Source organism: Saccostrea echinata, unplaced genomic scaffold (genome assembly GCF_033153115.1).
Source record: "Saccostrea echinata isolate AGI-Se365-2 ecotype Australia unplaced genomic scaffold, CSIRO_AGI_Sech_v1 ptg000054l, whole genome shotgun sequence".
Taxonomy (NCBI): Eukaryota; Metazoa; Mollusca; class Bivalvia; order Ostreida; family Ostreidae; genus Saccostrea; species Saccostrea echinata.
Genome location: NW_026889803.1, coordinates 62,474,940 through 62,547,028, shown reverse-complemented (window position 1 = coordinate 62,547,028; position 72,089 = coordinate 62,474,940). Strand labels below are relative to the sequence as shown.

The following is a 72,089-nucleotide window of genomic DNA, read 5'->3' as shown; positions in this document are numbered from 1 at the left end:
CCATCGCATCGTTGCTCTATCGCCTCATCGTGCCATCACCATTGCGTCATTAACATCGTCCAATTGCATCACCCATCGACGCAAACCTGCGATGCGATAGTGAACTATGTTGCCGTATCCGGATTAAATAAGAATCGGCATCACATATATAAATATCCTTTTGAATGACCAAGGATATAATGAAACAGCCTTATTGAATTTAGTAAAGAATTCGGAATTATTTTTATACCCCTCTTTCCGATTGAAAGGCCCGGGGAGTATAGTGATGGGGTCCATCCTTCCGTACGTCCGTAACACTTACCTGCAACTCCTCCTATACCACTGAATAAAATTTAATCAGACTTTTATAGGATATTTATTACAAAGTGCAATTGTGTACCTCATATTTTATTTTGCAATCGGGCAGATAAATAGGTTACTCATAGCAAAATATGGATACTGTCATTCTTTCTATAACATTGGGGGAACCCATCTCTTATCTGCAACTCCTTTTATACCAGTGAATAAAAAATACGACTTTCACAGAATCTTTCTAACGTAATGTCATTGTGCACCTTTTATTTTTCGATTGGGCAAATACATAGGGTTACCAATAGCATATCAGGGACTTTGTCATTATACTCTTTTGATAGCGGGTGGTTTCATTTTGTTAGTTCAGCACTCATTTTTAGCTCACCTAAGCTGAAAGCTCAAGCGAGTTTTTCTGCACATTTTGTCCGTCGTCCGCCTGTCTGTCAGTCCGTCCGTCTGTAAACTTTTCACATTTTCGGCATCTTCTCAAGAACCACTGGGCCAGTTTCAACCAAACTTGCCACAAAGCCTCCTTGGGTGAAAGGGATTTAAGTTTTTCAAATGAAGTGACACGCCCTCTTTCAAGGGAAGATGATTAAGAAATAGTGAAAATTTGGTGGTATCTTTTAAAAATATTCTTCCAAGGAACCACTGAGCCAAGTAAGTTGAAACTTATGTGAAACTTTCTGTACATATTGTAGATTCAAGTTTGTTCAATTTATGACCCCCGAGGGTTTGATGGGCACACAATGGGGGATCAAAATTTTACATAGGAATATATAGTGGAAAAAAACTTTAAAATCTTCTTCTCAAAAACAGCAAAGCCATCTAAGTCCTATTTATATGACAGCATCCTCAGGTAGTGTAGATTCAAGTTTGTTGAAATCATGACCCTTGCAGGTAGGATGGGTCCAAAACAGGAGATCAATGTTTTATAAGGAATATAGGGGATATATTAATAAAAAATTTTCTTCTCAAGAACAGCAAAGCCATGATTAGTCATATTGATTCAGAAACATCTTCAGGTAGTGTAGATTAAAGTTTGTTCAACTCATGACCCTCGGGGGCTGGGTGGGACCACACTGGGTGATCAAAGTTTTACATAGGAATATATAGGAAAAAAATCTTTAAAAATCTTCTTCTCAAGAACACCAAAGCCATCTTAAGTTTTATTAATATGGAAGCATCCTCAGAGTGTAGATTCAAGTTTGTTGAAATCATGACCACTGCGGGTAGGATGGGGACACAACAGGGGATAAAGTTTTACAAAGGAACATAAGGGACATACAATAATTTTTTTTCTCTCAAGAACAGCAAAGCCTTGATTAGTCATTAATTCAGATTTCAGAAGCATCCTCAGGTAGAGTAGATTCAAGTGTGTTCAAATCATGTTCGTTGGGGTAGGGCGAGGCCTCAATAGAAGATCAAATGTCAGGACCACTTTTATATTCAAATTTTTAGTACTGAAAATACTGTACTGTTTTCTGCTTTTTGCTAGCCAAACTGCTCTGGTTAGCGATGTGGCCCATTGGCCTCTTGTTTCAATTAGTATCCTGGTTGAACTAAGATCGGGGTTTTTGATGGACTGATTTGGTATTTTCTGTCATTTATTCGATGATAAGCTTTCAAGTTCCAAGTTTTGCACATCCTGTCAAAATTTTAGGAAAGCTAATTTCAACCAATCCAAATAATGGTTTGTCCGTTCGTTGTGTAGCATACAGTGATCTCTCCTATAGCTTCAAACGTTTTATTTATTGAATATTGGATACATACATACGTACATCTAGATATAATTGTGCGTATGAAATTTTATTAGGGCTGCGCAATAATATCGATATTATTGATATTCCAGTATATTGCGATTCGTTAACAAAATATATCGTATTGCGATACGTTTTTCCAGTACCGATATACCGGTAAACTACCTGGGCTTTAGATTTCTTTAGTAAAATATGAAATTTAATAGGTTAGAAACATTTTCAATCGTGCCAAGTAGTTCCAAACGGTAATGTTGCTGTTGTTTGGTTGCACTTTGTTCCAAAACTGTAGTGAAATCAACAAGAACATTTTTGTCACAATGTTTTTATGATAGTTTTAGACACGCTTCTTATAGATGAAGGTTGATAAAATAAGAAAAAGAGCATTTTAACTGTCATTGAAAATATTGCCATACATATCGCAATACAGTTAAAAATATTGCAATATATCGCAATACAAAATTCCCAGCCGATACCCAGCCCTAAATTTTATGTATACGTAATCTACTGTTTTCATACTTGTAAAATCTACAAACGTTTGAACATAAGATTTTAAAATCAGTTCTGTAGTTGTTTCCAAATGTTTAAGATTCATATATTATGAAAAACTCTAAGCGTTTGTTTTGAAAAGATACTATATTAACATGGTAAATCTGGTATTGATTTGACCAATTGCTGTACTTTACAAAAAGATTTCAAATTATTTTTCTCATATATATTTCTGTGTAAAATTTTGGACACGTACTGTTACCTTGCAACTCCTCCTGTACCACTGAATGAAATTTAATGAGACGTTCACAGAATCCTTATTACACTAGTGCCATTGTGCACTTCATATTTTTTTTTGTTTCGATCGGACATATATTACAGATAGTTGAGAGTTCCCATATATAGAAAACACAGACACTGCCATTCTTTCTATAAATTGGGGGTACCCATCCCTTATCCGCAACTCCTGAATAAAATTTCATGAGAATTTTACAGAATCTTTATTACATGGTGCACCTCCTCCTTATGTTCTGATCGAACAGACATTTGTTTTCAACTTTCCCATAGCAAAAAATGAACTTTCCAATTATACTCGTATGGGAGTGTAGTCGCCCGCGTAGCGCAGTTATTGGATATTTTGCTCTAGAGGAGTTGATCCTTACGTCGCAGGTTCAGGTTCGAATCCCACCGCTGGACGGGAGACTGGTCCTTCAGATGAGACCGTATAAATCGAGGTCCCGTGTCGCAGTAGATGCTGGCACGAAAAAATGCCTCAGTGCTCAAAGGCCGTAAGCGCACAGCACAGGTCTAAATTTGTAGCCCCTCAACTGACAAGTGGTAGCGTCTCAATATGAGTGAAAAATTCTCGAAGGGACGTTAAAAAACAAATATATGGGAGTGGGGGAGGGGGTATCATCTTTATGAGCTCAGTACTCATTACCTTTAGCCCTTTTATTCTATTAGACTAGTTTTGGTATAAGTGTGTGCTTGATAGTTAAGGCTAAACCAACATGACTCAAATATGAGTAGCATGCTTTTTGCAATTTCTGCTTTCTCTTCAATTATGGATGATGGGAAGTTTTAATATTACAGTGTTACATTATGACACTACACTTCATAAATACCTATCATTTATAAAAAGAAAATAAAAAGATAATGAGTATATGAATACAATAACAAAAAAAAGTTTTCGTTTTGCTGGTTGTTTTTCAACCATGAGATTCAAAACTTGAGTCGGAATTTTCATCCAAAAAGAGCACATTTGACAAAGATAACATGACACAAATATCAACATTTCAAAAAAAAAAATACAAAGTCGAAAGTTGATACAGTATTTGTTTTTAAAAAATGTAAAATATTGCTTTCCTTATGTTTTAATTTGATTGTCTGTGTTTGTCTTTGTTTCGAAAAAGTTTTGATGTTGTTTAGCTTAGTCTCCTTCTCTCTTTAAAAGTCCTATCCATTGACCAAATCTCCTAGATATATCCCGAACATGATCCACCATTAAGCTGAAACACATCGATATCAAAGTAAGACCAAATAGAAGATACAGCGAGCAAATGACCCGTTTGGCAGGACTGGCCCAATTCTCCAGACTGTGTCCGGGTACCACGTCCCCAAAGCCTATCGTACTAAGGGTGATGAAGCAGAAATACCCAGCTTTAAATGGGTTCCAGTTCTCCCACAGGCTAAACAACACAGTGCCCAACAAAATGTAAGCAATGACGAGAACGAAGCACACGTACACTGGGACCCGTGTATCTTTGACCCTCTCAGTGTCCGACATTACGAACTGAGCCTCGTTTTCATCATCCTCTGTTTTCACATTTTGGGGATTCGCAAATAGATATTTTGAAGAGGCATCAGATGTTGTGTTTGTTTCTCTCTTTTCCTTTTTGCATACAAGTCGTTTATAAAGAACCTTGAATGAAATACTAAGCACGTGACCTATATTAGCCAAGCATATCATTGTGAGAGGGATTCCGATGAATGCATACACAATCGTAACCATTCGTCCTAGTATAGTTTTCGGAGTAATATTTCCATATCCTGAAACAACATGATGATGTAATGAATTACATACGTTGAAGATACATTGCTTGATAATGACAGCAAAGAAGTGGAGTAAGATGTGCATGCAAAATGCGAGGACACAGTTGAACGTGGACAAATTTTACTAAAATGAGGCTTTCTATTATACGTTTCCATAATGCTTCCTTGGGACACACTTAAAAGACTTTTTTAAAATATTGTGTGCAAGAGTTTGAAAAAATACAATTTTACACCCTGAAATTACCATCAAATGACCTCAAATCAGGATTGTTGTATGAACAAATTCTGCTTCAAAAGTGTCTTTGACGTTTTTTAACTGCGAAATTGTGAACAAGACATTTACAAATAGAATGTCTGTAATATTGACCTTGTCCAAATGACCTTTAGTAAAAGTCTTTTTAGACACCTTGGTCAAATGCATTCACCTCTGTGTCAAATATTTTGCTTCATAACGATGAATAAGACATACACCCCAAAACCCGGTGACTGCGGTTCTCTTCAAATGACATTGATTAAAAATAACGATACACTCTTTGGTTAACAGCTGCACAAAATTATGCCACGTTTGGGTGTCTTATATATATATATATATATATATATATATATATATATATATATATATATATATATATATATATATATATATATATATATATATATATATATATGTTTTCATTAAGAAATTAAGAACTGGACTTAAATTTCCAGTGATCTTGACTTCGATCAAGTGACTTTGGTTTCAAGTACTAGTGTTGACACGAGGTCAAAAAATAAATGAACTGGCCACTTTTTTTTAAATTCAAAACTTAATTTGCAAACAGATACAGAGACAAATAGACCCCGAAAAACTAACAAAATAATATACAATAAAACTCTATTCATTCCCTTCTATATTTCGAGGACATAACAATTTTGCTTCATTTATATCGATGCTATTGTCCTCATTGTCCCGCGAGATGATTTTTTTGGTAATGAATGAAAGTTTTGATTTTTCCATAAATTTTTATGAAAATGGCAATGTACCGGTACGTCGACTCTGCAAAATCGACAAAAATATAATATGCAATCAACAGTCGATTCAACTAATCATTAAGAAATAAATGGTATGTCAGGAAATAATTTCTTGGAATAAACTGATGACTATCCGGTTCGAAACAAATAGAAGGAAGCTCTAAACCCAAATACAAGCATCAGGTGATGCATAATTAATACGTCAAACAGGCAATGAGTACAAAGTTTGAATTCTTCCTTCTCATCTATCAAACTTGCTATTGTGTGCACACGCAATAACTCCATCTCACTAAACATGTATAAACACTTTTTTTTTTTGCATTTTTCTGCACAAGTATCGAATTTTGTATATGACAAACCTGCAGTTAGACGACATCCAATCAGCACTGCTTACCTATCGTGGTAATCACGGTGACGGAATATAACAAAGCACCGGTAAATGACCACTCTGAAACCCCGGAATAATCCTCCTCCCTGCCATCCCATCCAGCACTAGTGACTGCCACAAATATCTCTGTCTATGAAAGAAAATTAATACACATATACACAAAATTAAAAAAAAAATTAATTTACATTTTTTATGGAGTATGTTCATTTCATGGTGGCTATTTATTAATTGCGGATATCCCTTGCCAAGAAATTAATTACCTCAACATAAAAAGGGGATATGAAGTCTTTTCTAACTCTTTTCTTACAATCATAGAAAAAAAAAGAAAATAGTAAAATTTTAGGACCGTCACCAGTTCTTTTGAAAGGGAGTGCGGGCGAGGGTCTGAAAGGGGTAGTCCCCTTAAGCCAAATATATACACATATAGAGAGAGAGAGAGATACCAAAATATTTTTTCGAAAAATAAGTGAACGAAATATAGCAACATTAAACATATGAATATAATCAATTCATTTCGTATCAAAAGTAATATTTAAGATTTTTTCTAAGAAGGAGGAGCGCTCGCACGCAAAACACCCTCCATTAACGACCTTGAATTTCAATAATCTACAAAAATTGCATGCATAACTTTGATTTGATTCCAAGAACTTCCATAAGCACTATAGATCATTGCGTTTGCAAATTTTCCACCGCTGACTGCTCTTCGTAATACTTTGATTTTCATGAAACCATGAGGCATTTGATTAGATGTCAACCTTCATAAAGAGTTTTAAAGTGAAAACTTTAAACTACTCCTAGTAATACATTGTAGCTGCGTTACAAACATACGTTAGGCACGGAATTTTTACAGCAATGCTACTAATGACTAGTTTCTCTTGAGTGAGCTACAGTTCAAAGGATGTGAAACAGCATACAAAAATGAAGTATAATGAACTTTTAGGTTTAGTCCTCACTATAAACATACTAAATAATAAACAAACCTGGAAGTCCACGAGTACCTTTTCAACAGCTCTGGACCAGTTCTGCCTTTCGAACACGAATAAATTTTCATTCAACCACCAGAGACGCTGAAGAGTTTTGTTCCTTATATCTTTGACCAATACACGATTTAATTCCTCTTTTGGTTCTTCTAGGGCTCCGAATATTGCAGCTCCCAGAAGTGCATACCCGACCACAAGACACACGATGCCAATCTGGGAGAAACAAAACACAACTAGTTTCTTGAAGAACCAGCAGCATTTTTTGCGACATTCGTAACAGGAATTGGTCCAGCGCCGCCTATGCCGTTCGCTTTCTGACATAACCACAAGTTAAACAAATAAAATTGAAAAACAGTTAGATACAAACAGCTTCCGTTAGATTAGAGGTTGATACATTTTTGCTCATTTAGTTGAAATGACAAATGATCGCTTAATATCAAAGGCCTCGTTTACAATGTGACACTCTGATCTGTCTCGCGACTTCAAACGTTATCATTATCAATATTGGAGGATGAGATATCATCTAGCTTTTTTGACGCCACTATTCCCTATGCGAAGTTAAAAGGTCTGTTGAACCTAGTGAGAAATTTGGTACTTTTATAAGCGCAAAGTGAATCGCTTGGTACATGGAATGATGGAAGTCGTTGATATGATGCGACAAGTTCGGATATTGCTCTAATTCATATTTCATGCATAAATAGATCATCCATTTAAAATCATCTAATTTTGTCAAAATATTGTCTTCTAACCTTTGTCCTAATTTAAAAACTTACGCCTTTTCGTCAACTCGCCAAGAAAATATTAATACGTGTCGGGGTACATTTAACTACAGAATTCATCTATTATTTGCTTAGAACTATCAGTTTTGATTGGAACCAACAAAATACAAAAGACTTGAAATGTACGATAATAACAAAGTTCAATAACAATCATAGATTCTTCCCCAAAGCAATCATTTTGTATTTATTATTAACAAGTCCAACATGTCTCTGCAATTTCTTTTGCCTGCCATTACACAAAATATCAATAATGCAGCCACCTAGTATCAAAAGATCCCCTCCACGGTGCTTAGTTCAGTACACTCTAGAGGTCTGAGATAAATTAGACTGATTGATAGATCTGGTCTGTGCAACAATGTGCATTAGTTGACAACACAAAGGGAATAAAGCAAATGGTTTTCCGCAAAACAGTTTTAAAGTAATTGCGCGATGTTAACAATGGAAGAGGAAGTCTTTTAGTACAAAAAAAAAATGTAAATATTTTTAAAAATGGAGAAAAATATATGTTTCCTGGATCTGACTAAAGGTTTTACTCAAGAAAAAGCAGAATGACGAGAAATCATTTCCAGTGCCTTAGTCACAACTAACATGTCAAATAAAGTCCGGCATCATATGAATTCGCTACAATTTTCTAGGCATAACAGGCGAAGTATCCATCACTCTAAGCTTTAACCCAACACTCCAGAAACGTTGAAGCATCCATCTCTCTGAGCATTACAAACCACAAACGGCGAAGTCTGGATTAACTCAACACTCCAAAAAGGAGAAGCATACAATTCTCCAAGTATTAACCAAAATAAACTAAAAGAAAACAACAAAACACAAGTTAAATTGATGCAAAGCATCAAATCGGCTGCAAAAATATATTTTATTTTGAAGAATTTCCACAAGAAAGAGTCCAAAGAAAAAATCCAAATAGAAAAAGTATATGATACATTTTTACACTTGCTTTACTTTTCTGTGCATTTTTTACACTAGTTTTCAATGATCAATTCTTAAATATTTATGCAAATAAAACTAAATTCATTAATATGAAAATCGGACTGCAATAGTGTAATATCATCAAAGTATTTGATTCAAGGAAAAATGTAACAAATATCTAAAATAATTGATTATTTATGTCTGAATGCTGAGAAAAAGGACACAAGCTTCACGTGCTGATACCCTTGATTTTTGTCACGTGGTAATGCCGATCAGTGTTGTGATAGATATGCAGAAGTGCAGAAAAAATTTCATTGTTTCACTTGCAACGGCAGTGTTAATTTAAAACCAAATTCAGTTCTTATTCCAATTTATTAATTATTTTAGGCACTATAATTCATATCCGGAAACTCAATACGTTTTCTTTTTATATCTTACGCACGCCCATGTAAGGGAGCAGTTCATGAAACAACTTTTTGTAAAATCATTATATTAATAAATATCTGACGAGAAATGAAAAACAAATTGAAACATAATAACAAGTATTTAGATTTAGTTGTAAACAAATTTTTAAGGCTTTTATTCGTAACTTTTATGTTTGTTATCAATAAGGAATTATTTCAACGAAGTAATTAAAAAAACAACGTCTCATTTCCCCATGTGCACATTCTAACACAACCACAAATAGATCGGCCGCTTCTGTGGCCGATAATAAAACTGTCTAATGATTAAACCCAAAAACTCAACAACAACAAAAATTCGGCACTCAGCTCTTTGAGGATAAACGCAACACTCCAAAAAAATGAAGCAAACAACTTCCGTATACATCGGGTTAATTTGGTGTCGGTAATATTTGGCGAATTTGATATCTAAAATTGACATTTTATATTTTGGTGGATTTCATTTGGAAGAAAAATTAATAAATGGAAGTATTTTCAAGTCCTTTTTTAAAATTATATACTTTACTCTTAATAAATCAAAGTCTACAGGTAATGATGACGTCAAGTTTTCATCCACGCGTGTTAGTCCTATTTGTGTTAATAATACCTACCTGGGTCATAGGCGCTTGGGTCAAGGGTAATGTATATTTTCTATATAATGTATTGTCGAGGAAATTCGAACAAAATTCGTAACATTTTTTAAAGCACACAATGGTTTTTTTGTAAATCTTTCTGCTTGATATAAGCTAGACTGCCACAGAAATTTGATATTATGCACGTTTTAAGAATAAAATATCCCAACGGTATACTAAAAAGAAACTTTATAGTATACAGTTGGGATATGTCATTTATAGTCACTTATAGACGCACCATTGTCGCCCGCGTGGCGCAGTGGTTAGAGCGTTCGCTCTAGAGTCGCGGAGTAAGGAATTGATCCTTACGTCGCGGGTTCGAATCCCACTGTGGGACGTGGAGACCGGTCCTTCGGATGAGACGTATAAACCGAGGTCCCGTGTCGCAGTAGGTGCTGGCATGAAAAAGATCCCTCACTGCTCCATGGCCCAAAGTGCCGAGTATAGGTCAAAATTTGTAGCTCTCCACCGGCAAGTGGTGGCGTCTCCATATGAGTGAAAAATTCTCGAGAGGGACGTTAAACAATAAACAAACAAACAAACAAAATAGACGCACCATTTGATTATTTAGAAAATTGATCATTTAGTGGACTCGAAGCGTTAGAAAAAAGATAATACATTATTTATAAAAATAATATAGAAAAGTTATTGACTAATGACCGTTTGCATTGTTTTATAATACAATAAGACACACCGTCAACAGGAAACAAATTATAAAACGTACCATATTTATTCAATAATACCTAAAATACTTTACAAACGTTATTTTGTTTATATATCTTTATTTAGGTACGTATACACTGAAGTTTTCTTCTTTAAATTTTATGACCATGACAATTTTATGTGCACTTTAAATAACTACTTTAGAGCAACTGTAAATTTCTTTAAAAAAAAAAAACTGAATGAAAATGATATTAGAACATCTATTGATGCATGTGAATATATTTATATGAACTCTTAATATCTTGAAAATGTTCCAGTGGTCTTTAAGTGATTTATTATATTGCTTTATATTAAACATGAAATATTTTAACTATTTATTTTCTAAAACACCTTTTATGGTTTTGTGAAACACTGATGCCCCCGAATGGCAACTCATATCAAAGGTTAAACTTTCTCGAATACAAATCAAATATGTTGGTACCCAAAGTAAGGTCTTGTCTCGAGGAATATACCTTTGAAATATGAAAATCGTAGCAGCAACCATTCAATAGATATGGAAAAGGTTAAAGTTTTTCAAAAGTAAGTCAAACATCAAGGTCAAGTTCAAATGGTCAAAATTAATAGTGCCCAAGGAAAGGCCTTCTAACAAGAAATACACATGTGAAATATGAAAGCCCTGGCACCAACCGTTCAAAAGTTATGGCCAAAGTCAAAGGCTTTCAAAAGTAGGTCAAACTACAAGGTGAAAGGGTCAAAGTTGTTGGTATCAGGTCTTGTCACAACGATTACATATGTGAAGTATGAAAGCCCTAGCACCAATCATTCAAAAGTTAGGACCAAGGTTAAAGTTTTGCAAAATTATGTCAAACTCCAAGGTCAAGGTCAAAGGGTCAGATTTTATGGTAACCAAAGTAAGGTTTTGTCACAAGGAATACACATGTGAAATATGAAAGCCATAGCTCCAACCAATCAAAAGTTATAGGCAATGTTAAAGTTTTTGCGGACAAACAGACAGATAGACAGACAGACGGACGGACGGACAGGGCAAAAACTATATGCCCCCGAATCTTCGATTACGTGGGCATAAAAAGAGTATTAATAGAAATTTATTACTTAGCCGGCAGAGTTCTGAATGAATGAATGAATTAGTATCTTTGAATACGGCAAGGTGGATTGTCACATATATATCAAACTTCCTAGTTCCAGCCATAACAATCGTTATGGACACGGTATCTGGATAAGCAGATTCAAGTTCCTAACTCTTAGTGGATGCCCTGGCGTGACGTCATATCGACTAGAATAATAAAATAGATCTTTGATTACATCATTTGCTTAATCGTCCAGTAGTCTAAAAGTGAAAAAAAGCGAAGATAACGAATATTGATCAAAAAATTTATGAACAATACAAATCTGTAAACAGGGCATAAAACACGAACCTCTGAAAATTCCAAAGGTATCAGGTGTCATCAGGTCACACCCACAGCCCTAGGTATTGATCAGGTAAATACTGCACTCAAAGAACTACGCACGGTAACTCCCGATTCCCGCCTACATTTTACAAGCATTTAATTCAATATTGATGACAATTTGGCCATAAAATCTTTGTTTAATACAAAGAACAGTTCAATGGTAATTGATTAATTATTTTAATTCCAGTGCTAAATAGTAAAATATCCCTAATTCCAGCTCTTGAAATATGGGGGGTAGACGATATTTTCCACTGAAATCGGGCTATAAAGCATCACCATATTCTGAAATAGTCTTGGATATGAATAAATGTTTCTTAAATCTTTTCTTATGTTTTATGCATATAAAATTACGCATATATATATTAATAAAATATAATGTTGCAGTTGTAAAGCACTTGGAAATTGCTGAAAAAATAAGCATTTTTGTCGTTTTTTGTATATAAACATATGTCCCCCCCCCCCCCCCGTGAAACACAAAAAGGTTTGGTATGAATTGAATTTTTGTTACACGGGGGGGGGGGGGGAGGGAGGGAGATGTTTTAAAAATATTTTCCGTTTTCCGTTGACTTCTATAGTGAAAAACACGAGTTTTACTAAAATTTTAGAGTTTTCTCTCGTTGTTTTCCCAAAGAAGTAATGTTTTATGAAAATCCATATAAATATCAATATAAATATCAAAAATCATTCGAATATCTTAACCTTCGAAAATTGACCTGGAGGTAGGCGGGAGAACAATACTATCGTTCGCAGTTCTTTAGTACAAATACAAAGGACTAACAATTGATATGAAACATGTCAGCCAAAATACGACCCAATGATAGGTTATAATTGCTAACAAGGTCATTATAACGACGAAAGAATTTAAGAAATGCTGACTTTTAACGAGGTTGTTGAAATCCCTGTTACATCAACTTATCTGTCAGGTGCTTGCCTCGGATTAAAAAATTGTTCGTACTCAGAGCATGCTCTTGAGTATCGGATAAGTTGGGGGACATAAATACCATACGCAGGTAATAGTGGAATATTACTACATAAATAAGGAAAATGACGATGGAAAAGCTGAAGTCATCTCGTTTATCTTACAATTTCGTTGTTAGTTGGCCATTATTGTCTATATCCAGTAAATTATCCAAATATGAAACAGATGTAGCAGGCTCTTTGGTGTTTTTTTTTATTTCGAGTTCACTGGGATATATCAAGTCGACATATGAATGGAAGTCACTACAGTACTGTTAAACGATAAAATGATATATCTGAATGTAGAGTTGAAGGGCACAGCAAGTAGTTTCTTCTTCTAATGCAAAAGTATTTTTAAATAAATTCTGCTTCATAGGAATATATTTACATTTCAAATTTCTTTGTCCGAGATAAAACTACAGATCATTAAAACCTTTACTTCTTCATAAGGCTCTTAGTTAATCGATAGGCGTTGTAAAAAAAATCACGGGCGGAGCGAGAAAGAGAATTGGGCGGGGTTAGGATCGAGCACGTGAACGGAATCATGTAAATATAAGGAATAACTGTCAGTTTTTTGTTCTATGATGATGATAAGCGATTGGCTTGCTTGGTTATTTTATGCATAAACACCTTCGGCGTTTATGCAAATTATCACGCAAGCCAATCACTTGATCACACCATAAAACCAAAAATAAAAATAGACAGTTATTCCTTAAATAAAAGCAGGTCGGCTAATAAAGGAGCATAATTATTGCCCATCGAAATTCCAACAATTTGTTGGAAGACCTGGTCTCCGAATACTTCATTAATGTAGTCAGTGAGAACTCCAGCATCCTTTTGATATCAACTTCAGAGTACTTGTGTGTAGAAGCAGAGTGATTTTTAACAAAGTAATTTTATAGATAACCAATCAGAAGATATGGAAATTTCTGAGTTCCGTTTTTATTGAGGAAGCAGTTGTCTTTGATGTTAAACAACGTATTCCTTCATTTATTGCAATAATTTTGATGGTTTTGGTCCCACCCTTCAGGAGCAAGGGCCATAAAATTTGTCTGCCTTTGTCCTTAGATGCTTTATATACAAAAATTAGTTGATATTGGTTCAGTAAATTCAGAGTGGAAACTGAAAATGTTCAAAAGTTTACAATCGACAATGAACAGTGACAGAAAAGAATAGCAGTGCGTAGCATAGCAATATGACATCAGATTGACCTCAGTGACATAAAAATGATTTTGTGGTATACCGGTACCACATCACCAGAAATGATGTCTCCAGCTGGACTGTTGAAATGTTGAAATAGGATTTACAGCAAAGTTTACCTCATTGAGGGTTGTTCTTGTAGGAATCAAGGAATTCCAGTTTTGATAGTTGAATCTTGTTTAATACTAAGTTACAACATACATTTCAGTAATATTTAAAAAATATTCAAACAGTAAAATTTTTCATTTATGTCATTTTAAAAAATCTCTCAAGCCCTGATATTGAAAGAGATTTAATATTTCAATAAATCAGTAATGTTATTTTTTATCTAGAGTAATAATAACACATGTTCCGAAGGAGACCACATCTGTTTTTCGTTATAAAATTATCTTTCAGTAGATAATCTTCCTTATCATGCGATAAAGTATTTCTAACGTATAAGTTTCTTCAATATTATTAATAGATGTTAAAACATCAAGCGGAGGATTCGTGATTTAACTGTTAAGAATGGGGCGCAAACTTTTACAAGTTTAAATGACAATAGAGCTCACAAAAATTTAATGTGAGTTTTATCAAGACTTTCTTAATGGGTTGTTGGGGTGTGCCCCCGCAAAAATCTGCCACTGACCTGCTTTGTTGGACATTAACTGGAGGTCTTGACTCTTGGGGGAGGGGAGACGTCTCCGAAAATTTTTCGTTTTATTCATATATTCAGAGATACGATATCAAAATTCCATTTTATGAACGTAGTTTCTCCGTAAACTAATATTTTAAAACCCTTAAGATTTTTAACATATTTCTTTTTTTCTGATTTAAAGAAGGAATAGTTGTCTTCACTCTGTGTAGTATCGGATATGAACTTGGAAAAAATATTTTAAATACAATTATTTGTTAGACTTTGAATGAGGGAGGGACAGGTGCCTAAATAGATTGACAATTCTTAATATTCGTGCTTAGACAATTTTGACTCTGGAGTGGGGGATGCTGAAATTACACTTACTTGCACAGACCTGATATTATACTGTTGAACATATGTGCTATTTTGTTTATCTTGAGAGGGAGATAATAGTTTTGATTAAAAAAGAATAACAAAAATATTCCTACATAAAATTTAGAACCTGTGGCCCAACGTGTAAAGGATATTGAAATCCCATCTTCACTATTTAAGATACCTACATTTGATAATTTGTAGGATGTAGATAATTTTCTGTAAGATTTTTTCCTGTTTGTTTATATATAAAACTTTGAACTCCTTTCTGCCCGACCAACCATTCTTTTTTTTTATCGTTATTTCCACTACATGAAAATGTTTGTATAGAAAACTTCAAATATTTTTTTTTCTGCATGGGGTCATGATTTGTTTATGTGATTTTAAAAATAAAACTATTTTCGCTATATGTCTTAATGTTCAGTTTACCTAATCAATACAAAGGTTCAAGGCTGGTGTGACCTGTCAACGAGGGATGCTTACTTCTCCTAGGCACCTGATCCCACCTCTGGAATTTCCAGGGGTCCGTGTTTATGCCCTGGTCTCAGATTTGTACTTTTTGTAGATTTTTTCTGAGACCGATTACTTTTGGTTATCTTCACCCTTTTTCATTACTTTCCCTTAACATAAGACATGCCCAATTGTTTGAAGAGAGTTTAATTATTGCTACCAAATTTTGTTTTTTGTCAGGTTTGGTTAAAACTGGCCTGAAGTTCTGAAGAAAGTTAGGATACAGAGGACACTCCGACGACGAGGAAAATTCTTTGAAGCCCAGGAGAGCCATTAATAAGTAAAGCACTATCACAGATAAGTTTATTGTGAACAGTTTCTAACAAGTTAACATCTAAATGTGTATCATAAAAGTGGTAAAAGCTATGTTGCTAAGTACACACTAACCCTATTTGTTTAAATAAAAGAGTCCACAATGGAGCGTTCTTTCTATAATACCAAAGATTAATTTGCCAACATCGTCTGTCTTTAACTACTTTCTTATAGAACTAAAATGATTTAAAATTACAGTTTTGACAACTAATTCTTTGATGATTTTTGTAAATATATCATCTGTATGACGAGTCTTAAAGCAGACGATATTGATCACGTGACAATCCATATACTGGTCACGACAGAGGCAGATGAATATAAAATATATCATAAATATATGGAATATATTATCTAAAATATCACATCTATTAAAATAACAATTTAAACTCTTTCCTTCAAAATAAACTTTGGATGAAAATTTGCATAGCTGTGTACAAATATACATTGGAAGATATTGAACTAATTTTCAAGGTTGTAACAAAACACACTGGATGGAGAACGGTTCTATTCATCCCCTTTGTTGTTTGTATGGACAGGAATCGGTGTATGGTTTGGCACAAGTTTTACACGGAGAGAACATTGGCCTGCAGTCAAATGGAAAAACTACTAGCATTGTGCTATGTCTAGGGTACATTTTGTCAGAGTACTAAATGAGTATTTGTCAATGCCGATCTACTATGCTTATATAAATATGACTGTACGTTCAGGCGCTACATACATTGTTACTCTATTAAACAACAACATAATTTACGAAAATCTGAAAGTATTCCCTTGGCTCCTCTTCTATCAACGATGCTTAGAACACTAAAACATAATAAAAACTACTCTAGGCGAAGCCTTTATCATGGAGACGTGATACTGCCCTCTGGACTAAAGTAATTCTCGTCGATGCTACTACTGTAGGTTAGAACTGGGCATGCTCCTCCTCCTCCGCCGCCTGAGTTCATTACCATCACCCCTTGTGTCGACGGTCGGTTAGTGGTCGGTCGGGAAGAGACTTCGATTTTTGGACGTTCGCGACGCCTTCTATGTCTTCTTGCAGTAGTAGGAGACATTGGTTCTCCATGGGAGTTCGTCTCGCCATTGGCGTTATTCTCGTCACGTGAGGACGATCTTGGAATTGGCTGTATCCCAGATACACTCTGTAAGCTGCGTGATCGTGTGTTGACCCCTTTGTCTTGAAAATCGACTTTGTCCGTCTCTACTGACTTGTCAGTAGTCTCGCCATTGGTTCCAGCTCCGAAAACATCCGTTTGTACATATATCTCTACGAAAGTAGGCTTCTCTGGATCCGAAACGTCTTCCGTTTGTGTCGAAAATGTACGGTAAAATTTTGGAGGATCGGCGGGGACATTTCTTTGTGATCCTATACTTGCAAACGTTCTCTGGTTGCGAATTTTCCCTTGCTGTGAGTTATCTGCGTCTTCTAAGCTTCCCATGTCTAACCCTCCTGGAATAAATATGATATTCTTCTCCACAGTTTTTGGCAATTCTCGCAATTCAATCTCTGATAATCCAGACAATTTTTCTTGAACTTGCTTTTTGAGAAGCAAAAGTTCTATGTCTTTGCCTCTTAAAACCAATTCAGTTAGACTACACGTGCTCTTTAAGCTATCCACATTTGTCTGCATATCGTTTCTTTTTGAGACATAATCCATGACGTCTGATCCATAGATCTCGTGTAAATCATCGATCAATTTCTTTTCCTTCGTTCGAATATCAGCAATGAATTGGATAGCGGTGTCTCTAACCTTTTGTTCCGTACTACGAATGACGGTTTCACATTTAGACAAAGCTTCTAGCTGAGTGTCGTATGTAGCAATTTTTTCCTTGCAGTCGTCGAGAAGATACTGAATATTCTCCTTGTACTTAACAACTGCCTCCGAAAACTGAGTGATTTCGTGATCCTTATGTTCATTGAACGTACAGAGAACACAGATGCAAGCCTCGCAAGGTTCGCAGTAAAAACGAACAACCTCCTCCGAATGTTCTTTGCATTCAATATCTTTTTCAATCTCTACATCAAAAATGCTGTGATTTTTCGTGACTTTCGTTTCTTTGTGCATTTCTACACATTGTTTACAGAGTAGCTTGTTGCAATCTAAACATTTTGAAGTCGCTTCTCTGTGCTTTCTGTTGACAAGCTTGCAGATGTCACAGAATGGAAATTTGGAAGGTCTTTGTCGCTGAACAAGCTCTGACAAACTCGAAACAAGGAAGTTGTCCGGAAGTTTCTTGACGCCACCTAGTGGTAGTTGTGTTCTTTTGCGACATAGTGGACATGTAAATTCTCGGTAGTCGCTATACTTCTTATAGGTGCATTCATTCATGATATGGTTATCGATGCACTGTTCGCAGAAAGTATGCAGACAGTCGAGGCATTTTGGGTTCTTGTAGCATTCCAAACAAATCTTGCATGTAAGAAATTCGTCGTTAATTTCCTGCGCAAGCTTGTTACCCCCGGGGGTGGAAGTTGAAGTGGTGGCGGTGGTGGTGGTCGAGGCGGACATTGCGGCGGCGTTTATTTGGTTAATGTCAATGGCGGTAGTGTGGTAGCGCTCTCTTTCTTGTCTTCGACGATACCTGCAGAAAAAAGGAAAGGACACTTTAATTTTTAGTAAAGAAATTTGCATATGTATATAGATCCTCCTGCATATCCAAAGATATTATGTATCAGACATATTGTATAAGAGCATTTTAGAATCCGTCAATCAATTTTCAATGCAACGTATATTTAAATTAAACTATTTACGTATTGGCATAGTTATATGTCAAAGAGATGTGATCTCTTTTCCTTTTACATATACCGATTCGAAACCATACCTTTTAGAAAATTAAAATTAAAAGAGCAATGCTTTGTTCAATATCACAGGCTAACTCTTTGGAGAAATACGAAACATTCTTTTCATTTTACGCAACCACTGACATGCAAGACATGGCACCTGTGAGACTATTCAAAAGTTTTCAGGTAGTGTCAATATAACATTGACACGAGCCACAGCATTTAGGCGGCCGATTACGGGGTTAATTATAATGTGTACGTTTATGAAACAATTAAGCCAACACAGGACTTCTTGATTGTACAAGTATCTGTAAGCATAATGAAGTATCTATAAGCATAATGAAATCAATGGATATAAGGTCTCTCTATCTTTCTCTCTCTCACACACAATAAAACGATAAATTTGCTCGGATGGCTATTTGAAAGAAAGTGTACTCCAGCTATATATTTGTTAATCCAGGCTAGTTGAAGCATGTTGAGCATCGTTAATCAAGAAGTCTTATAAAGGCATCTGCCTGCATGATAATTAATCGTCTGCTTGTAACTACAAATAGCAACCGGAAGCAATATGTTTCTGTTGGAATAAAATTCTTGTTAATAGTTTTGTACAAATGTATGATTAAATTTTAAATGTTGCGGTGTATTTGCGACACAAATTCCGTTTTCATATATTTTCCAAATAATACAGACGTAGTTGAAGATCATGCTTTTGCACATTTTAACTTCTGTTCTCTTTTATAACTTTCATTTTTCTATAGTAAATTACAAACAAAATACACTCATAGATGAACATCATGTTTTTGTATATCTAGACTTATACCCACTCATTCCCTACTACGAAATATTGATAATATTAAATAAGTTGGTTAAATAGTATTATGAATTGGTTATAAGGGGGTAAAGAGAGAAAAAGAGAAGTGGATATTGCATATAACATCAGATCTTATTTTCTTCAAGATAGGATGAGCTTTTTTATAAACGGTGCGTGTAATGTTATCTTCCAGTCGGTAGCCTTTTTGTTTCTAAACATATTATTACAAATAAAAAAATATCATAGAAAAAAAAGACCAATCAGGCAATATTCTATCATTAATTAACACAGGATTATCATTAATCTCCACAATGTGGTCATTACGAACACGTGAGTGTAAAACTAGCAGCTGAGAGCGTGGCAATTATCTAAATATCAGCAGGGGGTTATCTCCTGTGCTTACGTCACAGTCGTGTTCTATGTCATATATCACATAAGAGGAAAACGACTCGAATAAACTGAAATCTTACTGAAAGAAAAATTCATTCAGAAAGAGTTTTGTCTGCACGAACGAAAGACCTGCAGGTCTTACAGTTATTACCATAACACCTGGTAATAATAACTTATTGTTTCTATTTCGGTCATACTTATAACAGAGGAATTCCGACAAAAGTAAACCGTAAGACAGAATATGAGTTATTAAAGCATGGAGTCTGTGATAATTTACTGTGGAAATATTTTGTTCACGAAATGAGTTACTAAGTTCCCGTTTCAAGTCCTAATAGTTAGTAAAAAAGAAATAAAACATGAAAGACAATTATAAGCCCTTACCTAGAAATGCAATGATCAAAAGAATTCCAAAACCACAGATATTTCAATTGCTCGTGAACAATAAGAACAAGCTAAAACAGTTATACTGAACACGAAGCATTCAGTATTCTTATAATCAAGGCAATCCTACCCACAAAATTCCTTAATGACATAACACTGTTAATCATCCACCGCTGAAGCAGCGGCGGGAAAAAGATAATCTTTTCATCTACATTAGATACATATCTTGATTCAATTTAAGCAGTGTATATACACACGATAACAACTTTCTGGTCAGAAAATAAAATTATGTGCATGGTTGTACGGAGAGTGCCTAAAGTTTTAGCTTAAGTGGCTTAGAATATTGTATGAATGTGAAATCAACAGAAAAGATGAAGAAATGGAGTGTGCTTTCGACAAAGCGAGATGACTAATGATGCTCACGTCATAACCCAGAAATGCCAAGAAAATAAACTAAATCTAAAAAAGACGTAAAATAAACTGTGGGTGGAAGAAAAATATATCTAAAACTATCCTCGTATGTATCACTAGGCAATGCCTTGAATAATGCTGTCACTTAGTGAAGCTCTACATAAATACCTTAATATGCCAAGAAAAGACATTCTTGTAAAATTTCCCTTTGTGAAACTTCGCACCTTGTATCCAGAACAAAATGTTACAGAGAAATTTTATCAAAACGCCTTGGTAACCAACTGAGGTAAAACAACCCAGGCACAAATAGAGATATGATAACAGGGCAGAAAATGCATAAACTTATTGAAATAGAATACATGACTGCGATTTGGCAGCCACACTTCAATAGTTTTTAAATAGGTTTTTTTCCAGTCTTTATATTTTAAAATAAAATTTCCTTCGTGTCGTAACCAAACTAACTTTTATATTTCGGTGATCTCAAATAAAGAACCTTACATATCATTGTACTTAAAATGGATTAAATACTTTAATGAAGGTAATTTTGACGAATTCTGAAACCCAGTTGCAGAGAAAACAGGGTCATTAAACAAGGCGCCACATGGTCGAGTAAAAAATCACTAACCTTTTCTTTCCGAGCTTCTCAATAACAGCCGAATCGTCCATACCAGACTTAGAGAGGCAACAACGATAGATAACCGTTAATGTGAAAGGAAACTTCAAAGAGCTCGAAAATCCAACAAAGACCTGCTATCGTAATAACAAAGCGCCAAAGAAACCCATCAGTGCAAATGTGATTCAGCTACCCGCCGCCATTTTGGATGGTGAAAGATTTGAACAAAATGGCGGTTGAACAGTGAACAGACATAGAATTGCTAGCTGCAAAACAGCAGATGTTTCACGATAGGAACTCAGCTAGGAGGAATACACAAGTGAGCTATCTTCACTACTTATGCGTTCGGTCTCGGGAACTGGCTCTCAGTGGGTCATAAAATAAAAAAATCCTTATCTCTGGATTCCGTCTATCAAATCTTGTCCGTAATTATATTCATTCATTTGCATAATATAAACAGGTATACACATGTGCAAGATGCCACAATTCCGGGCTAGCTACAATTATTGTCACCTTTATTCATTGTCTACCAGTCATAACATATGGTTATGTTTAGAAGCTGAGGCATAGTAGATATTTTCCAATTCATATCAATGAGCACTGCATCTGCAACTTGTTTGTAAAACGCACAGACTTGCATATTCTGTTGTAAATTTTGTAATTGATCGTTTAATTATATATACTTATTGGTTAAAATAATACTGTTTGGATGTTCAGATACGCACAAGTTTATAATCTTTGAAAATAAACATTTAAATGTTGTGGAGCTTTAAAATATTACATAAAACAAAAAGTTTTCTTTTCTAAAGAGTTCAACCACGAAGTACTCACACTTCATACTGCGTGATTCAGTACTTGGGGAGATAAACAACCATATCCCAGTCACCTGCTGCCTCTACAATCATAAACTGCCAAAGGTAACAGGGTTAATATCAAATACAGTCCGCCTCCGAGAGAATGACCAAAGTCACCAGTCGAGAGATATACACGGTGCTACTAACCTTACAGAGGAGAATGTAAGACAAGATGGAACTAATTCAGATGTATGCATGAGGGGTACTCAGACCCATGGTAATACTGGTGCACTAGCACCTTACAGAGGAGGGGGGAAATATGGAACAAGATGGAACTAATTCAGATGTATGCATGAGAGGTACTCAGACCTCTTATATTACTGGTGAAGCACTACACCATTTTAGTCAGTACAATTTTTTTTTAACCTGTAAGCTTGAAAAAATTTTAAGCTTATAAGCTTACTAAAACTTATTATTTGGATAATTATATTCTTCATTATTTTTTTTAACTTTTGAAAATTATCTTACTTTCATTGTGAATCATTAGTACATGCTCTCCTACTTATTAAAATTCATTATAAATAATAAATACAAATTGAACTGAACAACAGTGTCTTGTGACAAATAGTACATATTCTGAACAACAGTGTCCTGTGACAAATAGTTCATGTTCTGAACAACAGTGTCTTGTGACAAATAGTACATGTTCTGAACAACAGTGTCTTGTGACAAATAGTACATGTTCTGAACAACAGTGTCTTGTGACAAATAGTACATATTCTGAACAACAGTGTCCTGTTACAAACAGTACATGTTCTGAACAACAGTGTCTTGTGACAAATAGTTAATGTTCTGAACAACAGTGTCTTGTGACAAATAGTACATGTTCTGAAAGACCGTCCTGTCTTGTGACAAATAGTACATGTTCTAAAAACGATGTCGAGTGACAAACAGTACATGTTCTGAACAACCGTGTATAGTGACAAAAAGTAAATGTTCTAAACAACAGTGCCGAGTGACAAATAGTACATGTTCTGAACAACAGTGTCGAGTGACATATAGTACATGTTCTAAAAACGATGTCGAGTGACAAACAGTACATGTTCTGAACAACAGTGTCTTGTGACAAATAGTACATGTTCTGAAAGACCGTCCTGTCTTGTAACAAATAGTACATGTTCTAAAAACGATGTCGAGTGACAAACAGTACATGTTCTGAACAACCGTGTATAGTGACAAAAAGTACATGTTCTAAACAACAGTGCCGAGTGACAAACAGTACATGTTCTGAACAACAGTGTCCTGTGACAAACAGTACATGTTCTGAACAACAGTGTCTTGTGACAAATAGTACATGTTCTGAACAACAGTGTCGAGTGACATATAGTACATGTTCTAAAAACAATGTCGAGTGACAAACAGTACATGTTCTGAACAACAGTGTCCTGTGACAAACAGTACATGTTCTGAACAACAGTGTCCTGTGACAAATAGTTCATGTTCTGAACAACAGTGTCCTGTGACAAACAGTACATGTTCTGAACAACAGTGTCTTGTGACAAATAGTTCATGTTCTGAACAACAGTGTCCGGTGACAAACAGTACATGTTCTGAACAACAGTGTCCTGTGACAAACAGTACATGTTCTGAACAACAGTGTCTTGTGACAAATAGTTCATGTTCTGAACAACAGTGTCCTGTGACAAACAGTACATGTTCTGAACAACAGTGTCTTGTGACAAACAGTACATGTTCTGAACAACTGTGTCGAGTGACAAATAGTACATGTTCTGAACAACAGTGCCGAGTGACAAATAGTACATGTTTTTGACAACAGTGTCGAGTGAAAAACAACACTGCCGAACAAAAGTACTAATTGATGAATAGTACATAATCTTGGAAGTTACAAATACCCTTACAACAATCAGTGGATAATTTTGTTCCTATAGGACAAACAGTTGGTATTATATAGTTCAAAATAGCGAACAAGACTTATCAAATTGAATACAAGTGTAGTACGTTATGGACACCGATTTTAAACAGGGATAATATAGTCCCAGAAGCATATATGTTACGTCTGTGTTACTTTTGTATGCTATCAAACAGTTAACAAATTTCATTATGTACTGGTGGAAGCATGTAATGGTTATATTACTGGACAGTAAACGAGGGTCTATTTTATAGTACCGGTAGCATGTATTACGGCTGTTTACTTTAGTACATTGTGTTACAGTAAGCAGGGGTCATTTTATAGTGCCGGTAGATTGTTGGACAGTAAGCGGGGGTCCTTTCTATGATGCCGACAGATTGTTGGACAGTAAGCAGGGGTCGTTTTACAGTGCCAACAGCTTGTTTGACAGCAAGCAGGGGTCGTTTTACAATGCCAACAGATTATTGGACAGTAAGCAGGGGGTCGTTTTTTAGTGTCGGCAGATTATTGGACAGTAAGCAGCGGTTGTTTTATAGTCCCAGTAGATTACTAGTATCCGACAATAAGCAGGGGTCGTTTCATAGTCCCGGCAGATTGTCAAACAGTAAGCAGGGGTTATTTTATAGTTCTGAGGGCACCTTCTGGTGGTCAGCCTTTCTATATTGTTCGACAGGAAGCGGATAAGTACCGGAAGCATGTAACACCTGTGTTACTTCGGTATATTAAATATATGTCGGACAGTAAACATGGGTCATTTTATAGTACCGGAAGCATAATGCAACGACTGAATAACTTTTGTATGACTGTCGAACAGTATATGGTATCGGAAGCATATTGTCGGACCACAAACTAAATATTTTCCAGTTATAAAATCCTGACACTGTCGTTATAAATAAGTATACTTATAATGACTGATTAAAAGTAATACAATTTCATATAAACTTGTAGAAATCTTGTTCATGTTGTTCGACTTACTAAATAGTTGTAATGAGTAAATGGGTTGAATGGCAGCATAGCAGCATATATAAATACCTTGTACGGAGTAAGTGATGGTAAGGAGAAAAAGGTGATGAAAAACGGCATGGGTATATAATACAGTATAAAGAGTATAAGTTGAGGGGGTAAAAAGGATAAGGGGAGAGGCGAACCGGTTTGAAGGAGGAGCCATATTTAAATAGCTGTCACTCACCAGGAGGACTGCACCGGGCTATCTGTATTGGATTTCTGCGATTCCTCAGACATTTTTTTATTGTGAGGTCTTTAAATTTAACTTTCTGTACTAAAAGGGAAACAATTATCACTTTATTCATTAATGACCTCTGTTTTGTGAATTAGTTAGTATATTTGATATCGAACTTAATAGCATTCTATGTGCGAAACGTAGAGGTCATGTACATGTAGATAGTCTTAAAGGGTGCTTAAAGAGTGCATCTTGTTAACAGCCATGAAATTCCAGGTTTAAGTGCAAATCTATTTTGAGAGGAGAAAGATTCAATTGTCATAGTAACAGGTTCATTTTTTCTGATTTGAAGAGAGGTGAATGAAGGGTGTTTAGTTATCTCGACAGGCAGATTTCTAGATAGTGAGTCATATTTCGTGAAGGTTGGATAAAACTGTAATACAAAAAACGGAAGAATGTTTCACTTTAATCTGATACAAGAAACACTTTAAAAAAATAATTATATGTAAGTAAAAAAAAAAATGCTTAGTCGGCACATGCATGGAACGTATTCAAGTTCGTGAGAGGTATCAAATAAAGTTAATTTCTCCTATCTCGACTGTGGTTCGACTTTACGCCCTTGTAAAGCTAGCATGGGGGAAGGCTGTCTTAATTCATATTTAAGCAAGAAGCACAGGGATTTATTTGAAGCTGGGCAGACATGCAGGTGCTTCGACAGGTCCTGTTAGAAAACTCGAAAATGAGGAAAACAGATGGGGCGGCAATGGTCCGTTCGATATTTAAGATATTTTGCAGATGACATTGATGTAGAGTTTTAACAAATGTCTGCTCCATCACAAATTACGTGGATTAAGGAAAAAACTCCCAATCCCAAAGAAATCATTGGACACAATCTACAGGCGCATAAATCTATCAAAAGAAGTATGGACGTAGTGTTGCTCCTATAGAAAACTCAAAATACAGAAGTTACAGAGGGAACCGTCTGGCGTATACTGCTAATTACAGGGAACTATGGAGTCTACTGGTTTGCAGTGATAAGATCTATTAGGGTTAAAGAAACTGACAGATATTAGTAAAGTTTGGTTAAACGTATTAATACTTACGGCTCTCAGATAAAATTATTATCAAATCCACCCCATTTTAAAGATGTTTTTGTGGGAGATCAAAGATATTTGCCAAAATCATCGCCACAGGTGTCCATTGCGCATGTGCAACGAAGAGGATGCAACAGAAGAGATTGATGAACGATAAACATGATACATGCGTACACATCTAAAAATGGATCACCTTTCCACGCCACGCGCTTGAACCAGAAGCATATCTGTAAGTAATTACTTTGTCTGTTACATACATACCTAAAGATCGACAAAGCCATGTGTTCGAATTCATTCCCAGAATCAAAACAGCATTGTTGACCACTCTCTGTAAATTTAATGTTCACGCACTCTGTCAACCACCCTATATCTATCTTGAAAACATGTAATTTCTCTCTTTAGATTATCATGCATAGTAGTATTAAATTTATCTATGTACAGCATCAATGTGTTCCTACATGTACCACGCATAATATTCAAGACGTCATTTAAATAATGTTTGAGAAAATTTAGGGGGGAGGGGACACCCCTGGAAAAATAATACATGTAACAGGCCCGTAGGAAGCAATTTCACTTTGAGGGGCACAACCATACATTTTCAGTTGGGGGCACTATCAACTACCAAAATTCCTTGACAAGCAAAAAAAAAGGTCATCAGACGTTATTATTGAGGGGGCACAAGCATATAGTAGTTATGTTTTCTATAGTATTCTATATATCGGCAAAATTATTGGGGGGGGGCACGCCCCCCCCCCCAGATTCCTACGGCCATGTTGTAATTTAAAAAAACACAGACATTTTCAAATTTTATTCAAATTTAATAAGCTTTAGGTATGAAGAAAGTTTCAATATTACATGTTGGCTTTTATCATAATTTGATTGCATTTTAGGTCACCTGAGTCACTCAATTGACCTATTGCTATCCGTTTTTGTCTGTCGTCGTGCGTTAACATTTGAACATTTTCAGCTTCTTTTCTAAAACCTCTCAACCAATTTTGGCATATAGCATCGACGGTTGAAGGAGAACAAGAATTGTGAACTTCATGGTACCTGCCCCCCTGGGGCCTGAGGGGTGGGGCTAAAACCAACAAAATTAATGCAATCTTTAAAAATCTTCTTTACTCCTAGACATCAAGCAGTCAAACTGTTGGCATGATTGTAATAAGCATTTATTTAAGCCCTCTACCAAAATTGTGAAATTTATGGCCCCAGGGTCAGAGGTTCTGATGCTAGGGTGGGGCTTTATAGATCATATAGTGAAAATCTTCTTCTCTGCTCCTGGGTATATTTAAACAAAGGAGGTGCATGGTTATGATAAGCAAGAATGCCTCTTCCGAAATTGTGAAAGGGTCAGGGGTTCTGGTGAAAGGGTGGGGGCTCTATTGATTATGTAGTGAAAATTCATAATATCTTTCAAAATATTTTTTCACTCCTGGTTATAAAGAAAAGAAACAAGTGTATAGTTATGATGAGCGAGGATGGTTTTACAAAATTTTTAAAACTTTTGATCCCAGGAGTTCTGTTGTTTCTCTGAAGGGGGGGGGGGGGGGCTCTATTGATAATATAGTGAAAATGTGTGAATTCTTCGAAAATCTTCAACTAATTGCATAGTTATGATGATGAGGGTACCTCTTCCAAATCTTAAATTTCAAGACCCTGGGTCATGGGTTCTGGTGTTAGGGTAGGGCTAGTGTTAAATCTATTGTGAAAATGCATTATTTCTTCGAAAATCTTCTCTGCTCCTTGGCATATTGGAGGCAAATAGAGTAAAAGTTTTAATAAGCAAGGCTATTTTTATCAGAATTTTGAACATCTGGACCATTTAGTCAAGTGATCTGGTCTGGCAAGGACTCTATTAATTTGTATTCTACTGAGTGAAGTTATTCCTCCTTGCCATTCACCTTTGATAATTAATCACTGTAGATAATGTATTTGAAAGGTTAATAGAATAAGAGATTTATTTAAGAACATTTATTGTATAATACAAAAAGTACTTTCATAGTTTTAATGATCAGGTAGACTTGGAAATAATAGATCAATAAAAGTGAAACAAAAATAACTTATCTTTTTAAATGTTCTTCAAAGGCCAATCGAGGCCAATGTGAGAGGTAATAATATGAGGTTAAAACATAGATATTTTGTTAAAAGTCTGCATGGTAATAAATGGGGGAAAGATAGATAGATACTAGTGATGCGAAATCGGAATTTTTTACATAATCGATTATTGGAATAATCGGATGCACTATAATCGATAAATAATCGATGGATTTCAAGTATTAAATTTGTTCATTTTTCAATTAAGAATAAATTGGTAAAAATTATGGAGTGATTTCTAAATACTTGATATTTGATATATTTTTGTATCATTGAATTCATTTATTATATTATTATTTAGGATTTAGTTAAATTCAGAGAAGAATGGATGAAAAATCATAGGAATAATTTGCTTTTTAATTAATATTTTGATTAATCGATTATCAAAATTATCATCGATTACCTATAATCGGAGGCCATTTCGATTAGATAATCGATTTAATCGATTAATCGGTATATCACTATTAGATACTACAGGGCTCGAAATAATTGATGGCCCGCTGGTCTGGGACCAGTAAATTTTGAATCTGGGCTAGTACATTGTAGAGTGCATGTGCCCTTTGGGTCAGTGTTTTTTTAATGCATAACAAAATTTATTCATGGTCGGGCTAGTTAACTTGACAGGGTTGTGTGTCCAATTTCTGTCATTAAGTTGTTACTGTGAAGTATCACAATATAAACAAAATATTACTATTATTATTATGGTTTTGGGCCAATCTTTTAAAAATCTACTGGCCCAATGGGACAGTGAAAATACTAAGTTGACCAGTAAAAAATTTAAGTGATAGCCCGAGTGGCCAGTGAAAAAAATGATTATTTCTAGCCCTGTACTAGATCATGCAATTATTTTGGTCTTAATCATACTATTTTTCTTGCTTGTGGGCAACAAAGCTTCATTTACCTCTAAATTGTTGTTCTCAGGTGACCGTTAAGGCCCTTGGGCCTCTTGTTAATATTTGTTTAACTTGTCACAGGAAGTCGTTTCAAAGCGAGATCTAATTATTTATAGCCACCGAACGTTGTCCACGGAAAAGCTAAAGCTTTCAAAATGCAAAATATAACCACATATTAGGACAGGCAAATGAATCAGGATGGAAGTTAGTCGAGTAAGAGTAAACGTTATACTGTGTTTCCTTTCTTTTTTTTCTTTTTACACAATTTAGGTTTGTTTTGGTTGCTATTTGTTGTTTTTATTCATAATTAGAGTTATCTTTCTTTGATTCCAAGTGAAATGGAAGACCCGTGGAAAGACCTGACGGATCCAATTTTATTGACATTTTTCTCCTTTCTAAATGTACAAGAATTAAATAATGCTGCCAGAACTTGCAAGGTAAGATCATTTTTACATTGTGTACACACCAAAGAAAACATGACGATAAATACTATCAGTTGGATCTGTAACTTTCTTGTTCTTATATCACTCTTGTTATGGTCGTGAAAATAGTTTATATGCCAGGCATTTGTTATTCATATAAATATAAAGCAAAGGTACGTCCCTTCTCAAATTTAATCGTTATAATTAGGAGTTGAATGATGTCAGGTCATAAATTTTATTAAAAACTTGATTATTTGTACTGAGGAGTACTTGTATATACATAGTGGTTGACAATTTGCATCTTTATTAATCTTGTTTAGTACTAAGAATGCCTATTTAATAACCAGTTTTGATATAAAAAAAAATCCTAGATCGTTACTGGATTGAAAACTAACTGGAATCATTATTGAACTGGGGGTATTCTTTCTCTCCGTTGGAAATTGAGACGAAAAGTCGTGATATTTATACACGGGGTCATTTTTTTCTTGGAACTTATGACCCCAACAAATTGACCCTGTTGTGTATTGATCCTAACTTCAGTTTTAACCTGTGTTCAGTCTGGAGGTTGATACAGAAGGGTCCCCGAGAGGCATGTAAAATAATGCATAGCAAAGAGATTTGTATATAAAGCAGAAGGATTCAATGTACGATGCTTCACATAAAAAAAATCTTTTCTGGTCTGGCGATGAATTTATGTTACATGCATTTAGTACTAATTATTTATTTCTCATACTTCGTTCTACTTCCTGTCTTCCTGTCATGATCAAGGCACGAAGTATGTAGTCTAGAGATGAACATGAAATTCAGGGAAATGTAGCTAATGATACTAGTATATAGTCCTACAATTTAAAAAAACTTGTCGGCTTGCACTGTCTTAGGACTGAGAAAAGTTTTGATTTCGAAATCACCATGATCGCACAAGATGTACGTCGAATATGTTTGGATCAATTTCTGAAGTAATAATAATCATTCCAGGAATGTCTTAATATGCTTATTTATTTATTTTATACATTTGACAAATATGGTTTCTCCAAATATCTGTTTTTCTCGTCTCCATAGTTATCTACAAGGGATCCATCCAGCATGTCTTTTTCAAATTATTTAAAGTATTGTCAGACAGAAAAATGTTCATATTAATCTCAGGGTTAGAAACTCCCTAAAATTACAACTCGCAAATAATTGCGAGTACCAAGAAAGTGAACTCGGAATTTTATAAGACTACTCGCAATTTTCATATAAAGTTAAATTTATATAAATTAAATACATGTAACTTAAGGAAAAAGTAACTACTGTACAATACACAAAATACAACTACAGTGTGACTTTTAGTTAAATTACTGATTTAAATCAAAAGCATTGTGTTCTGTCATATTATATAATTCTGCTACAGTATCAATGCAAAAAAATCAACTCGCAAGTTTTTGCGAGTTACCTAATTTTTAACTCGCAATTTGGGAATTCTAACTCGCGTTTTGCGAGTTCTATATAGTGAATTTCGAACCCTGAATCTAAAGAAAATAATTAAGCAAAATACATGTATAAATCCAAAAGTATATAATTTTTAAACAAATAAATGATAATTGTGAACATCAATTCATTATGATTTGTTTTAATGCTGTTGAATTTAGATCCCGTTTGATGATCGAAATTCCACGATACGTCTCAATTTTCAACGGGCTAGGGTCTAAATTCCACATCGTTGGTCTCGGTATTCAATTTTGAAAAAATGAATTATCGGGTCAAAATTTTTCGTTAATTTTTCGTTATGCGTTTTTGTTTTAGAATTGGTATCGAGTTGCTCATGATGAAAGTTTGTGGAAAAATCTGACTTTCAAAAGACTTGGACGTCAGTACCTGCGCAAGGAAGATAGTTGGAAGTTGGAGCTAAAACGTCTAACTTGTCACGTTCCAGTGCATCTGCACCAAACATGCACAGGTCACGTGGACGAGGTCTACAACGTCTGCTTTTCAAACAGTGGATGTCTTATTGCTACATGTGGTGCAGACGGTATTGTAAATGTAAGTGTAGGCGTTCTGCTGTCTTTATTTGTAATTTAAACTTAAATCTTTTATATTTTTCAGTTTCATTAATAAAAGTATTTAATTAGCGATTACTTGATCGAGATCGAGGCTTTGGTTTCAATATCTCAGCTTTTTTAATCGCGATATTTTGCAGATTTGGAAATATGGGATTGATACAGTATTGCTTCACTCTAAGAAAATTACAAATGAAGATGGTTATGTGAATTACGTTGAGTTTAACGATGCAGAAACACATCTTCTTGTCCACTCTACCGGCAGAAACATCGACTTTCAAAGTGCTGTAGCTGTGCTTTCCATCGAAAGGGGTAAAACAGTATGTCTTATAGTCTCAGTTATTATGTTTTTGAAAATTTTTATTACCAATTATGATGTAGTGTAGGGGGTTCAACATTTCACCTTGCTCATTGTATGTCAGGGGCATTATTTCACTACCGGAGACCAATAGTTTCATCATTGATATTGAGATAAACCAAGAAAAGAATATCGGTGCATGTAATACTCTGTACCATAACTAGGGCTGTGTCAATATATCGAATATTCAATACGTATCGATATTCAGGAATGTATCGTATCGAAAAAATAACTTCCAATACGTATCGCACAGGCAGTTTTCCTTATAATTCTATAAAAAAAAGTTGGGAATTTCAGTTACCTAATATTATTTTTAACTGTTTTGAATTAAAACCGGTCAATAATGAAATAAACATTAAGGAGATAGCACATCTGAAATAACTATTACAAAATACGCAGATAACTATATTTTAACATGTTAATTTAGACTCACCCAGTTTTTATCAAATTTATGCATTAAATGTCATTTACAAGACATTTTTGAAAGACTTAATAAATAATCCAATATATCGCCTATCGCTTTATAAAATATCATATCGTATCGAAATATTTTGCTCAATACACAGCCCTAACCATAACATCGTAAGAGTATCCGTCTTCGCTAGCCAAGTGCCCAATTCGTATATCCCCTGACATTGGCTAGCGAAGGCGAATAGTATCGTTACAGGCAATACTCTATACAATAACATCTTAAAAATATTGGTACATCCAATACTACCTACCGAAACTTAAGGTGTACTGTTCAACAATATATTAGAGAAGTGGTGGTTATCAGATGTGGATCCAAAGAACGTTTAGAAAATTTGAAATCACAAAATTTTACCAAAATTCATAGCACCAAAACGTACGACTTTTCAACACTTTATGCAACTATTCCCCACGATAAATTAAAAACCAGACTTTCGACATCATAGAAAACTGCTTCTTAAATAAAAATGGAACTCGTAAATTCACAAACCTTGTCATTGGTTTTCTGCAAACTTATTTTGTTTAAAAAACATTCTGATTCTACTCGAAAGTATTCACGAGGTATATATTAAAAAGATGCTCGAGTTTCTCATTGATTCGACACGCAAGAGCATGCTCTATGTAAGAACAATTTCTAAAAACGAGGCAGACTATTGACAAGCAAGTTGATGACACAAGGGTGTCAATAATGTTTAAAGTCAACATTTTGCAAATTTTATGGTCAATACAATGATCTTGTTTGCAAATATCATCTTTCATTAAGTCAAATGTTGACTGTCGTCTTTAATACAAATTGTTAGGCCATTATTTTTACACATTTTTCTGTTTATTCGATCATGACAAGACGCACACTGCGGGTGTGGCCGGTCGAGAGGAGATACTTACTGTTCCATGGCACCTGATCCTAACTCTATTTTCAGAGGGCCGTGTTTGCTATAATTTGTATTGTGTATATGGACTTTCGAGAATCCCTGTTCGTTATTTTCACATTTCATCAAAAGAGTATTGGTATATGCAATGCTCTGATTCATAATATCGTAAGAATGTCGGTACATTCAACACTCTTAACCATATCATCATAAGAACATCGGTACACCCAATAATTTAAACCATAGCATCATAAGAATATCAGAATATGTAATACTCCATACCATAACATCATAAGAATATCAGAATATGCAATACTCCATACCTTAACATCATAAGAATATCAGAATATGTAATACTCCATACCTTAACATCATAAGAATATCGGTACATCCAATGCTCCGAATTATATCTCGTAAATATATCGTGTAAATTTTGCATTTACTTTATCTAGTAAATTCAAAATTTATACCATGATTAATATAAAATTGCCGGTTCAGCTAATACTCAAAAGCAAAACTATCAAATGAATATCGGTTCGTCCCTTGCTTCATACCATAAATATCACTGGAATACCGATACATTCAGTACTCTAAAACATCATTATAACAATATCGGTACACATCAGTAGTATAATATTTATATGTTTGCCTCTTTTCCCTTTAGAAGCGATGTATATCGTGGCAGCCAGATATTCCGGAGTACGTCATTTCAGAGGAACTTGGCTGAACAATGAGACATTCTTGAATGTATATAAATCCGATCTTTTCCCTCCGTATGATGTGGAATTAATCGCTTGCAAGGTGAGACTTTTTTTGCACTGTAACTGTTGTTTAAGTGCATGGGATTCATTTTTGAATGAATTCATGTTCACGAAGGATGACATTTTCAAACTTTTTAATATGGCATTCCATTTAAGTTTTACGAAGGCATCTTGGATGAAGATGACTGTCTCTCATCGGATCTCCGTATCCCGGACTATTTCTCAAAACAAAATGTAGATACTAAAAAACTTTTGAAAATGGAGCAAGTGGGGATCGATCCTGATTTTGTTAAAGTCATAGATTGGTCAGAGTGGAATCAGGGTTTTTCAAATGAACCAAAAGCCAGCTCTACCACAGACGTGAAGGTTATAGCGCTCTACATACAGAGACTATATCAATCTGGTGGAAATGGAGCAGTCTTCTATAAAGTTAGCTTAGATTCGTTAGAAACCTTGCTGATGGAGCCAATCAAAACTGTTTTAACAAATAGTGCGTGTCTAGGAGTTCAGCTGTCAGCTAATCACAGGTAACTACATGTTATGACATACTGAGTAAGTGTGGTTTTTTTTAAATATAGGGCTCTATTTCGAACTTATTTTTTAAAATATAGGGCTCTATTTCGAACTTATTGATAAAATCAAATGTGCCTCTTATCCATCACTCACGTTCAAACATTTTGGATATAAAATTATTTGTAGGAGGAATTCTTCGAAATATTAATTAAATGAGATTTTTCTTAGAAGTATAAGTTATAATTAAGGTTTTGGAAATGCTATCGGGTAATCATCTTTGGTCAATCCTAATTTTGTCAAAGTTATACTAAGTTGTCTATAATGTAATTCAAAATTAAAACATTCAAAGTTATGTGGCTTCATCAATGTTGAAAGGTATGTGGTATACAATTTGAGACGACTTTCAACTGATGGAAGCTATGTCACACACGAGAAGGATGTCGTTACCATGGTTATCAGCCTGGAAAACACCGAAGAACAGCCGGACCTATTTTGTGACCCCAAACCTGCAGACGATTCATTAACAATATCTTACTTCTTTCCTAGTGTGTCTGATGACCTCGTTGCAAAGTATTAATTTTACAGTCATTGGTTAAAGCCTATAGTATACATTGATAAAATTCATATTGCAATCTTATGTTTACAATTGTTTGTATGATTTTATGTTTTCATGTTATTTTGTTTCCTTCTCAGTGAATCCGAGCCGGATGTTGTTTTCTTATGGGATCGTCACTCGCATGAAATCGTTTCCAGGTTATACCATCACACTGGTGTGAGTGCTGTTGCCTTCCACCCACGTGACCAGGAAGTCTTAGCTAGTGTTGCAGACGATAAAAAACTCAGAATATGGATGTCAACAAATAGAAAACGAAACAACAGAATTGATTAATTTCTGAAATATAATGAGTCATAACGTCATCGGATTCATTTTTATAGATGGTTTGAAGCCCCGGTGTAACGTTGAATTTTGACCCGTGTTGAAAACTGACCCGGGGGGTCTTTTTCCAACGTTGAATATTGAGACCATCAGCGTTGAATTCAGACCCAACGATCCGGCTGAAAATTCAGCCGGATCGTTGAAATTTGATCATAAAACCGGGTCAAAATTCAACAGCATAAAAACACATATAAATTAAATTGACGTTTACAGCTATGATTAATTGATTCAAAAATTACTCATATATATAACGTATGTATATATTTAAATTCCACCATGTCCGTAGGAACCAAGTGAAGGGGGGGGGGGGGCGCGGGGTGACTGTTTCCTTCAATACATACGAATAGGAAACAGAGCTAAAGAACGCCACTCTGTTGACCTATCTTTGGTCTTTTTGCTTGTCAACGAACTCTTGTTTAATTGCAGTCCCAACTCCCCACCCACCCCCAAAAACAAACTTAAACTGAATTTTCTTTCTACTAAGCTGTTCACTGAATATATTTTCATTCTTGAGATTAACATAAAAACTGATACATGTTCAGTTCGAAATGGTCAATTCATACTAAACAAGTAGCACTTAAGAAAGGAAGGTTTCGAATTTTCTAAAGATCTATGGCAAAATCATTTTATTTTATTTCATTTCTAATCCGCAAAAAAGAAAGCTTTAATTAATATGCAATCAATATTGTACCATTTTTCACTTATATATAGCGAACGTTTCACATACATGTATATTCACCATAGACAATACTAGTATTTTTATATACCAGTGAAAGGGCAATCTACAAAACTTAACAAAAAAGGGGAAATATAATCAGATTCGTACTTAGTGGATACTATACCCAGCCTGAGAATTGAGAGCTACTTTAATTTTACACCACAGCTTTAGCCCTTGTATGTTATTAAGACTCCCCATACCTAATGCACCCCACAGTTAAAAAACATGACACCTAATTTGGTATGGTTATTCAATAATTTCAACCCTTTTTCGTTTACTTTTCATTAATTCATTATACAAAAATTTTTGATGTCCTACGACTATCAAAATACATGAAATGAAATCAGAAATGACAAGGGCATACGGTCTAGTTAAAATACTACTAGTGTATATCTGATATTTGGTAATCTTTCTCTATGAATTGAAATAATTGAAAAAGAAGTAGCCCTTTTCACGATAGTTTATAGGTTGAGGCACAGGTTAGATCAACCGACTGAATTTTCTTTACAAAATATACCGGTATACGTAATTTTCAACCAAAATGAAAAAAAAAAGGTGGAAATAACAGTGAATGACCTCAAAATTATCAAAAAAATACAAATTTGTGAACAAGACATAAAACACAGACCCCTGGAAACTCAGAATCAGATGCCTATGAGTAGTAAGCATTCCCTGTCGATCAGTCACACCCGCCACGAGCTCTATGTATTGATCCGGTAGACGGAGTATTTTAGTACTAAACAATAGCCTAACAATGGGTATGAAAAAATGCAAGCAATAATATAACCTAATGATAGATTGTATTTGCAAACTATGACATTATAACGCCCATATAAAATTTGCGAATTCTGACTTTAATCGAGGTTGTTGAAATTCATGGAAGATCTACTTATTTGCCAGTACCCTTCCTCTCAGAGCATGCTGTTGCGTATCGAATACATTTGGATACATAAACACATTAAGAAGGTGATAGTGGAATGATAGTAAATAAATAAGAAATGTTGATTTTTCAACACTTTTAACAACCAGTCCCCATGATAGATAAAAAATCCAGACTATTTGACATCATAGACAACTGCTTCTTTAATAAGAGTGAAGCAAGCAAATGTTCTCATTTTCATCTACAAACTTGCTTTTATTGGGTTTGTGTCTGCCTGGTGATTCGATACACAAGAGCATGTTATATGTACGAACAAATAAGTTGATGATATAAGGGTATCAATGATCTCATGTGCAGTCAACATTTTGCAAATTCTATGGTCGATACAATGACTGTTTACAAAATCATTCTGTCGTTAGGTCGGTTGACTAACGTCTTTCATACAAATTGATGGGCCATTTTTTCATACTGAATTGGCTGCGTATTTCTCTATTTACATGATCATGACAAAGGACACATTGCGGGTGTGATATCTTGACAGGGAAAGCTTACTCCTTCATGGCATCTGATCCCACCTCTGATGTTGTAATAGTTTGCTGACAATGTGTATTGTTTTATTAAATCCTTCAACATGATTACTGTTCGTTGTCTTCAATTTTCATGGAAAAGTTGACGTCATCTGTTTGTCATACAGTTTAGTTGTTAGTTGGCCATTATCGTCTCGGTAAAGCACCCAAATATGAAACAGATGTTGTGGACTCTGTGTTGTCTTTTATTTCGAATTCACTGTGATATATCGAGTCAACATACGAATGAAAGTAATTATTGTAAATTGATAAAACGTCATCGATATATCCCTGTGAAAGCCCACAGCAGGATTTTTCTTGTTCTCATGTAGTAGTATTCGAATAGTTTGCTTCTTAGGATTATAAAAACATACAGGTCTGCTAATGAAGGAGGATATTATGTCCCATCAAAATTCTAACGGCTAAAGACTACATAGATCTTGTGAAAGAGGAACTACGGCATATTTCTAAGAATTATCTCGGCGTACTTGTTTGTAGAAGCAGACTGTTTTTTTTTTAAAGAAATTAATTGTATAATGAATAGTCACAAGACAAGAAATTTCCCAAGTTCCATTTCTTTGGAGAAGGTGTTCTATGATATCAAAACACCTAATCTTTATTTATTGTAAGGAATGGCTATATAAAGTGTTGTAAAATTATGCATTTTTATGTTATTGACTTTGAAAAAAGTGATTTTAAATGTTTCAAAAATGCAAGAGTTCATCAGAGATTTTAAAATCCATAATTTAAATGATTTACACAATTTTATGAATAGGTTGAAGCATATAGTGCGTCTTAAGTTTCTCCTTCACAGCAGTAAAATATTTTTGTGAGAAGTAAAAATAGGGGATTGGTAGAGAATTTGCTGAATCTGCATGTATCTTTGTAAGGACTTTCCTGAAGTTTAAGAATCCAACAGAAATAGAATAAATTCAATTCTCTTTCGTTGACTGAAAATGTAAAGACCATTTAAAGACTGAAACGTGATTTTGAGGAATTCCAACCTTATAGAGTAAGCCTTTGAGAATAAGTTGGACTTCTGGAAAAAAAAAAATAAATACGAGTTCTTCTAGCAGATCGCTTATTAGATGTCCTTGAAATGTGTAGGTTAATCAAAGTTGTGCATGGATATGAATTCTCCTATTTTACAGATCTATATCGCAATCAATTTATTAAAATTTTGGTATCAAATACATACATGTAAATATTTTAAAACTCTCTCTCTCTCTCTTTTTGGTACAATTTTGCTGTTCTATTGTCGATATACATGTGTATTGTAGATTTTGAATTTACCGGGTGGCAGTAAATACAAAATTTACAACAGGACAACTACGTCATGTTGAAATTTTGTATGTACTGCCATCCGGTAAATTCCATATTTACAACATGACAGTATATACAGCTGTAAAATCGATACAGAAAAAAATCTACCACATCTTGTCCCAAATTTGAAAAAAAATAAACTCGTGCATTTTTATCCTAGGCGGCAGTTAATAATGAGTTGTATATCATAATAGACACCTGAAAGAGGGTAGGGGGGGATAAAAGGGTCCTTTAGTTGGTCATTCTAGTACAATGCGTAGTTCTTCTTTAATAACATATGTCAAAGACAACAATGAAAATAAGATAAAAGGTGTATTGAACAACAACTGTATTTTCGGGATGATTTCAGTCCGATCTTATTATTATGCTAGAAAAAATTCAAATTATAAAATTGATAAATATATTAGTAGTTACACGTACATATAAATCGTGTTTAACAACTTCCAGATCGAACATAGGGCAAAACGCTGTAGTCGGGGGTCAATATTCAACAAGGTCAATTTTCAATGCGTTTATGTCATAAGTGCCAAAAAAAATAAATTACCAAGATGTTGGAAAATGATTTCGGGTGTAAATTCCACGACTTTTCGTCTCAATTTTCAACGGAGAAAAAGCACCCCCGACTCAATATTCAACGTTGAAAAATGAACCCCGGGTCAATTTTCAACCCGAGTCAATATCCTACGTTACACCGGCCGCGACTGAAAATAGGCATTCGGCAAACCTCGGCTGATTCCGTCACCTTCAGAGGTACGAATCGGCCGAGGTGTGCCGAGTGAAAAAATAGGTAGCATCTGTTCCTTTGCCAAGCGCTCTCGATTTGAAGTGAAAGTTGCAGGTCCTTCGGATAAAAGCTTTTAAAAAATGCCCCGTGTCACGACAGGCGTTAATTGGCACGATAAATATCCCTCACTGCTCAATGGTCCTGAGTGCCAAGTAAAGTCTAAATTTGAAACCCTTCACTGGTATATGTTGACATCTCTATATGAGTGAAAAATTCTCGAAGGGGACGTAAAATAACAATCAATCAATCTATATGGTTTGATACCAAGGGACATTTATTTCGTGTTTGTTGTGCCACCTAAAAATCTTTTGTCCACGATTAACAAGATTTTTGACTCGTGTAGGTCCATATTTTATAAGTACATCAAATGCGGGATAATGCCATAGAAACTAATGATTATTTTGTAAATTACAGTTATTGTTCTTTTATTGTTTGGAAACTATCGATCAAATTAACGACTAAGTTTCTCCACGTCTTCGCTAGCCATAGGGAGAGGAGCGGATCACAAAAACCCTCGCTAGCGAAGATGGTACATCAACTCTACTTATATACAAATGTAAAAAAAAAAAATAATTGTAAATACATTCAAATGATGAATTTACCTATCATACAATTAAAATAGATCTGTTTCGTGCTCTTGATCAGTTCCTGACCAGTTCAGCAATGGCCCATTACTTAAAAAGACGACGTTCCATTTCATCTTTTTTTTTTTTTTAAATTTTTTTTTTGTTGCTCCCTCCTGTAACCTTGGTCTGGACCTTTTCAGCATCTGTGCTTCAATTAGTGAAGAATAAATCAAATAAATTGCTTTTTAGAGTCTCAAACGTTAAATAAAGTTCCGTTCTGGTGTATAGAAAGTATTCCGGTGTCACATGGTAAACCAATCATTTACTCCATAGTAAACCTTCCACAGAATGGTTTAGATATACATTATATTATTTTTTACCTTGGGGAGGGGTGTAACTATATAGTAAAAATTCCAGGGGGATTACAATAAGACAACATTACTAAAGCATATGATTTATAAGAATTTAGCAAAAGCGTATTGTATTGAGATTACGTACGTCGGTCTAGCTCAGTAGTAAAACACCCACACGGTTAGCGATAGGCCCCGGGTTCGAGTCCCAGTCTGGTCGACACTTCTCCTCTTCTGTTGTATTTGGGGTCCAATAACAAAACCTACGGGTGATTAAGCTGTCTGTGTGAGGTTTTCAGTGTGGAAATCGGAGAGAAAAAAAAAGAGCACTGCAAAGCGGAGCATCCCCTTGCAAAAGAGCATGTCAATCCTGATATGAATTATTACTTATATGTATATAGCCCCCCCCCCCCCAAAAAAAAGGAGAGGGATAAACTACTGCAGCATTGATTTATTCCAGTTTCAGGAATTTCATGACATTCATTTTTTGGACCTTTTAAAAAGATAATTAAAATATGTGGATAATTTGATTAATTCAATTTTATTCTTTTCTAAAGAGTACTTCAATTTCGTCAAATGACTGTTTCCGTCACGGTAGCTCAGTCGGTAGAGCGCTCACTCCGTGATCGGAAGGCCGTGAGTTCGAATCTCGGCCGCGACTGACCCTAGTCGAAAAAAAAAATAGGTAGCAACTGTTCTTTCGCCAGGTGCTCGGCACTTTGAAGTGAAAGTTGCGGGTCCTTCGGATGAGACCTTAAAAAGGCCCCGTGTCACGACAGACGTTGGCACGATAAAGATCCCTCACTGCTCAATTGTCCTGAGTGCCGATTAAAGGTATAAATTTGAAGCCCTTCACCAGTATATGGTGACGTCTCTATATGAGTGAAAAATTCTCGAATGGGACTTTAAACAACATACAATCAATCAAATGACTGTTTCAAACAGTCTTGGCCAAATGAAGATCTTCCTTGCTTCCTTTGTCGTGAAGTTAATTTTTGCTTTTTTGTCGGAACAGTCTTCACAGTTATGTGGCCTGTACGTACCAATTTCCTTCATAGTTACAAGCAACGAAATGATCCTTTTATGGCCATTATAATCATAATGACCTTGTTAGCAAATATATAACCTATCATTGGGTCTTGTTTTGGCTGACTTGTTTCATACCAGTTGTTAGGCCTTTAAAATTGTTATGCCCCGCCATGAATATGGCCGGGGCATATAGTGTTTGTCATGTCCGTCTTCCGTCCTTCCGTCTGTCCTTCCGTCACACTTAGCGTTTAGCTCTTTTCAAAGCTCAGTTTCAAAGAAACTATCCAAGATATTTTTACCAAACTTCATATGCTGATAGATATTGATGAGAGATAGGAAACGGCATCAACATTTTTTGACCTTGACCTTTCATTTGACCTTGACCTCACTTTTCTTAAATTAGTGTTTAGCTCAGTTTTAAAGATACCATTCAAGATAGTGTAATCAAACTTCATATGTTGATACTATTCAACTGTATCAACATTTTTTTACCTTGACCTTCATTTGACCTTGACCTCACTTTTCTTAAATTAGTGTTTAGCACAGGTTTAAAGATACCATTCAAGATAGTGTATTCAAACTTCATATGTTGATACATACTGATGTAAGCTATTCAACTGCATCAAAATTTTTTGACCTTGACCATTCCTTTGACCTTGACCTCACTTTTCTTAAATTAGAGTTTAGCTCAGTTTTAATGAAATCATTCAAGATATTTTTATCAAACTTCATATTCTGATACATACTGATGAGAGCTTTTTAACTGCATCAATATTTTTTACCCTGGCCTTTCATTTGACCTTGACCTCACTTTTTAGGTCACCTGAGTCACTCAGGTGACCTATTGCTATCCGTTTTCGTCCGTCGGCGTGCGTCGTGCGTTAACATTGGAACATTTTTAACTTCTCTGAAACTGCGTAACCAAATTCAACAATATTTGGCATATAGCATCTATGGGTGAAGGGGAACAAAAATTGTGAATTTCATGGTCCCTGCCCCCCTGGGGCCTGAGGGGTGGGGCTAAAATCACCAAAATTAATGCAATCTTAAAAAATCTTCTTCTTTACTCCTGGACATCAAGCAGTCAAACTGTTGGCATGATTGTAATAAGCATTGAGCCCTCTACCAAAATTGTGAAATTCATGGCCCCAGGGTCAGGGGTTCTGGTGCTAGGGTGGGGCTTTATAGATCATATTGTGAAAGTTCATTATTTCTTTGAAAATCTTCTTCTCTGCTCCTGGGTATTAAATAAAGTAACTAGGTACATAGTTATAATGAGCAAGAGTGCCTCTTCCAAAATTATGATTTCATGGCCCCAGGGTCAGGGGTTCTGGTCTTAGGGCGGGGCTCTATTGTTTATATAGTGAAAATGTATTAATTCTTTGAAAATCTTCTTCTCTGCTCCTGGGTATTAAATAAAGTAACTAAGTACATAGTTATGATGAGCAAGAGTGCCTCTTCCAAAATTATGAATTTCATGGCCCCAGGGTCAGGTGTTCTGGTCTTAGGGCGGGGCTCTATTGTTTTATAGTGAAAATGCATTAATTCTTTGAAAATCTTCTTTTCTGCTCCTGGATATTAAATAAACTAAGTTCATAGTTATGATGAGCATGGTTGCCTCTTCCAGAATTGTGAATTTCATGGCCCCAGGGTCAGGGGTTCTGGTGTTAGGGCGGGGCTCTATTGATTATATAGGGAAAATGCATAAATTCTCTCGAAATCTTTTTCTCTGCTCCTGGGTATTATTCAAACAAAGGAAGTGCATGGTTATGATAAGGAAGAATGCCTCTTCCAAAATTGTGAAATTCATGGCCACTTGGTCAGAGGTTCTGGTGAAGGGGGGGGGGGGACTCTATTGATTATATAGTGAAAATGCATAATTTCTTTTAATATATTTTTTCTACTACTGGTTATAAAGCAAAGAAACAAGTGTATAGTTATGATGAGTAAGTGTGCTTCTTCCAGAATCGTGTGTTTATGGCCCCTGGGTGAGATGTTCTGGTGTAAGGGTGGGGCTTTATTTATTTGATAATGTAGTGAAAATGCATTTCTTTGGAAATCTTCTATGCTTCTGGGCATATTCGAGGCAAACAGGGTAAAAGTTTTAATATGCAAAGGTATATTTACCAGAATTTTGAACACCTGGACCATTTAGTCAAGTGTTCTGGTCCTGACCAGGGCTCTATTAACTTGTATTCTGCTGAGCAGAGTTATTCCCCCTTGCCGTTCACCTTTGATAATTAATCACTGTAAACAATGTATTTGAAAGGTTAGTAGAATAAGAGACTTATGCAAGAACATTTATTGTATAATACAAAAAGTACTTTCATAGTTTTAATGATCAGGTAGACTTGGAAATAATAGATGAATAAAAACAAGACAAAAATAACATCTTTTTAAATGTTCTTCAAAGGCCAATCGAGGCCAATGTGAGAAGTAATAATATGGGGTTAAAAATAGACATTTTGTTAATAGTCCGCATGGTAAAAGTGATAAATGGGGGACAGATAGATACTAGACCAATTATTTTGTTGATGCTAATCATACTATTTTTCTTGCTTTTGGGCAACAAAGCTTCATTTATCAGTTTATGGATCCTCTAAATTGTTGTATTGTACTCAGGTGACCGTTAAGGCCCTTGGGCCTCTTGTCTTAAATTAGTGTTTAGCTCAGTTTTAAAGATACCATTCAATACAATGTTATCAAACTTCATATGTAAATACATACTGATGAGAGCTATTCAACTGCATCAACAGTTTTTGACCTTGACCATTCCTTTGACCTTGACCTCACTTTTCTTAAATTAGTGTCAAACTTCATATGCTGATACATACTTATGTAAGCTATTCAACTGCATCAATATTTTTTTACCTTTCCTGAGACCTTGACCTCACTTTTCTCAATTTGTGTTTAACTCAGTTTTAAAGAAAACATTCATAATATTTTTATCAAACTGCATATGCTTATACATACTGATGTAACCTTTTCAACTGCATCAACGTTTTTTGACCTTGACCTTTCCTTTGACCTTAACTTCATTTATTTTAAATTAGTGTGTAGCTCAGTTTTAAATAAACCATTCAAAATATTTTTATCAAACTTAAATATGTTGATACGTATTTGTGAGAAGTATTCAACTGCATTTCACCTTGAACTTTCCTGTGACCTTGACCTCGCTTTTCTTAGATTTGCATTTTGCTTAATTTCAAAAAAACCATTTAAGATATATTTATGTAAGTTTATGCACTTATACATAATTTTGCGAGAATTTATCATCTATATCCAACTTTTTAGATTTCAATTTCAATTTTAAAGAAATTATTCAAGATATTCTCATCAATTTTCATATACTAATACACATTTTCATGTTGCATTACTAATATACCCTCGGCGGGGCATTCATGTCCTATGGACATATTTCTAGTTTTTATTCTGAATTTGACCACGCAATGTTCCGTCTACCTGATCAATACATAGGACTCACGGCGGGTGTGACAAGTCAGCAGGGGATGCTTACTCCTCCTCGACAGCTGATCCCACCTCTGGAATTCCCAGGGGTCTGTGTTTTATGCCCTCTTCACTGAATTGTGTCGTTTATAGATTTTTGAGATCGATCACTGTTTGTTATCTTCACCTTATTCATTCCTATGATCTGCTTCCAGATCTCATTTTGCACTTACATGTATTCAAACATTTCGTATGGTTGCAAAGGAAATCAAATATACCTGATATAGTTTTATTCCTAAATTGGGATGTTGAGAATGTTAGATCAGGGTGAAATCAAAAATAATGACCACCAAATTGAATTAAAAAAAATCAACTACCCATAACATATTTATCACTTATATCATCATATTGTACATGTATTCTTGTTAAAATTCCTGAAGTTGCAATAGAATAGACAATTAGATAAAAAAGTTTCAGAATTTGAAAAAAGAAAATATCGCTACATCCTAAAAGACTTTCTAAAAAAAAAAAAAAAATCAAATTAAATTATAGTTTTTTTTGTTTTTGTTTTTTGTTTGTTGTTGTTGTTGTTGTTTTTGTTTTTCGTTTTTGCTTCAGAATGGTATCAGGGATATAAATGATTAGATCAAAACCTTGATTGAGTTTCTTCTCTTGTACATGTGGGAAAAAAAAATAGGCATTTTAATTGCTATTTTACATTATTTTTTTTAATTTTGGTTGGAAAAGTTTTAATAAGAAATATGAAATAATAAAATTCCTCCAAAATCACTTTTTTTTGTCCATTTAAGTCAATTCTTTAAATCTAAGCCAAAAAATAATTTTGATATACAAGTTTTCTTACAAAAATACTAGATTTTGAAGTGACCCTATTTTACATTATTGTGTTGCACTCCTGACATCTGATATGTATTAATTTTTATTTAACATTGTTTTAAAAATTATAATACGCAATAACCCATTCTTAATTTGTAAGTCAGTTCGTCGTTTAGATATTTTTAATCATTAACGGCAAGATTTTCATATTTTCTAGACTTCAAAACATGATTATTTGCAATATGTAATATATATAAATTGTATTTGATAATATGTGGTAAGTGACGAAAACTATTCTCTGAATTGACTGTAAAATATCTGTAATTAGTTAATAGACATAATGTTTTGAACATCAAATAGTTTAAAATTCAAACTTTTTTTTCAATTTATTTTTTAGTAAAATTAAATGAAGATCACGGATAATTATAAAACAGTTTTGTTGCACTCTTGACTGCAGTAAAATTAAAAATTAAACCGATAGAACACAAAAATTCATAAAGTGTTGGCAATTTAACATCAAGTGGTAACAATATTTTTAGTCCAATACTTCATAATTAAAACACATGAAAATATTTAAACTTGGCTTTATGTCTTGAATTATTCCCTATTTATGTCAAAATACTAGCTAAAATATATATTTATAATTAAAATAAAATATATTTTATAGTATATTTTCCTTCACAGGACAAACACTGTAAGCAACTGAGGTCAACCAGAAACATTCTACTCATCATTTTTTTCTTTATATTTAATACTTTCCAAAACAAAAACCAGCGCATCATGTACTGATAAAGTTTTTTTTCATGCTGGGGAGCAAAACATCAAGTGTTGCACTCCTGACATTATTGGATATGCACACTCCTGACTCTCATTAATGCTGCTTGTGATTTATATAACATTTTTAAGTTTTAAATTGTATATCAGTTATTGTTTTACACTTTGAAATTTCTTTTTTGACTTAGCTGTCTTTCAGTTTTTTTAAAACCGATGTTTTTTTCTGTTGCACTCCTGACATGGTATAGCATTTTTTCAACATCAGCCATGACCACAACTTGGTCAAACTAAAGTTAACGTTGCTACTGTCTACATTTAAAGCTCAATACTTTGAATATTATCAGGAAAGTCTTTATTTCCAACATAAACCATTATTTATTTCACGTATTTTCAAAAAAATATTGAATTTTCAAAATGTCACGAAAAGGTGTTGCACTCCTGACATTTTTAGCATCATTTTTGGGCATAACTTTTTTTGTGAATTGAGATATCAATGAGATATGGCAGGTATTTAGACACTAATTAAATATGCCGAGACATAGAAATTTATTCCCATTGCCTGTATTTTTAGTGTAGGTTGATTAATATGTGTTTGGTCATTTTTTAATCCACCCATAATGAACACAACATAACTTTGCACTCTTCTTTCATAATAGGTATCAATTGCAGCTTTCACTGTTGCATTATAACAGAGGAGACTAGATAATTTACACCACGATACTCTCTAAGATCTGATATGGCTCTCATGCGGAAAATAAACAAAATGAGTATGGCGAGTAACCATATCAGTATTCCAATAGACTGATTGGACTTCTACTGCAGAACAGATAAATTTCTCTGCAAAATCCATCCAAATGAGTAGCTCACCTTCCTGCAACTGTTCTCTTTTTTCCTTTTTTCTTTTCTTTTCTTTCTTTTTTTTTTTTTTTTCTTTTTTTTTATCTGGCTGTATTGATTCTTCACACGAAGGACATACTTTCTAAACTCTATCATACTTCTATGAAGTATGTCAACAAACATGACCTTTTTCATAACTTCTGCTACTTGCTTGTATCTTCTTGTTTTCATCTACTTTTCACAATTTCGTGAATTTCACTTCCTTGCTTTCTTGCCGGCTGCCACATGCATGAAGCTCAGTTGGTATAGATTCAGGGGGGCCCGGGTTCGAATGCCGGTCTGGTCCGTCGCATTTTTCATCTCTCCTGTTACATCAATGCCTTAAACATATTTGAAAATAAATATAATTATTCGTAATACCGGTGTTGTAGAGTAGGATATCCCCCATAGCCATCTTTCCCCCCGAATCTGTACTCTAAAGTAGGACCCCCCCCCCCCCCCGAGGGGAAATCTCACACGAGAGCCAAATTTTCCCCTCTTTCTTTCTCAGAGTAGGATTTCCTCTCTTTTATCAATGCTTAATTAAATCATTTGCTTGAGTTTCTGATTGACAATATCAATGTGGTTTTTGGAGACCAGGTCTTCCAACAATCTATTGGAATTCCCATGGGTACCAATTGCGCCCCGTTATTAGCAGACCTTTTTTGTATTCACATGAAGCAGAATTTGTCCAAAATCTTATATGTGAAAAGAAGAAAACACTTGCTGTGGCCTTCAACTCGACATTTAGATATATCGACGACGTATTGTCAATTAACAATGGTTATTTCCATTCTTATGTCGATACGATATATCCCGGTGAGCTTGAGATAAAAGATACCACAAAGTCTGACACATCTGTTTCATATTTGGATATTTTACTTGAAAAAGACGTTAATAGTAATCTAACAACCAAGCTTTATGATAAACGTGATGACTTTAACTTTTCAATCGTCAACTTCCCTTACTTATACAGCAATATACCTTCATCACCTGCATACGGGGTGTATATTCAGTTCATTCGATACGCAAAAGCATGCTCTGCGTATTTGCAGCTTCTAATGCGAGGTAAATTATTGACAAACGAGTTGATGAGGCTAGAATATCAGCAGTCTCGTTTAAAGTCATCATTTCGTAAGTTCTATGGTCGATACAATGACCTTGTCAGCAAATACAATTCATCATTGAGTCAAATGCTGACTGACGTTTTTCATACTATTTGTTAGGCCATGCATTATTTACACACTGGATTTTTCCGTTATTTCCCGATCATGACAAGGAGCACACAGCGGGTGTGACCGGTCGGCAGGGGATGCTCACTCCTCCATGGTACCTGATCCCACCTCTGATGTTTTGGAGGTCCGTGTTTGCTCTGCTCCTATTTTGTATTGTTTAATGGATTTTTGGGCTTGAATACTGTTCGTTATCTCCATAAATTTCATTCTTCGATAAAATACCAGGTATTGTGGCAAAAAGTTTGTATGAAAGTGAACTTTTTTTGGAAATATGAGTGTTTTCGACTCAAGAATTATCGAATTTAGTATGAAATCTTAAAATATATATAGTTCAAATCATCGAGTCTTAACCCAAAATTTTAACTCATGAGAAATTGTAAAAGAAGTCACTCAAAAAAATCACACGCCCCAATGTCTCAACACCCTCTCTAGGCGCAGCAGTACATGTTTGCTCACAAATTCTTAAACTGAATAAGGGCACCTTTAGTGATTTGATAATTTGTTTGCCTCTCAATTGCCCGATATTGATATACGGATCCATCCTTTTTACGAAGGGTATGTTATCGATAGGTTCCACATGCCAGTTTGTGAGTACATGTATCTGAATCGAGTAGTTCTTCAAAGGGCAAAAACAAAACAAGAAACGCTGCTTTAGTAAGCCGAGACCCCAGCAATGTAATATTGAATTTGAAAGCAGAGAGCAAATCCTCTAAATGGTTTTTAAAATTTCAAATTTTTAGAAATAAATGACCCATTTTTAGTTTCATGGCAATATTTAAACACCAGAATTCTGGAGAGGCACTTAAACATTAATATTATGTACATGTAGTTTGAAATACCCTCGGAGACAAAAATGCATATAAAATAAAACTTCTTTTTGTTTCTACGGATACAGGTAAAATTTGTCCAACCAATTTCAATGAACCATTTTTTAAGAAACCAGTTTGACTAGAATAAAAAAAGAATAAGATTTTCATGTTTCAAAAAAAATTGTTGGATGGTTACTGAGAAAAATAAGATTTAAATATTTTATTTTTCATACAATACTTCATATATATTTCAACAAAACTGGTTGCCATTTTGAAGAAAGGACACTTATAAAAATGTGTCGCCCCCTTCCCCCTCATACATAAGAACAGCCATGATATTTTAGGGGGGGGGTGGTGGCTCGGGGGGAAACCGCACTCTATAACTATTACAGAGTTGGATTTCCCTCGGAAATTGAATCTGGTTCCGTGGAGGAAATCCTACTCTAGGGTCAGTTTTTCGTGGGCGAAATCCTACTCTAGAGCATATTTTCCGGTGGAAAATCCTACTCTAAAATCAGTTTTCCGGGGGGATTTTAGAGGGGAAAGCATACTCTACAAGACCGGGATACAGTTTTTAGGTAATGACGGATTTATTGAACATTGATCCTAATAACACTTTAAACTAGTCGTACATGTAGATTTATATGGTACGGATACTTAATGGGTTATAAACACTACTCACTGTAAATAAACAATTGGTTAAATGAATGGTCGATTTGACGAAAATATGAGAAAGAAAAGGACATTAATGACCCTCTCTACACTAAATGATTTTTTTTTGGACATTGAGAAAAGTATATTGTATAAAGGTGTAAATATTGAGCTCATTTATTATAATATCATTTTCAACATTGGGTGCCTGGCTACTTTACCCCAAGGAAAAATGTTCAACGTCAAAAAAGTTTTGATGAACTTGTTTATCTAAGTGGGGGAAAGAATGCAGATAAGGTGTTCAATTAATTTATCTTGGCGTATCAAAAGGTTAAGAATGCTTAAATTGATTAGAAATTGATTGATTAACTGTGTAGTTCAATTTATTTCATTTTAGATCCAAGGGCAGATTACTCTTAATTACATAAAAATACCACAGAATCAGAACTCTTTAGTGTGCAGTGTATATAGAGGGTTCTTAAACGACATAAAAACTGTGTTAGAAGATGATGACTAAAAACTTAATAAAGAGTGTTTGTGAATTAGATACAATGAAAAGCGTCACAAGTACGGTTTCAGACAAGACACACGCCCTTCAGAGAATTATCTCCCCTTGAAAGAAGGTATGGTTTATTTGAATACAAAATATGATCAGTAAAGCTCACTTTAAATAGCTTTCAGCTAATGCTCTGCATGGGATAATGAAACAGACTTCTAAGACTTAAGCAGGTTGGATCTAGAAGGGGCTCGAGATCCCCCGGGGGGATTTTCAGAGTTATTAAATTTCTATGTTAATATAACGGGAAAGTGACCTTGGACACACCCACCCACCCCCAGCCAAGAAATACGAACTCCACTTAAAACGGTAAGGAAAGGTCATGTATTTGAAGAAAATTAAGTTAAGAAAGCGAACTCCCACCCCAACGAAACAGGTTTTTTTCAGGTTTGGGGAAGTTTGTTTTTGTTTGTTTGTTTTTTCCTTGCCTGTCAAAATTTCCGAGTGTCCCTCCCTGAAAAAAATCCTGGATCCCGCCCCTGTTAAGTTAAATTTTCAATCACCGGTAAGATGTTTATATCAAGTGGTTCATTTAAGCGCCAAAAGGTATGAAAGTTAATTTAATTAACTTTAATTGACTCATTTAATAATCCGAAAAATTAGAGCGACATGTATTTTTTCGACTATTAGGGTAATAGATCTATTCCAGGATGCATAGGTATGGTCAATGACCTGTCAAACTTTTCGGAAAATTCACTGGATATGGGTATGTAATAGCTAGTGCTACCAATTTTCAATGTTACTTAATTGATTGATGCACAAGTTAGTTTTTATTCTCAAAATTTACAAATATTGTTTAAAATGTATGCTTCGATGTCTTCAACAGCAGTATCCTGGTGAAATTTACTGAATAAAATTATTTCATGTATTATCTTGCTTTTTCTTTTCTTTCTTTCTTTTTTTATTTAGAAGATATGACGCGCACTTTAATAAGGGTTTTTTGGATCCGTGCCTAATTCTATAAATAGATTACTGTTTTGATCCGGTTGCCTCACTGGATACGAGGAAGTGATCGGTTAAATATTTAGATGTTTTCCTTTATTTGATGGAGTAAGAGGAAACATAAAACTATATCTGAACACAGTCAGATGGTAAGTTGTTATTTATATACATTATATATTCGTAATTCAATAAGGTACTGGTTCTGTTTTGTTTAGTACTTCTTGTGGTGTTAGATAATTTTAGAGTTACTTCCCTTAGATCGAGAGTGCTGACGACTGGGAACATCTGACCGATCCAGTTCTACTTCACGTTTTCTCTTATTTGGATAAAAATGAGTTAAACAGCGTATGCAGAACGTGCAAGGTATTAGATTTATGATTCCTTCTAAAATTATGCAATTTTCTTTCTACATAACCCCAAGATGCCTCAAAGACGAACAAGTCCCTATTATCTGTGCAAGCCTAATATTGAATGGTGGCAAAAAAGGTGATTAAAAGTAAGCAAAAAATAAAATAATTACAGAAAGAGAGGAGACAGGATCAGGGCGCCTTTCAGAAACTGAAATTTTAGATATTATATTATGCTAAACATATAATTAGCATTTGCTTTATATATATTTATATAATTACTGCATGTTACGCATGTAGTTCAGTGTAGCATTGAAAATTTTCACCCCAAGAACACTATTGTTAACCAAGGCGCAGCCGATTTTGACAATGATTTTCGAGGGATGAAAATTTTCAATGTTACACTCAACTCCTTAACACTTAGAATCTTACCTGGATTTCGATGTTACTTCGATAGTTATACCAGAGTTAATTATTCCTTGCGTGATTTATTTTAATTAATACTTTCACTGTATAAGATATGTATATTAACTGTAAAATTTTAAAGAGAATGTCCATCATTAACCGAAAAATTGTTTATTTGCAATAGTTTCAGACCTGTAGGAAGCAATTCAGTTTAAGGGGGGGGGGGGGCACAACCAAACATGGCACAACCAAACATTTTCAGTTTTTTTGGGGGGGGGGGGGCACTATCAAGAAAAAATTCCTTGACAAGCGAGAAAAAAAGTCATCACATGTAATTATTGTGGGGGCACATCCACACATCCATAAAATTAAAGATGCTTTATTTTCTATAATAGAATCTTATTTAGGGGGAGGGGGGGGTCATTTTGATACATTTATACTAAATTTGAAGAGCTGGTATCTTCAATGTAACATTTTAGAATAGCAAGTTATCAAACTTGTTTGAAATAAATATTTCATGTAAAATTGAAATAAATATAGGAGAGATATTTACCAAATGCATTTTTTTCTTTCGGTAGAATTGGTATCGAATAGCCCAGGATGAAAGTTTATGGAAAGCGTTAACGTATGTGAATATAGGATGTCGTTACTCTCGACATGACGTCAGTTGGAAATCGGAATTGAAGCGCCTAACTTACCATGCCCCTACCCGTCTGCATCAAACGTGCGAGGGTCACGTGGATGAAATCTACTATGTGTGCTTTTCTAATAGCGGCAAATTCATAGCTACCTGTGGAGCAGACGGTATTGTAAAGGTACGTCAAACCACGGGCACCTGAAGCGTGAACCAACCCCCCCCCCCTTCCCCCAACTAACTAATATAAAATATTATTTTCTCGAAAATATGTGATTTCTCCGTCAATTCTATATCTGTATGTCATTCTGTGCAATTGGTTTGTACTTTTGTAAAAAATTGGCCATATATGGTATAATGAAAAAAACATTTTATTTATGGCCAATTTTTAAACCTTAACATTTTCTTTAAAACACTGTTACACTCTGAATGATGAAAACCACGCCCTCACGCTTGATATAACGCAGCAATGCTTGGCGACGAGTGATATCCCCCCCCCCCCCTCTCCAAAAGAAAAATGTTGACTGTGCAGAATTTATGCGCACACTCACTGTCACTGTTATATATATCAGTATAAACATGATAAAGCATTCAGTATAACATAATAAATATTACATAAACATTGCATATGCATGTAGTTGAGAGTATAACAGAGAAAAATTTTCTCCCCTCGAAAACCGTTTTCAACGTCGGCTGGGTGTAAATTTTCAATGTTACCCTTAACTACAATTTTTATACAATGAAGTTCAGCGTAATTTCTTGTTATTTACATAGGTATGGAAATATGGCAACAATACGGAGCTTTTACACTCCCGTCAAGTCGTGGATCCGCCGTCGTATGCCAACTACGTGGAGTTCAATGAAGCTGAAACGCACCTTATCGTGAACTGTATGATGAGAGAAGAGGGGGGATTACAGGTCGCACTGGCGGTGCTCGCCATTGCCAAAGGCAAATCTTGATTCATCCACTTGTAGATTTTTACAGAACATGCTATATATTGGACAAAAAATTAGTTGGAACATCCAACTGAAACTTAATATAAACGAGAAAATATGATATATTGGAAAATTTTATTCATCTTTTCAGGTTGGAATTATTATAATCTGCATTATTGCATGTGGCATAATAGGTTAGATTTGAATTAATGAGTAAATATACACTGTATGGCATGTTAGATTTGAATTTATTTGTTTAGATCTTGCAGTCGTGGCGGCGAGGCATTCGTGGTTTCCTAATTTTAGAGGAACCTGGCTGACGAATGACACTTTCCTTTTAGCAGATGTATTGGCATACTTTTTCTCCAATGATAACGTGAAGTTAATTAGCTGTAAGGTGAGTGGGGTTTAATACAGACACTTACTGTTTCTATTTTAAAGCTCATATTAACATTCTTTCTCTTTCATTCAATTAGTTCTATGAGGACGAATTGGAAAATCCGGAACTTTATGAACGCCCTCTTCTAGAGCATCTCACGGATGACAATGTGGAATTATGGTCTCTACTAGAAATGGTGCGCGATGAGTATCGACCTCATTTAGTTAAGGTCATTGAGTGGTCAAAATGGAACCAAGATTCTTCAATCGAACGCGTGGAGAATTCCCGACCAAGCGAGAGGGTAGTGATTATATACCAGCAGAGTCTGGAATGGGATATTGTCCACAGACTGGTATTCTATAAAATTGACATAGATTCCGAGACTCCAAGTGTTGCAGAACCGATAAAAATAATCATGATAAACAGTGGTTGTCTGGGAGTGAATCTATCAGCAGATCATAGGTAAGGAGCTGATGATCATCATTCTACATTGTGTTTTTTTTTTACCTGAATTCTGTTATTTCTTGAAATAGTACAACTTTATATCGTCAGTAAAGAGGTGGTCCTGTTTCATCCCCTTTTAGTGTAGATCCAAGTTAACTCAGAGTATGATCTGGGGGAATACGTTTTGGCTACAATTTGCAAAAAGGTTTTATAAAGAGATACATTGTACATTTACATATATTTAGACATCTGCAAAAACCATAAGAAAGCTACAATGTATAAAGTAAACATTAAGCCTATACATGTACATGTATATTGTTCATTAAAATTGATGAAATCATGGTTGATCTGGAGACGACAATAGGAGTTTTCATTTATCTTCATGTACATATTCATTTGTCAGAAGAGAATGCTGACTTAGGTTGTGGCCCATCAGCATTTGCTTAACTCTTTTTTTTATAAATAGAAATTTTTTTTCAAACAGTTCATTCCTTCATTGTACGTAGATGATTTGGGTAATCGCTGTGATATTTCATGTTTAAATTTATTACGAACTTTCAAATACTGACCTGTACTTGTTATTCCATTACTTACCCTGTATTACAGGTACATAGTGTACAATTTAAGGAGGGTTTGTATAGATGGTGATAACAGCTGGTACGAAAAAGATGTCAATACAATGGTGATCAATCTAGCAAACATTGGAGAAAAACCGGAAGTGTTTGAAGGAAACAAAGCTTTAGAGCAGTCTGCAACAATATTTTACTTCTTCCCTAGCATTTCTTCCGATTTCCTTGCAAGGTATCCATCATTTCTTAACTTAAGAAAATCTTTAAAAAATGATGCTTTCATGTTTCAATACATGGTATCTTTTTATCTGTTTCATGTGTCCTTAAAGCGGATCTGAACAAGATGTTGCTTTTCTTTGGGATCGTCATTCGAAACACGTCATCGCTAAATTACCTCACACACTTCCGGATCCAAAAAATGGAGTGAATGCTGTCGCCTTTCATCCACGTGACCAGGAAGTTTTAATTAGTGTAGCAGATGATTGCAAAGTTAGGATATGGATGTCAAAAAACAGAGAAAGACATTTTTAGCTGCAAAATGAAATACTGTGATTAACGCCTTGCGTATACCACTTATATAGTGATATTAAATGAAAAACTGTGTGCAATTAAGTCAAACTCGCTCTGCATAATATTATAATAGTTTTATTAATGTGAATCTTGTATACTTACTGTCAATAAATTATGAAAAAAGTTGTGTCTGCGAGTTAAAGTGGCTTCTTCTCTCGAACTCTTGACGTCGATGATGTAAATTAACTTTGAAATACCCGTAGACTTTGGTTCGTTTTGCGATCGCATGTAACCAGACGCACTAAAATGGTTTGGAAATGATAAAACTTTTAAGTATAGCCACATTTATTGTCGCAAGCCACAGGTTTTGTGTCCGAAGTAGAATGGATACAAAATCTGTGACTTGCGACGATGAGCCACATTTTATTTGAAAATAAAGCAGTTATTTGTTATCGTTTGAAATGTGGTGGGAGCACTCGGATGGGATAGACTATGGTATATTCTTCGACATGTGACGCACGAATGTCCCTATATAATTGTCAGAGGTAAATATTATCCATATACACTGTAAGTCTTTGTGGTCTGGCATTTTCCATGAAATATGAAGAAAACGAACAGTATTCAAGCTCAAAGTCGATTTAGACAATACAAATCGGGAGCAGAGCAAACACGGACCTCCAAAAACATTAGAGGTGAGATCATGTGTCATGGAGGAGTTAGCATCCCCTGCCCATCGGTCACACTCGCCGTGTGCTCCTTGTCATGATTGGGAAAACGGAAAAATCCGTAGACAATTCAGTGTGTAAATTATGGCCTAATTTACAATTGTATGAAAAACGTCAGTCAGCATTTGACTTAATGCTAGGTTGTATTTGCTGACATGGTTGGTCATTGTATTGACCATAGAACTTGCGAAATGATGACTTCAAACGAGACTCTTGATATCCTTGTTTCATCAACTTGTTTGTCAATAGCTTGCCTAATTTTAGAAATTGTTCATACCTAGAGCATGCTCTCGCGTATCGAATCAACTGGGAGACAAAACCCCCATATGCAGGTGATAAGGGTACGTTATAGTTACACTATAGATATTAATTGGTTAGCTGTAAATACACTCACAGTTTTTCATTCACGAGGGGCGGAGCCCCGAGTGAATAAAAACTGTGAGTGTATTTACAGCTAACCAATTAATATCTATTGTGTAAGTTACTTGTACCAGAGGACCAATGAGAGAAAAGCGAGTTGATAAATAGCACCGCCTACTACGAGGTGTCAAGACACGGTCCGGAGTCTGTATAGATAGCTGTCTCCATCTGCAAGGATCATACTTTACTGCGGCACTGCTACTACAAGTTGTTGATAAAAAAATCGGAATTGGTACGTGTGAAGATATTGTACCTCTGAAATGTTGAAGACGCAGAAAACATGATTTTTGTCAGGTACAGGTATAGGGGTAGCGATTGTAGGCTTTTATGTTCAAGCCGTCAACTCTGAAAGAAAAGTTATCTCTCTAGATCGTTTTTTTTTTTTTTTTTTTTGAAAAAAGGGGGGATGGATATGGGAAACATCGGCATTGAACTTTTTCTTTATGGAAAAAAATGAAATGATTTGTGACATTTTAATGAAAGTTTGAAATGGTATTGGAAGTAAAAAAATGCGGGGACTTCTGATGTGAAATTGCTATATGTATTTGGAGACGGGAAAGAAAATGACGAGAATTCGAGATAGGACGTATCATTTACTGATTAAGGATACGCGGAGAAAACATACAGAACCATTTATGAAGCGGACACCGACAAGCTAAATAATGTTAGTATTTTTGAAATTTAAAATGTTGACTTAATTCATTCATCAGCCATTGCCTTGGTCTTGAAATTGACATCATTCATTCATTAGTCAAGGTCTTGACACAGTATGGCTTGATGCCAAAAGGTGGGCGTGACTTAAAAAAAACTGTGATTCTTCTGGCAAATACACCACAGCAACATGAAAGCAAAATCTAAATTTACCGCCAGTCCTATGGTACAATGTATATTGCTACATAAGGGAAGTTGACGATTGAAAAATTGAAGTCATCATGCATGTTTATCATAAGGCTAAGTTCCAGCATCAGGAAACAACTTCAGAATTTTTCCTCATGCTAATCCTAAAGTATTTAAGAATTACCCAAGATTTGCTGCAATGTATTTGCATATGTGGGACTATGTAAAAGTGTAGTAACCTGCTCTCTTGAAGAGCATATTCCATCAGGTCACCTAACCTTACTTGATCGTCGAGTGAAATATTTCTCAGAGTCGTCAGCTAGGTTAGTCATTGTTGTGATGTCCCCCGCTTTCGTTGAAGCATGGGGACATTACATCTCATTCGTCTGTCAATCTCACAAAAACTTTAACCTTAGCCATAACCCCTGAATGTATTTCACATAGCATAACTTGTGACAAGGCCTTTCCGAATATACTACGAATTTTACCTCTTGATCTTGACCTTGGAAGTGTGACCTGTTTTTTAACTTGGCTGCAAGTTTTTCAACAGAAGAGAGGGCTTTTATAATTTATCACTATTGCATTACCCGGCACATGTGACAAAACCTTTCTGAATGTACTATGATTTTTTAACCATCTGATCCTGATACTTTTCAAACATTTGAATTTGGCAGTAACTTTTGCAGAACATATTACTAAAAAATATATAACTTGATGGACAGACAAAACAGTAACATCATTGAACCACAACCAACACCACCCCGAAAGCGGGGATCCACAATTTTTATTACACAATGAACCCACCCTTTTTGACCCATGTCTCTTTGACAACAAAGGACCGTTCACGGTAGCTCAGTCGGTAGAGCGCTCGCTCTGTGATAGGAAGGTCATGCGTTCGAATCTCGGCCGCGACTGACCTAATTCGATAAAAAATAAGTAGCAACTGTTCCTTCGCCATGCGCTCGGCACTTTGAAGTGAAAGTTGCGGGTCCTTCGGATGAGACCTTAAAAACCTAGGCCCCGTGTCACGGCAGGCGTTGGCACGATAAAGATCCCTCACTGCTCAATGGCCCTGAGTGCCGAGTAAAGGTCAAAATTTGAAGCCGTTCATCGGTATATGGTGACGTCTCTATATGAGTGAAAAATACTCGATTGGCATGTATAAAACAACATACAATCAATCAATTGACAACAAAGGTTGTCCTTCTGGGGATCATCTCGCGATCTGTACAAACCTTCATATTACCAAACTATCTGCCAAACGGAAGGTAGTGACTTATCGTAAGCTTCGCCAAATAGACGTTTGTAAATTCAAAATTGGGTTAAGTGCTTTATTTTAAAACTTGTACATAACCTCACCAGTTGATGAGCTTGTTGATAAAAAAAGTTCGTAACATTCTGGAGGCAACAGCACATTACAAACAAAGGAAATCATGTTGTACCCAAATAGTCCTTTATATGTAGAACTACTTGCTGCTTAACGGTGGTTCATAAACGAATTTATCAACTCAAATTTAAGGATGCAGTTAACTTATTATTTGCAAGAAAGATTATTCTAACAAAATAGAAGAAACAAGTCGAAATCCATGGCAGATATACCGACTTATATTACAAGCAGACTAATGGGAAATGTGATAAAATTCTACAATTCCTGAACACCAATGTTAAGAGACACTTGCCAATACCTTTGGAATTTTTTTTCTTGAATAAGATCCAGACAATCAGAAACAGTTTATGTCAAAACATCTGTTCAGAGAAAGAGAATCCTTCTATGCTGATGTTCAGTTCGCTGGTGAATAGTTATGCAAGTTCAACTTAGCGACGCAAGATGAAGCACAAAACATCATAAAAGCAGCTTCAGCCAAATCGTGTGACCTTGACCCGATCCCAACAACATTCTTAAAATCAGGTTTAGATCTTCTACTACCTCTGTTTACAAAAATAGTGAATAAATCATTTACAGAATGTAGTTTTCCTTAGTTCCTTCAAACAAGACATTGTTCGACCACAGAAAAAGAAAGCGGGATTAGAACCAGACTTATTAAAGAACTACAGACCAGTTTCGAACTTTTCGTTCCTTTACAAAATTCTCGAGAAGCAGTTGCTGTTCGCATAAGTCACATGTGTACATAGAATCCTACTTCTTAAATCATGTAGCTCAGCATACCGCCTCTGTCACACAACAGAGACGACACTGTTACGAGTTCATCAAGACATTATGACAGTCTTGGACAGTAATTTTCGTGATTCGCATGTGATGCTGGACCTTTCTCCTGCCTTTGATATAATTGATCACCAGATTCTTCTTAGGCGTCTTGAGTTCTCCTTTGGCATCACACATTATATGTACTGGTGCAGTCCTTGCATAAATAAGATCCTACTTCACTGATCATAAGCAAAAGTAGTCATCGGATCTACACATTCAAAGGACTTTTTGCTTTCTTGTGGAGTTCCTCAGGGTTCCGTTTTCGGACCTGAACTCTATGCGATGTTTCCAAACAAATAGGCGAGATATGCCGTAGACATACATTGTAACATCGTGCCATTGTTATGCCAATGACACTCAGGCATACTTAGTCTTCAAGGCTATGCATACAAGGAACACAAGCGCAAGAGCACAAGAATACTAGAGGAGTGTTTGTCTGACATTAAATCCTGGATGCGCTCAAACCTGTTAAGGACAAGAACGAGATTATTGTGTATTCACCTAAACAACATTCCAGTGTGGCACTGACATGCCAACTTTCCGTTGGAAATAATTTTATTACCAGCATAATGTGTGTCAAAAACTCTTCTTGGAGTCTAAAACTCTTAAGTATGAAGAATCACATTATTTCCATCACCCGTTCCTGTTATCAGTTAGCTACTCAACATTGACCATATACAGTCTCTTATCACAAAACATGCATGTAAAACATGAAAAACATGTACGCATATAAAACCCTGGCGTGTACGTTCGTGCTATCGCGCCTGAACTATTACCAATTATTTATAATTGAAAAAAAAATCATAAAAAAATTAGGTAAAGGTTACCAAAGAGTAACGCTCCATTCCTGAAAAGTAATGGAGCCGAGGCCCCGCTGAAGTCGTCTCCTTTGTCATACAATTTAGTTGTTGGTTAGTCCTTATAGCCTATATTCAGTAAAAATTCCAAATATGAAACAGATGTGGCAGACATTGAGGTGTCTTTTATTTCGAGTTCACTGGGATATACTGGTATCATATGAATGGAACTATTGTTAATTGATAAAAAGTCATCGATATACATGTATCTAGAATGTCCAGTTAAAGGCCACAGCAAGTGTTTTCTTCTTCTCATTTAAGTTTTTGAATAAATCTGATTCACAGGAATTTAAAAACAGGCCGGCTAATAAAGGAGCACAATTAGTACCCATCGAAATTCCAACAGATTGTTGAAAGACCTGGTCTCCAACAACCACGTAGATATTGTCAACGAGAAGAATGTGCCTTTCTCTAACTTTTCGGTATATTATACTTACCTTGTCGTTGGTTATTTGCAAAATTATTTTGTTGATTTTATTTGAACATATTTTATTATGTAATAAATACATAAATGGATTGGGCAGCAGGCATAGTCTATATAAGCCCTCTCCACGGCAAGATTAATTAAAATATACATACTACTACATATAAATACAGGTTCATATCACCAATAAGTTATAGTTAAGTAACACAAAATTGAATGGAATTTAGGAGAAAAAAAATAAGAGTAGAAAAAAAATCAAATGAATACCGGTTTATGTGAAAATGAGAGAAAAAACTGAGAAATGGGAATTACAGCAATTAATGAAAATACAATGAATGTGTATTTGATTTAAACAAGAAACAAATATTTTATAATTTCACATCATTTATGAAACTTCTTGGTTTGTGTAATATATTTATGAACACAATCAAACAATTTCATATTTTTTTGCATAAGGAATATTACTATCACCAAATAACAACAGATTTAGAGATACAGGATGTTGCAGGTCTACACTAGATATACAATTAAAAATAGTATTTCTTTGCTCGACATAACATGGACACTCTAAGAAATTATTTTGTTAAAAACATTCTGAACAATACTCTGAAGTTGATATTAAAAAGATGCTTATTAGCAGGACTATTTTTGTATTCATATGAAGCAGAATTTATTCAGAAACTTCTACGTGAGAAAAAGAAACCGCTTTCTGTGGCCTTCAACTCGACATTTAGATATATCGACAACGTATTATCAATTAACAAATTTACTTTCATTCATGTCGACTCGATATATCCCAGTGAGCTTGAAATAAAAGATACCACAGAGTCTGACACATCTGTTTCACAAAGCTTTATGATAAACGTGGCGACTTCAATTTTTCAATCGTCAACTTCCCTTATTATGTAGCAATATACCTTTATCATCTGCATAATATATTTTTCGTTTAGTCTTGCTAATTCTCTTATGACCTCCGATTTAGTGAAAATGGATGGACAGATGGTTTGCATATTGCCTTTTAACTTTCTAACACTATTCTATAATATATTTAAAAAAAAACTTAATCTATTCAGACAAAGCGGCCAGGTCTTCTACTTCATATTTCGCTCAACGTCTGGCATATTCTTCGACAGAATTCATAATAGAAATGAAGTTCTGCTGCCAATTGAAAGATCGGGGGCTCCCTGTATTTAGGACCTTTTAAAATGATGGCTTTTAGGTCGTGTTTTTCAACTACATTGTATATTAACGTTACCAGTAATGACGTCTCCAGCGAGATCATAGTTGAAAGAAGAGGAAGAGCAAGCACTATTACAATGCAAAATGTAATAAAGACGCAGAATGTACATGTAATCAACACAGTTCTAATGCAATGATGCAAAATGTAGTGATAATTACATTCTGCGATATAACATTCTGCGTTAACTTGTAAAGTCTCTTGCTCTACATATACCATTACATACTGTCATAATTGCTAGGACAAAATTTGTTTTCATGATTTTTTTATTGCAACATATTGAATTTTTTTTTCAAACTGTAACATCTTGCAGCATTCCATTAATATTACAAATCAAGCAACTGAAAATTAGGCATTCAATGGCTGTTGTTCCTTAATTAAAGTTAGTTCAATAAAAAAAATAGGCTCATATCGGGTCTTAAACTTCAGTCAAAAGAAACTTAATAATAGAGGCTATATTTACGATATAAAAATGATACATGCAAATTTTGGTAGCCTGAAAAATAAATACATGTAGTAGAATGGAAAAGAAACTAACACTGTTTTACAGTTGATTTAGAGTTCTCAAGTTGAAAGGTCACCTCAGGGTAAAGGTCACAAGGAGATATTAGTCTTGTAGGAAGGAATTTACAGGCTTAATCTTAGATCCTTTATTCATACTGCTGTTAAATAATCATACAGAGTGTATGTTTATTTATTATACAATTCAAAAATACAGTATCAACAATTGTATCTAGTATTTTCAAGGCCTCTGAGGATGAACCATTTCAAATGTAAAAGATATTATCAGGAATAATGTTTTTCATCATATTTTAAAAGTTGAACTTCCATATCTCGAATACTGATATCTTGAAGACCATGGATATGTCAAAGTGTCCCAACCACTTATTTCTTAAATATTTTACCCTGGAAGATGCAGGTAGTGACCCTAGAATTTTATAGCAACCCTTAACTCAAGATATAAATGTGCTTATTGTATTAAATCCCTTTTATGGTGCAAAGGATATAGGGTGTAGGGGCAGACAAAGGGGCAAACAGAAGCTAAATGATTCTATTTGTATTGATATTGTAAAACACTCTCAACTGAAAAAGAAAATAGCTTAACAATACAATACTCAATTTATTATAAACTGATGTCGTTTTAAATAAGCAAAACCTTAAATACACATAACAATAAATAAATACAAAAGTTTGAGCTATACCCAAGAAAACTATCATGACTTACAGTTAAGGTAAAATTAAAGTTCCACCTCACAGAAAATATTGAATTCTAAAACATATAAAATATGACTGAAGCAAGGAATATCACAGACTATAAAATTCAACAATAACTAGCATAACAATAGCAGCACCATAAAACAAGTATCGTTGTTCTCTTAACAACATTGGTCATGTAGATTATAATCTCTCTCTGGCGGTTTTGTAAGAAACCTTTTTTTACAATATACAAACTGAATATAATGATGAGAAATTATAAGATGGAAAAGATAAACTTGTTTAACAAAGTATGCATTACATGTTCATACATGTTAATTACTTTATCTTCAGTTTTATTCCTCATAAAATCATGTGTATGCACACCTCATAATGCATGTATATATATATAAGCATTAAAAAAAATTTCAGCTCAGCAAGAAATGAATTACTGTGAAATCACTTATTTTCGTGGGCGTTTTATATTCACCAATTTTAAGGTATAGAGAGACCCACTATTTCATGTCCCCCACAAAATGTAAAATTCTAAATATATAACAAGTCCGGACTTCCTCAACCACATCCACACAAACCAGTATATTTTCCTCAAACCATGAAAATTTGACCTCAAGAAAATATGTGATTTTACAGTATGCATGTAAGTAAACATAGCTCAATAAACATAGCTAAGTTAACATAGCTAAGTAAACATAGCTCAATAAACATAGCTAAGTTAACATAGCTAAGTAAACATAGCTCAATAAACATAGCTAAGTTAACATAGCTAAGTAAACATAGCTCAATAAACATAGCTAAGTTAACATAGCTAAGTAAACATTGCTCAATAAACTCTGCATGTAAGAAAGACTCCTGGCACAGAAAAAAAGCAAAAAACAAATTTTTATCTCTTATATAGCAGCATTACACTGTTATATTACACTATCATTTTCTCTTTTGAGATTTGCCCCGAGAGCCATTAAACCATTGTTCTTGTAACACAATGTTACTTCTTTTGAGATTTTCCAAAGATTCCTTTCTTTGCAGGTTTCTCCTGTCCAGCCTACAAAACAAGAAAAAATATCAAGACTGTTCTGCTGTATAAGAAACTGTCCCTTTGCATGATTTTTATGCCCCGTCATGAATATGGCCAGGGCATATAGTGTTTGTCATGTCCGTCTTCCATCCTTCCATCTATCCTTCTGTCGCACTTTGCGTTAAGCTCAGTTTCAAAGAAACTAGCCAATATATTTTCATCAAACTTCATATGCTAATAGATATTGATGAGAGCTATGCACCTGCATCAACATTTGTGACCTTGACCTTTCCTTTGACCTTGACCTCACTTTTCCTAACTTAGTGTTTAGTTCAGGTTTAAAGATACCATTCAAGATAGTGTAATCAAACTTCATATGTTGATACATAGCGATGTAAGCTATTCAACTGCATCAACATTTTTTGACCTTGACCTCTCCTTTGACCTCGACCTCACTTTTCTTAAATTAGTGTTTAGCTCAGTTTTTAAGAAACCATTCAAGATATATTTATCAAACTTCATATGCTGATACATACTGATGTAAGCTATTCAACTGCATCAACATTTTTGACCTTGACCTCACTTGTGTATACATTACAGGAAACAGTCCTTGGACAATTACTCAAGTATACACTATATCTAAGGAAACTGTCCATAGACATTTTACTACTACATGTATATGTACATATCATAGGAGTCTGTCCTCTTCCTTACTTTGGCTTTGTCACTTACCAGGAGTTTAGCACCAAGCAACATTTTCATTTTGTCCTCCTCTTGTTGAACATCAGTAAGCGGAGTCTCCTCTCCCACTCTAGACTTCATGTGTAGTTTTTGTTTGATAGCCTACAAGCAGGACATCAAACACTGAATTAATAAACAGTCTAAAAGAGTATACGAGACAGGGTCAGTCTACATTTACAGGCAATTCAAAGAATCGTATTATCCGGGCAAAAAAATTTTTAAATAATATATGAATTTCTCAAATATGTATCACCATCTTCATGTTTACAATGACATGCATAAAATTTATTTCAAGTCGTTAGAAACAGACTATAATAGATTATGTCGATCTTGTTACCCCAGATGGATGTATGAATTTGATAAGGACAAATTAAGAACCTGTGACAGAATGACCCTCTTGGTGTCCCCCCTGATTGCCATGAGGAGATCAAACCAGGTCCAGATCTGATTGTGGTACTCCATGGTTGGAAGAACGATGCTAAAGTCGTGGATGTCTGCTATATTCTTCTCCTTCTCTCCCTAAACATTTGTACAATAACCAAGTCACCAAACGCTCTCAATACAAGTCAGTTTATAAGAAATCTGAAGTTTTAATGTGTTTACCTTGTAGCTCACACGAAGAGAAACTTCTGGAATTTTTACATACACAAAGGTGTTGTTATTTGAAGCTCTTTCCTGGAAGAATAAAATTATGAAGCATAGTTTATATTTCTGAAAATTTGTACAACATTAATTTGTTTATCTCGTACAGTTTCTGAGTTATATTTCATTGAAATGTAAAATTGAAGAAAGGTTAACACTTGCCTTCATTTTATCGATTTCTGCAAAGTTATGAGCTGAGGAGCTCCTTTTGACACTGTCTCTCTTTATGGAGGGTCTTTTTTCAACCTTCTTCTTCACAAGAGGCTTGTCTGATTCTCCATCTAATAAAATAAACATATATATTTTCATATTAAGATTTTTATAACTTATTCATCATTCTGAAGTGTGAAAAATAATGTCAGAGGAGAGCAAAAGTTTACTGAAGTATTTCAAACCAATATATATACAATTATGAATCCCTAACCATCTATATAAAATAGAAACATTTTATTTAAGAAAATTTTTGCCTCTAATCTCAAAACAAGTTTTAGTAACTTTTTGCCTCTAATCTCAAAACAAGTTTTAGTAACACTTTGCCTCTAATCTCAAACAAGTTTTAGTAACTTTAACATGGACATGCAGAACATTCTAATACAGGACATATCACATTTTATAGTAACATGTACTGTATCTCTCTCTCACCTTGGCCTTCTGATTCAATGTTTTTATCAGGAAAGAAGAATTCCATGACCGTCTTGTAAAACTGATAAGTCATCTGAATCTGTAGAGGAACTACATTCACCTCAAAATGCTCCTTCACAGCAATCCCTCCAACTAAAAGTAATGTACAAGTATTATTTTATATGTAGCATCACTGGCATGCGTAGTAAAATACTGATAGTGACTGAAAATTTTATATGAAATGTATGGAGATAACGAACAGTATTCAAGCTCAAAAGTCCATTTCTCAATACAAATTTATAAACATCTATATGATGATTGCATTTGTGAAGTTGATCATGAAGGTTTTGAAAATTTACAAGTTTGTTATGACCATTTTGTCTTGCTGTCACTTACCTGGGGGTTTCTCATTATATATGATTCTGTCACTCACCTGGGAGTCTCTCCCTACATATGATTCTGTCACTCACCTGGGGGTCTCTCACTACATATGATTCTGTCACTCACCTGGGGGTCTCTCACTACATATGATTCTGTCACTCACCTGGGGGTCTCTCTCACTACATATGATTCTGTCACTCACCAGGGAGTCTCTCACTACATATGATTTATGTCACTCACCTGGGGGTCTCTCACTACATATGATTCTGAGAGCCATCTGTCTGAGATCATTCTCTTTACCCAGCACAAGGGGAACCAGAACATCCTGCAATTATTTTAACTCTCGTGTTAATGTAAAGTTAAATCACTTTAAAAAAAATTCAATTTTAATGTGTTTGTAGGGATAAAGAGAAAATACTGTGGAATCATAATTGTTTTGGGGGGACTAATTTTTGTGGATTTTGAGGGGTACCCTTACCCATGAATAGACATCCCCAGCAAGAAAACTGTAAACATGGATATTTTTACAGGGAAAAATTTTGCGATTTCCATGTAACAAAGCCTTTGTGTCGGGGGTATTTTAGCATAAGTTAAAGAATTCAGAATGTGTTTCGGTAAGTTGTTTAGTCTGCACCTCTTTTCAAAACCGTTTGCATAGTGATAAATTTAAAGGTAGGAAATGGTTCACTGAATCTTCTGTAATGTATATACAAGTTATTCACAAATTTACGTCCCAACAAACCAACGTAATTACAAAGTAAAATTCTCTTATCCACGAAGATTGACCCTCACAAATTAAAATGATTCCACAGTAAATTTATCATCAAAATTGCACATAAAATACATGTTTTTTCAAAATTCCCTCACCTTGTAGATAGTGTTTGGTAGGAGATTGGTCATCTTGACCCAGCCCAGTTCCAGCTGGTGGGTCCATGTGTCATTATCCCTGTTCACTTTAGTGTATCTGTAAAGAAGATTAAATTTATCAAACTTCCAATTAATCTTGCAAAGAAATGCTCACTAAAACAGCATTGTGGACTTTAAAGGTGCTTAGACACAGATTTGAACTTAATATTTTCTCAAATTTTCTGTATAATATCACGACTTATATATTGCAATAACATTTCACACGAAAATATAATTAAAAACTTATTTTATCTGAAAATTATTGGAACTACGAATTCTGGGACGCATTTGATTAACACATCTTTGCACTTACACAAATTTTAACTTTATCCTTAATATTTAAGAAAAGAAGCGATTTTGTTATGTATAAATGAAAAATATTACACCTATAATCCAGAAAACTCAGAGTAGAAATGTTCGAAAGCAAAACCATCTCACCAGTATTGTCAGTCCGTGCTCTATGATGTGTACAGAGTTTAACAAATTGAACACACCCGTGAAACGTAAACTGTTTTTGTAAACAGGGCACGAGCTCTGTTATTGTTAGTGTATACGATTCACCGGGTGTGTTCAATTGTTAAACTCTGCACACACCACTGAGTACGGACTTACAATACTGTGAGTGGATTTTGCTTTCGAACATTTCTACTCTGAATTTTCTGGGTTATAGTTTTAATATTTTTCATTAATACGCAATAAAATTGCCACTTTTTTTAAGTATTAAGAATAAAATTAAAATATGTGAAAGCACAAGGATGTGTCAATCCAACGCATCCAGAAAATAGAAGTTTTAATAACTTCGAGATGAAATAAGATTTTTATTATATTTTAGTATGAAATGCTATAACAACACACAAGTCATGAAATTATTCAGAAAATTTGAGAAAATATTAACTTCAAATCTGTGTCCAAGCACCTTTAAAGCAATGACAATTTAATTCTCTAATTTCCCCTTATTTTTCTGCAGAAGCAATACCATTCTACATTTTATTTTACCCATATTTAATCTTTAAAATTTATTTTTAACCGAGGTTTTCCAACATATATAATGCTTGACTTGGCTCGTAGAGTGCTATCAGTATTTACAGTTTCCTATCTATTTAGTGTATTTGACTTGAAAAGTAGTCTTTTTTATCACTTACACAAAGTTCCTCAGCATCAGATCCGTTATTCCCAGTTGCCCATCCTCCCTGGTCAGTCGCCACTGAGCAAACTTAAAACACACTTCATTCCGCCTTGACACATGCACCTGTTGAGCTGCTCACAGAAAAATTATCTATTTTAGATTCGTAATTTTACAATCTCAAAAAATCTTAGTTCAGATGAATTTATTATACATATATATAAATAATTTCATTTAAATGTCTATCCTATTGTAGACAAATTAACGTAAGTCACTGTAAATACAGAATAAATAGAATACCTTTCATGATTCTCTGTAACGCTTTGAATTGAAGTTGGCTCTCTTTAAAACAACTGTCACAAGAAAGAATCATAGCTTTATAAACTACCATACATAAGTATTCACTTGTTACTTAACACAGCAATAAATAAAACTAAACAGTTAAAACATTAATACCTTATTCTCATAGTAAGTTCTTCATTGAGATAATAAATTTTTTCCTTGAGATCAAACAGCTGGTGTTCCAGTTCTTCACTCTGTTGCATCAGACTGAAAAAAAAACAAACAAAAAAAAATGTCAGTGAAGGAGGTTTGATTGGTAGAAATTATAATGAATCAGGAGATTAATGCTGAACAAGAAAGACAACTCTAAATTCCTTACATTTCATTGTCCTCGTCATCGTCCAGACCTTTGTGAATGAGGTAGAGTTCTTTCTCAAGCCGACGAAGAGTTAAACAATGCTCCCTATAAAAAATCATCAGAATTACATGTAAATGCTTCCAATGTTTTGTTGTGTGTAAATTATTCAAATTTCAAAATACTAGTTGAATTTTGGTATCTCGAACATGGATATCTTGAATACCATGGATAGGTGGAAGTGATTGAGAAGTCCTAACCACATATCTCTTATGTATTTTACTCTTAATATCTCGAACCCTTGGATATCTCGATCCCATCGAGGTCGAGATGAGGTTTGACTGTATATACATGTATGTATGTGTGTTTTTTGTTAACAATCTAATATTTACTTTGTTAAATATTCAAGATTTTTTATGAAGGACTACCTGAGATTTTTCTGTGTTGTCTGACCACTCAGTATAGGTCTTTGTTTCCTGACTACCTGAGAATTGCATTGTTATGTGTTTGCTGAACTGCATGAGATTTTCCTGTTGTTCTGTTGTTCCCAATTATTAATACTCTAAATTTCCTGTGTCTACTGACTACCTGACATTTTCCCCATATCTTCTGACTACCTGAGATTTCCCCCATATCTACTGACTACCTGACATTTCCCCATATCTTCTGACTACCTGAGATTTCCCACATATCTACTGACTACCTGACATTTCCCCCATATCTTCTGACTACCTGACATTTCCCCCATATCTACTGACTACCTGATATTTCCCCCATATCTACTGACTACCTGACATTTCCCCCATATCTACTGACTACCTGACATTTCCCCCATATCTACTGATTACCTGATATTTCCCCCATATCTACTGACTACCTGACATTTCCTCCATATCTTCTGACTACCTGAGATTTCCCCCATATCTACTGACTACCTGACATTTCTCCCATATCTTCTGACTACCTGAGATTTCCCCCATATCTACTGACTACCTGACATTTCCCCCATATCTACTGACTACCTGACATTTCTCCCCATAGCTACTGACTACCTGACATATCCCCCATAGCTACTGACTACCTGACATTTCTCCCCATAGATACTGACTACCTGAGATTTCCCACATATCTACTGACTACCTGACATTTCCCCCATATCTTCTGACTACCTGACATTTCCCCCATATCTACTGACTACCTGATATTTCCCCCATATCTACTGACTACCTGACATTTCCCCCATATCTACTGACTACCTGACATTTCCCCCATATCTACTGATTACCTGATATTTCCCCCATATCTACTGACTACCTGACATTTCCTCCATATCTTCTGACTACCTGAGATTTCCCCCATATCTACTGACTACCTGACATTTCTCCCATATCTTCTGACTACCTGAGATTTCCCCCATATCTACTGACTACCTGACATTTCCCCCATATCTACTGACTACCTGACATTTCTCCCCATAGCTACTGACTACCTGACATATCCCCCATAGCTACTGACTACCTGACATTTCTCCCCATAGATACTGACTACCTAACCATTTCCCCCATATCTGCTGAGTACCTTACATTTCCCCTGTATCTACTGACTACCTGACATTTCCCCCATATCTACTGACTACCTGACACTTCCCCCATATCTACTGACTATCTGATATTTCTGCAATATCTACCGACTACCTGACACTTCCCCCATATCTACTGACTACCTGACATTTCCCCCATATCTACTGACTACCTGACATTTCTCCCCATAGCTACTGACTACCTAACCATTTCCCCAATATCTACTGACACTTCCCACATATCTGCTGAGTACTTGCCATTTCCCCCATATCTGCTGAGTACCTGACATTTCCCCCATATCTACTGACTACCTGACATTTCCCCCATATCTACTGACTACTGTCTTTCCCCATATCTACAGACTACCTAACCATTTCCCCCATAT

General features: G+C 35.0%; 5 protein-coding genes across 9 annotated transcripts in view; 2 read left to right on the top strand and 3 right to left on the bottom strand.

Moving 5' to 3' along the window:
- Positions 1 to 3,631: 3,631 nt before the first annotated feature.
- On the bottom strand, positions 3,632 to 7,367 carry LOC133205836 (potassium channel subfamily K member 18-like). Its single transcript, XM_061341723.1, has 3 exons — positions 6,969 to 7,367; positions 5,995 to 6,118; positions 3,632 to 4,586 (listed from the first exon to the last, which is right to left on the bottom strand). Exons 1-3 carry the CDS (start codon positions 7,287 to 7,289, stop codon positions 3,967 to 3,969), a joined length of 1,065 nt encoding a protein of 354 aa, XP_061197707.1. The 5' UTR covers positions 7,290 to 7,367; the 3' UTR covers positions 3,632 to 3,966.
- An 8,449-nt stretch (positions 7,368 to 15,816) lies between these two features.
- LOC133206183 (tripartite motif-containing protein 2-like) lies at positions 15,817 to 26,350 on the bottom strand. Of its 4 annotated transcripts, none has more exons than XM_061342117.1 (2): positions 26,235 to 26,350; positions 15,817 to 18,422 (listed from the first exon to the last, which is right to left on the bottom strand). In XM_061342117.1, the coding sequence occupies exon 2, from the start codon at positions 18,347 to 18,349 to the stop codon at positions 16,682 to 16,684; it is 1,668 nt and encodes a 555-aa protein (XP_061198101.1). In that variant the 5' UTR covers positions 18,350 to 18,422; positions 26,235 to 26,350; the 3' UTR covers positions 15,817 to 16,681. The 4 variants fall into 4 exon arrangements, with proteins under 4 accessions (XP_061198101.1, XP_061198099.1, XP_061198100.1 ...); XM_061342115.1 differs by lacking the exon at positions 26,235 to 26,350 and adding an exon at positions 21,240 to 21,473; XM_061342116.1 differs by lacking the exon at positions 26,235 to 26,350 and adding an exon at positions 20,783 to 20,891.
- A 10-nt stretch (positions 26,351 to 26,360) lies between these two features.
- LOC133206186 (F-box/WD repeat-containing protein 5-like) lies at positions 26,361 to 35,557 on the top strand. Of its 2 annotated transcripts, XM_061342121.1 has the most exons (9): positions 26,361 to 26,454; positions 29,329 to 29,425; positions 29,547 to 29,649; positions 31,417 to 31,653; positions 31,811 to 31,982; positions 34,030 to 34,166; positions 34,283 to 34,653; positions 35,015 to 35,209; positions 35,333 to 35,557. In XM_061342121.1, the coding sequence occupies exons 3-9, from the start codon at positions 29,551 to 29,553 to the stop codon at positions 35,526 to 35,528; spliced, it is 1,407 nt and encodes a 468-aa protein (XP_061198105.1). In that variant the 5' UTR covers positions 26,361 to 26,454; positions 29,329 to 29,425; positions 29,547 to 29,550; the 3' UTR covers positions 35,529 to 35,557. The 2 variants fall into 2 exon arrangements, with proteins under 2 accessions (XP_061198105.1, XP_061198104.1); XM_061342120.1 differs by lacking the exon at positions 29,329 to 29,425.
- Positions 35,558 to 51,978: 16,421 nt separating this feature from the next.
- Positions 51,979 to 56,327, top strand: LOC133206185 (F-box/WD repeat-containing protein 5-like). The gene is made up of 8 exons (XM_061342119.1): positions 51,979 to 52,065; positions 52,175 to 52,279; positions 53,247 to 53,483; positions 54,077 to 54,251; positions 54,499 to 54,635; positions 54,715 to 55,079; positions 55,668 to 55,862; positions 55,960 to 56,327. The coding sequence occupies exons 1-8, from the start codon at positions 52,063 to 52,065 to the stop codon at positions 56,159 to 56,161; spliced, it is 1,419 nt and encodes a 472-aa protein (XP_061198103.1). The 5' UTR covers positions 51,979 to 52,062; the 3' UTR covers positions 56,162 to 56,327.
- Positions 56,328 to 64,789: 8,462 nt separating this feature from the next.
- LOC133205091 (protein hobbit-like) overlaps positions 64,790 to 72,089 on the bottom strand; it is a 64,892-nt gene continuing 57,592 nt past the window's right edge. Inside the window, exons 47-58 of the mRNA XM_061340832.1 lie at positions 70,149 to 70,232; positions 69,944 to 70,036; positions 69,788 to 69,840; positions 69,507 to 69,621; positions 68,326 to 68,422; positions 67,699 to 67,783; positions 67,099 to 67,230; positions 66,619 to 66,737; positions 66,418 to 66,489; positions 66,193 to 66,333; positions 65,806 to 65,916; positions 64,790 to 65,100 (exon numbers count right to left, since the gene is read on the bottom strand). Coding sequence (XP_061196816.1) covers positions 65,044 to 65,100; positions 65,806 to 65,916; positions 66,193 to 66,333; positions 66,418 to 66,489; positions 66,619 to 66,737; positions 67,099 to 67,230; positions 67,699 to 67,783; positions 68,326 to 68,422; positions 69,507 to 69,621; positions 69,788 to 69,840; positions 69,944 to 70,036; positions 70,149 to 70,232 — 1,159 coding nt within the window. The 3' untranslated portion in view covers positions 64,790 to 65,043. The remainder of the gene's footprint in view (positions 65,101 to 65,805; positions 65,917 to 66,192; positions 66,334 to 66,417; positions 66,490 to 66,618; positions 66,738 to 67,098; positions 67,231 to 67,698; positions 67,784 to 68,325; positions 68,423 to 69,506; positions 69,622 to 69,787; positions 69,841 to 69,943; positions 70,037 to 70,148; positions 70,233 to 72,089) is intronic.

Excerpts from the sequence above, each read along its gene's own strand:
- LOC133205836 (XM_061341723.1), bottom strand. The coding sequence starts at position 7,289 with ATGTCAGAAAGCGAACGGCATAGGCGGCGCTGGACCAATTCCTGTTAC. Across the intron at positions 6,119-6,968 it reads AGGTACTCGTGGACTTCCAG|ACAGAGATATTTGTGGCAGT; the intron begins GTTTGTTTATTA and ends TTTCTTTCATAG. Across the intron at positions 4,587-5,994 it reads CACCGTGATTACCACGATAG|GATATGGAAATATTACTCCG; the intron begins GTAAGCAGTGCT and ends ATGTTGTTTCAG.
- LOC133206183 (XM_061342115.1), bottom strand. The coding sequence starts at position 21,280 with ATGGACGATTCGGCTGTTATTGAGAAGCTCGGAAAGAAAAG. Across the intron at positions 18,423-21,239 it reads GAGAAGCTCGGAAAGAAAAG|GTATCGTCGAAGACAAGAAA; the intron begins GTTAGTGATTTT and ends TTTTTTCTGCAG.
- LOC133206186 (XM_061342120.1), top strand. The coding sequence starts at position 29,551 with ATGGAAGACCCGTGGAAAGACCTGACGGATCCAATTTTATTGACATTT. Across the intron at positions 31,654-31,810 it reads GTGCAGACGGTATTGTAAAT|ATTTGGAAATATGGGATTGA; the intron begins GTAAGTGTAGGC and ends GATATTTTGCAG. Across the intron at positions 34,167-34,282 it reads TGGAATTAATCGCTTGCAAG|TTTTACGAAGGCATCTTGGA; the intron begins GTGAGACTTTTT and ends ATTCCATTTAAG.
- LOC133206185 (XM_061342119.1), top strand. Across the intron at positions 53,484-54,076 it reads GAGCAGACGGTATTGTAAAG|GTATGGAAATATGGCAACAA; the intron begins GTACGTCAAACC and ends TTATTTACATAG. Across the intron at positions 54,636-54,714 it reads TGAAGTTAATTAGCTGTAAG|TTCTATGAGGACGAATTGGA; the intron begins GTGAGTGGGGTT and ends TCATTCAATTAG.